The sequence below is a fragment of the Lonchura striata genome, chromosome W (assembly GCF_050655825.1).
Source record: "Lonchura striata isolate lonStrDom1 chromosome W, ASM5065582v1, whole genome shotgun sequence".
NCBI classification, from domain to species: domain Eukaryota; kingdom Metazoa; phylum Chordata; class Aves; order Passeriformes; family Estrildidae; genus Lonchura; species Lonchura striata.
The window spans coordinates 8,099,706-8,171,794 of record NC_140743.1 but is presented as its reverse complement, the minus strand read 5'-3'; the positions used below and the strand labels follow the sequence as shown (position 1 = coordinate 8,171,794).

The following is a 72,089-nucleotide window of genomic DNA, read 5'->3' as shown; positions in this document are numbered from 1 at the left end:
CTCTACCCCGAGTCACGGGTGCCGCAAAGAGTTCCAAGTCCTTAGCGAACTCCACATCCCCCTCTTCGATCGCCTTCTCCCTTATCCGGGCCCACCCTTTCCCCGGCCGATGTGCGGGCCGCGGGCTGTCGCTGTCCTCATCCTCCGAGGAGGATGAGGCAGGACGGGCTAGGGCCCTGAGCCTCTCCCTGACCGAGGGCCCCCGGTGACGAGAGGCCCGGCAGGCCAAGATGGCCTGCTTCCGGTCAGGCCGACTTCCGGTTCCGGTGGCGTGGGAACCGGGAGTGGCTGGAGAGGGGGAGGGGCGTCCGGGCCCACCCACCGAGGCGTGGCCCTCCCCCCCGGGGGTCCCACCCACTGGGGCGGGGTCCTTGGGTGGGCAGGTCCCTCCCACCGGGGGTGTGGTCTCAGGGGCCAGAGGGGTGGATCCCGACGCCGGGGCGATCGACGCTGGAGGAGGGGGGGGGGACCCGACACAGGGGCGGCACCCGACGAACGAGGTGGTGGAGGTGGGAGTGGCTGAGTGATGGCGGGAACAAGGTGTCTTGGGAGGCCATTTTCTGTCTTGTCTGAAGGCGACTCGGCCATGTGGCCGGCGCCATTTTGTCCCTCTTGTCCCTTATGGGGACAAGGTTTGTCTATAGAACAAAAGGGGTTTGAACAGGGAGAATTGGGGAGCGGGACACGGGACTCGGAATGGCCCATACTGGGATGGCCAGTCCCAGCATGAGAGAGGGACAGGGTGGACTGGGGAACAGCAGGGAGTCGGCAGCAGCCCTGTGCCTCAGTGCGGCAGGGTCTGTCGCCCGATCCACCCTTAGGGGAAGCGGGGGTAGGAACGGGGGAATCGGAATGAGGGGTAGGACAACTGGGTCCCAAGCATTCCCGCTTTTTATTAAATAATGTAAAAATAGAATGAAAGAGAGGAAAGAAATGTCCCACCCTAAAATTCCCCTTAACTTGTAAATCGTATAACAGTCTCCCGACTTTACCCCAAAACGGAACAGAATTAAAATCCTCCCTGTGTGTATCAGGGAGGTGATCGAAAATAAAATTAACAAAGGATTTCAACTGCCCTTTTTTAAAAGAAACATTCCCCAAGACAAGGGACGTTTTAACTTGGGAGTAAAAGTCCTGCCGGATCGGGGAGAGGCGGTTGCCCATTTCCCCGACTAACAAAAGCCCCAGGAAGCAAAGGAGAAAAGAAAAGAAAAGAGGCTGGGTCGGTGCCCGCAGAAGGGGGCAAAATACTCACAAATCCAGATGGACCGCAGCCGAAAGAAAAGGTGCCTCGCTGGGGTGGTGCAGGCGCTGCGATTCTCCGCGGCTTGGGCGCTCCACTGGAGCGGCGGTTTCCAAGCAGAGGAGGTGTCCGCAGCCCACGGAGCGAGCGGTCTCCTAAAACGAAGCTCGCACGCTGGTGGACCAGCTCCCGAACGGCGCTTGAAATCCGGCGAAGAGCGGGTCACGGATCCTGTCTCTTCGCGGAGACGCTCCCGTGTGACACCCGGGTGGTGTCAACGTGTTCGGGCGCCAGTTGTATCTGGGCGCGGCTCTCCGGTACGGAGGCTCCGCCGATACGGTGGTAATAAGAATGCGTACACCACGGCAGGTCGTCTCTCAGACGCTGCTTTATTTGCTGAGGGCTGGGTGTCAGGGAGGATCCGCGACCCGTCCGCTCGGCAAGGGAGCAGGCTCCGAGAGCCCCGAATAAGGGGCGGGGTGGGGCTTATAACAGGTGGCAAATAGGAGGGACAGGGTACAAAGGGTCCAGTAGGAATGGGGTTCGGAGGAGGAGTTGGGATGGAATAATTGGGGTACAGCAAATGGGGATGAGGGAAGGGGGCGATAACCGGGGAAGAGCCAATTACAGACAGAGAACTTAGGAACATTCTGGAACTAAAGGCAAGTACAAAAATGATTGATATAAAGATGGACATAACTGACAGTTACATAACATAAGGGGGGTGGTAGATTCGATGGGCAGCTTGGAGGCGGGAATTTATACAACAGCCTCCTCCCAAGGCATATTCGGGGGGGCTTTTCCCAAGTCCCCTACCACATCCAGCTCCTCTTGCTGCATGCTGGACACAGACATTGGAAGGATCCCAGATGAGAGTCCATTTTGTATGGAAAATCACGCTATGAAAAGCCAGTGTCCATAAAGGAGGCAGAGGAGTTTTGCAACTTTGTTTGGATAAAGGGAATAAGTCCACTGGGGCACATGCCCACAGGGTTGTCTCAAGGTTTCAGAGGGTGCAGCCTCCTTTAATCCCAAACTCCCGGCTGCATGTTTCCCTCTTCCTTTCCCCATTGGCTGAGGTACTAGGAAGGCACAGCCTTCCACAACCACCTACGACATATCCCACCCTTGAACCTGTCATTTTACCCCAAAGTAAAGAAGTTCAAACTTGTGCAAACCCACTTGACTGTTTCAGGAGTCAAGCTGTCTGGGCTCTGCAACAAACCTGCTGCTTGAAGTTAGTAGAGACATTGTTCTGGTTTGAAAGCAAAACCAGTGAGAGACTCCAAGTCAGAAACACAATTTATTGGGAAAAGGGAAAAGAAACAAAATACATGCAATAATACAAAAGGAAAACCACCAACAAAGTCAGAATACAACCTGACACCCCTTTGGCCAGCGTGTTGGTAGCAGTCCAGATTGGAGTGGCTGAAGTCCTTCTGGAGTGGCAGATATTGTTTATTGTAAATGCAGGTAAACCCAATGGGAAGAAATTATGATGTCTGACTCAATTTAGAAGGCTGAATGTTTTCTTTATTATAACTATGCTAAAATACATTAATATACTATATAAAAAGGAAGATACTAAAACTACATACTACTTTCTCTAACCCTATCCCTAACTCTCCCACAACTTGTGACCCTCTCGCGAGAGTCTAGACACAGGTGGATTGGATTTGCCATCAGGCTCAAAAAATCCTCACCAGAATCCAATCAAGCACTCACTCCAGGTAAACAATTCTCCAAACACATTCCACATAGGAAAAACAAGGAACAGAAATATAAATAGTTTTCTCTTTCATTTCTCTCTGTGCACCTTTATGAAAAATCCTGAGAGGGAGAGAAATGTGCTTGCCACAGTGGTTTTGTTGGAGCAGTGGTCCTGTAGAAAAGGTATAGTTGGTCCAGTGGAAAAACCCCAGCTGTGTCCTCTTGGGAACCTGTGGGAAGGCTGCCTCTCTGTCTAAAAATCACAGGATATATCTAGGTGGGAATGCTTAGCTCCCGCCCCCAGGCAGAGCATCTCACAATGGGCTGATGTCATTCTGAGTCACTCGGTGGGTCCTTGATCACCTGTTAAACAGAAAATGGCTTCTGGAGGGAGTTACCTCTGAGTCATGTGGCAAGACATTGATGGGCCCATTAACAGGAGATAAGGAAAACTGCCCAGAGGGCAACTGCTACACAGATGGCAATAGAAAACATCTTGCCTCTCAGTCTTGGACATTATCCACCCCTTTTCCTATTTCCATCTGCATCATGATGAAACCTTACACATAGTTCTCGCTTAAGACTAGGTTTCCCTGTGGTACACAATGGGTCTCCCCATCCTTCTGCATTACCCACCAAGTGTAACCGGGTCCTTGAGCAAAAACAATCCCACGTATGGGTTTGTCTTTGCCTGGGGTAGGATTAATCCAAGCAGTCTTTCCTAAAATACCTTTCATATGTACCACAGGGACTTTATCTCCATCCACTGTGTGCAAGGGTTCAGATTGGGCAGGACCAGCTCGATTGATGGACCCTTTTGCCAAGTTCAATTCCCAATTCCTGAAAGTTCCCCCACCGAGTGCCTTCACGGTGGTCTTAAGTAGTCCACTGCATCGTTCAACATTCCTGGCAGCTGGTGCATGATAGGGGATATGATATATCCACTCAATGCCATGTTCTCTGGCCCAGGTGTTGATAAGGCCGTTCTTGAAATGGGTTCCATTGTCCGACTCAATTCTCTCAGGGGTGCCATGACGCCACAGGACTTGCTTTTCTAGGCCCAAGATGGTGTTCCAGGAAGTAGCATGAGGCACAAGGTAGGTTTCCAACCATCCTGTGGTTGCTTCCACCATGGTCAGTACATAGCGCTTGCCTTGGCAGGTTTGTGGAGGCGTGATGTAGTCAATTTGCCAGGCTTTCCCATACCTGTACTTCAAACATCACCCACCATACCACAGAGGCTTCATCCGCTTGGCCTGTTTGACTGCAGTGCAGGTCTCGCAGTTGTGGATGACCTGTGAGATGTTGTCCATATTAATGTCCACCCCTCGGTCTCGTGCCCATCGGTATGTTGCGTCTCTCCCCTGATGACCAGAGGCATCATGGGCCCAATGAGCTAGGAATAATTCTCCCTTATGCTGCCAATCTAGATCCACCTGTGATATTTTCACCTTGGCAGCTTGGTCCACCTGCTCGTTGTTGTGATGCTCTTCTGTAGCCCGACTCTTGGGTATGTGTGCATCCACATGTCAAATCTTCATGGTCAGCTTCTCTACTTGGGTGGCAAATATCCTGCCAGATCTTGGTGGCCCAGATGGGTTTCCCTCTGCACTGCCAGTTGGCCTTTTTCCAGTGACTCAGCCATCCCCACAGAGCATTAGCTACCATCCATGAATCGGTGTAGAGCCTCGGCCACTCCTCTCATTCAGCAATATCCAAAGCCAGCTGGATGGCTTTAAGCTCTGCAACCTGACTCGATCCAATTGTTACAATATTCTGAATAATTATAATACAATGGTGATCTGGGAGACAACCAAGTGCTGTCATCTGTTAACTGTCTTTTTTCTTGAGTTGGTTTTATAACATAAGGTCCAAATATCAAACAGTAATTTCCTGGGACAGAACCCAAAAGATCAAATTCTTGAAGGCTGACATCAATAAATCTAAGATTTTGCACAAATGCAACAGCTTGTGCTCCCAGTGTGTTTTTTGGATTTATTTGAGCTCGGGTCCAAGTTTTGAAGTTTGCCATGGAACCCAACGGAACTCTAATTAAACAAGTATGAAAAGGATTAGATGTTGTAGCTAATGACAGGCAGAATGAATCTTGCCTAGTTTGTTTGGCCCAAGTGATCCACATATTTTCTCTCTTGTCAATGTCAAGGATTCCAAATACTTCAATTAAAAAACCATTACTTAATAGAAACATTGTGACCCACCACATATTTCTCATATTCTTGAATGTCTTATTTAACATGAAAGGAACAAACTTAATTTTAAACATAAACTGTAACTTATAATATAATAACTTCTGATAAATCTTATTTCACACTTATGATAATCTAACTTCTCTGTATTTTACAAAGTTAATTTTTGTCTTGGTTAGACAAGACAGGAGTCTGTGAAAGAGGGCAAAGCCTCCTGTGCAATGGAGAACGGCAAACCCCCCTCCCTCTGAATTACCAGGATCTTTAAATTAAAAGGCTCTCAGGCAAAGATATGGGAGTGGGAGTAACAATTCTTTACTAGGAGAAAACTAGACAACAATTTAAAAAGGAAAATGCAATCGGTACAAACAAAACTAGTGAAAGAAAAAGTCTAGAACCTGAGGAATGCCAGTATCAGGTTTTGCTGGGACAATTGCTTTCCCTTGCAATAGTTGATGAGTTGCAGCTGAAGTGGTGATCTTTAGAAGGGTATAATTTTCCTCTGAAGATCTGGTGGCAGTGGGGGCCGGTCTTCCTCTGCGCCGGGGTTGCCTCTGAGCTCCGCTGCCGTCGCCTCTGCGCGCGCCGGCTGCTTCGCTGCGAGTGCCGCCGAAGAGAGAGAGAGCGAGAGCTGCTTTTCTGGGAATCCCGCGCAGAGAGAGAGAGCTGCTTCTCTCGGAGTCCCGCGAAGAGAGAGAGAGAGCTGCTTCTCTCGGAATCCCGCGAAGAGAGAGTGAGAGAGCTGCTTCTCTCGGAGTCCCGCGAAGAAGAGTGAGAGAGCTGCTTCTCTCGGAGTCCCGCGAAGAAGAGGGAGAGCTGCTTCCCCCCTCTGGGTGGGACCCCTCACGGCGTTACATTTTTTCAGCCTTTCATTGAATCAGTCAAAGGTGTATACACAAACCATTGTCTCTGAGAGAGATAACAAAAAACCTGTCCAACCGGTTCGCCTTCGACAGATGGCAAATGGAATACAAGCTTATCTTACAACCCAGGACATTATCCACCCCTTATTCTATTTCCATCTGCACACCATGAAATCTTACACCCAGTTCTCTCTTAAGACTAAGTTTCCCTGTGGTACACAGCGGGTCTCCCCATCTTCCTGCATTACCCACCAAGTGTAACCAGGTCCTTGAGCAAAGACAATCCCACGAATGGGTTGGTCTTTGCCTGAGGTGGGATTAATCCAAACAGTTTTCCCTAAAATACCTTTCATATGTACTACAGGGACCTTATCTCCATCTACTGCGTGTAAGGGTTCTGACTGAGCAGGGCCAGCTCGATTGACAGACCCCCGGGTGCTGACCATCCAGGTTGCTTTTGCCAGGTTAATTTCCCAGTTTCTAAATGTTCCCCCACCGAGTGCCTTCAGGGTAGTCTTAAGGAGTCCGTTGCACCGTTCAACTTTGCCGGCAGCTGGAGCATGATAGGGAATATGATATATCCATTCGATACCATGTTCTCTGGTTCAGGTGTTGATAAGGCTGTTCTTGAAATGGGTGCCGTTGTCAGACTCAATTCTCTCAGGGGTGCCGTGTCTCCACAGGACTTGTTTTTCCAAGCCTAAGATGGTGTTCCGGGCAGTGGCATGAGGTACAGGGAAAGTCTCCAGCCATCCAGTGGTGGCTTCTACCATGGTCAGCACGTAGCGCTTGCCTTGGCGTGTCTGGGGCAGTGTGATGTAGTCAATCTGCCAGGCTTCTCCATACTTGTACTTGGACCACCGCCCACCATACCATAGGGGCTTCACCTTCTTGGCCTGTTTGATGGCAGCACACGTCTCACAGTTATGGATAACCTGGGAAACACTGTCCATGGTTAGATCCACCCCTCGGTCTCGTGCCCACTTGTAGGTGGCATCTCTGCCCTGATGACCTGAGGCATCATGAGCCCATTGAGCCAGGAACAACTCCCCCTTATGGTGCCAATTTAAGTCTATCTTTGACACCTCTATTTTTGCTGCCTGATCTACCTGCTCGTTGTTCCGGTGCTCTTCATTAGCCCGACTTTTGGGGACATGGGCATCTACATGACGGACTTTCACCGTCAGCTTTTCTACCCGAGAGGCAATGTCTTTCCATATATCAGCAGCCCAGATTGGCTTTCTTCTACGTTGCCAGTTGGCCTTTCTCCACCTTCCCAGCCAGCCCCACAGAGCATTGGCTACCATCTATGAATCAGTATAAAGGTAGAGCTTTGGCCACTTTTCCCTTTCAGCAATGTCCAGAGCCAGCTGAACGGCCTTGAGTTCAGCGAGTTGGCTCGATCCACCTTCTCCTTCGGTAGCTTGTGCAACTTGGCGTGTGGGGCTCCATACGGCTGCTTTCCACTTCCGGTTCATCCTTACGATGCGACAGGAACCGTCAGTGAAAAGAGCGTAGCAGGTCTCCTCTGCTGGTAGTTGGTTGTATGGTGGAGCTTCTTCAGCCCTTGCCACTTGTACTTGCTCCTCATCATCAGTGAGACTAAAGTTTTCACTTTCTGGCTAGTTCGTAATTATTTTTAAAATCCCAGGGCGATTCAGGTTTCCAATACGGGCGCGTTGAGTGATGAGGGCAATCCATTTGCTCCATGTGGCGTCAGTGGCATGGTGGGTAGTAGGAACCTTTCCTTTAAACATCCACTCCAGCACCGGTAGTCGGGGTGCCAGGAGGAGTTGTGTTTCTGTGCCAATTACTTCCGAGGCTGCTTGAACTCCTTCAAAGGCAGCCAAGATTTCCTTCTCTGTGGGAGTGTAGTTGGCTTCAGACCCTCTGTAACTTCGGCTCCAGAATCTCAGTGGTCGGCCTCGAGTCTTCCCAGGCACTTTCTGCCAAAGGCTCCAAGACAACCCATGGTTCCCGGCTGCAGAGTAGAGCACATTCTTGACCTCTGGTCCCGTTCTGACTGGGCCAAGGGCTACAGCATGAGCGATCTCCTGCTTGATCTGGGTGAAGGCTTGTTGCTGCTCAGGGCTCCAGTGGAAATCATTCTTCTTTCGGGTAACCAGATAAAGAGGGCTCACAATCTGGCTATACTCAGGAATGTGCATTCTCCAGAAACCTATGGCACCCAGGAAAGCTTGTGTTTCCTTTTTGCTGGTTGGTGGGGACATAGCTGTGATCTTGTTGATGACCTCAGTGGGAATCTGGCGCCGTCCATCTTGCCATTTCACTCCCAGGAACTGGATCTCTCGGGCAGGTCCCTTGACTTTGCTCTTCTTGACGGCAAAGCCAGCTTCTAGTAGTATCTGGATGATCCTCTCACTTTTCTCAAACACTTCTGCCGCTGTGCTCCCCCACACAATGATGTCATCAATGTATTGCAGGTGTTCTGGAGCCTCACCCTTTTCTAGTGCAGCCTGGATCAGTCCATGGCAGATGGTGGGGCTGTGTTTCCACCCCTGGGGCAGTCGGTTCCAGGTGTACTGCACGCCCCTCCAGGTGAAAGCAAACTGAGGCCTGCATTCTGCTGCCAGAGGAATGGAGAAAAACGCATTAGCAATATCAATGGTGGCATACCACTTTGCTGCCTTGGACTCCAGCTTGTACTGGAGTTCCAGCATGTCCGGCACAGCAGCGCTCAGCGGTGGAGTCACTTCATTTAAGCCACGATAGTCCACAGTCAATCTCCATTCTTTGTCAGATTTGCGCACAGGCCAGATGGGGCTGTTGAAGGGTGAGTGGGTTTTGCTGACCACCCCTTGGCTCTCCAGCTCCCGAATCATTTTGTGGATGGGGATCACGGCATCTCGATCCGTCCGATACTGCCGGCGGTGCACTGTCGAGGTCGCAATTGGCACGCGTTGTTCTTCCACCCTTAGGAGTCTTACTGCAGAGGGGTTTTCTGACAGTCCAGGCAAGGTGTTCAATTGCTTAATGTCTTCTGCCTCTACAGCGGCTATTCCAAAAGCCCACCTGAGTCCCTTTGGGTCTTTGTAATATCCGTTCCGGAGGAAGTCTATACTTAGGATACACGGAGCATCTGGGCCAGTCACTATAGGGTGTTTCTTCCACTCCTTCCCAGTCAGGCTCACCTCAGCTTCCACCAGAGTCAATTGTTGTGATCCCCCTGTCACACCAGCAATGGAAACAGGCTCTGCCCCCACATGTCCCGATGGTATCAGAGTACACTGTGCACCAGTATCAATTAAAGCATCATATTTTTGTGGCTCTGATGTGCCAGGCCATCGGATCCACACTGTCCAGAAGATCCGGTTTTCCCGTGCCTCTCCCTGGCTAGAGACAGGGCCCCTCTAACACTGGTTATCATTCCTTCCCTGGGCATACATACTAGAGGTCCCTTCAAGGGGGTCTGACAGATCGTACCCACAAGCTTGGTCACGGGAGGTTGAGGCTACCTTCACTTTGGTGGAACTCCCCCGGTTAGAGTTTCCCTCCTTGAGTTGACGGACCCGTGCTGCCAGGACAGAGGTGGGTTTCCCATCCCACCTCCCCATGTCTTCCCCATGGTCACGCAGGAAGAACCACAGATTAGCCCTTGGGGTGTACCCTCTCTCTCTAGCTGGGGATTGTTGGGTGCTGATTCTGGGGCCTGTGACTCTCACGGGTGCTGTATTAACCTTCCTTATCTCCTCCCTCATCTCCTCTTTAAACTCCTTAATCACAGCTGAGATATGAGCCTGCATTGGGCCATTAATCATACTCTCATAATTCCTAAGTTTGTTGGCAACAGAACCTATTGTCTCCCGGTGGGTGTCAGCATTGATCGTTGCAATGAAGGTGGCGTATTGAGATGGCCCAAGATTTGCCAGACTCCACAGCATTTGTCCCGTACACCTGACCTTGTCAGGGTCATTATTGTGTCGTCCATCCCTCCCAAAGAGTACCTCCAATACTGCCACTTCTCTCAGCTGTTGGATCCCTTCCTCGAGGGTCTTCCAGCGCATTCTATGATGGTGCTCTTGCATTCTCTCTCTGTGGATAAACCTCTCCCTGACACTCATTAAGAGCCGCTCCCAGAGAGAAAGGGACCCTGGTTCCCTTACAAAAACCTGATTTATACCCGAGTCCTGGGTCAAGGGTCCCAAGTTCCTTGCCTCACCACCGTCCAGCTGCACGCCTGTACCCATAAGATCCCAAACCCGGAGTAGCCAGGTAGCATAAGCCTCACGCCCTCGTCGCACAATGTCTTTATGCAGATTGCGAAGACTTTCGTACGTCAGGGACTCGGTGATGATAGCAATCTCTGGGTCCCCTGTGGGTTGTGAGGTTCCTCCATTCCTGTCCCTATCTGCAGGGTGCTCTGCTTTCACCTTAGACTTCCTTGTTTCTACCGGGGCCACTGCTGCTGACCGTGACTGCCCTTGTGGTTCAGCTGGAACCTGGACAGTTGTAACATCTGTGGGTTCCACAGCTGTACTATTAGACTGTCCCTCCTCAAGGCAAAGGGCCGGTTTCTCACCAGCTGGGGAAATGCACTCCTTCAGCATCTCTCGTATCTCCTTAACCAGAACCCTCACCCAATCTGGGCGGTTCATTTCTGAGGTCGGCTGTGGGGCAGGGTCAGGCTCTGGAGCAGCAGCATCTCGAGTCTGTGGTGTAGGTGTGAGGGTAGTTATCCAGGTTAATCTTCCCTTATCTCTGAATGCTAAATATAACAGGACTATCAGCAACACCACCCATTGTATGGTATCATTAGCACTTAAAAAGGATCTTAACCCTTTGAGAACTGGTGGAACAGACCCAAAAAGATGGTTAAAAGGTTGAGAGAAAGTTTGCCCAGGTGCTATTTCCTCGCAGTAGGTACCGTTATTAAAGTAACCCCAAAAACATACAGTTAACGTGTGATAGCTATGAATCCATGTACCTGCCTTCCAGAGGAAATTAAAGATCCATGAATTCCTCACCCAATTAACCCAGAAGCCAAACTTGATAACAGACACCGTAGCCTTAGTCATAGGACCCATTTTTAGATAAGGGTCTGCAAATGGGAAAAGTATAGCTACGATCACATGCCACCCAAACCAAGGTAAACTAGACCACATGGTGATGCTGAAGATGTTTTTACACACAACAAAACCAAATTACTTAAGAACTGTTAATCCTTTTTCCCTCTCAATGCCCTCGGGCCTCACGTTGATGCGCCAAATTCTGTCTTGGTTAGACAAGACAGGAGTCTGTGAAAGAGGGCAAAGCCTCCTGTGCAATGGAGAACGGCAAACCCCCCTCCCTCTGAATTACGAGGATCTTTAAATTAAAAGGCTCTCAGGCAAAGATATGGGAGTGGGAGTAACAATTCTTTACTAGGAGAAAACTAGACAACAATTTAAAAAGGAAAATGCAATCGGTACAAACAAAACTAGTGAAAGAAAAAGTCTAGAACCTGAGGAATGCCAGTATCAGGTTTTGCTGGGACAATTGCTTTCCCTTGCAATAGTTGATGAGTTGCAGCTGAAGTGGTGATCTTTAGAAGGGTATAATTTTCCTCTGAAGATCTGGTGGCAGTGGGGGCCGGTCTTCCTCTGCGCCGGGGTTGCCTCTGAGCTCCGCTGCCGTCGCCTCTGCGCGCGCCGGCTGCTTCGCTGCGAGTGCCGCCGAAGAGAGAGAGAGCGAGAGCTGCTTTTCTGGGAATCCCGCGCAGAGAGAGAGAGCTGCTTCTCTCGGAGTCCCGCGAAGAGAGAGAGAGAGCTGCTTCTCTCGGAATCCCGCGAAGAGAGAGTGAGAGAGCTGCTTCTCTCGGAGTCCCGCGAAGAAGAGTGAGAGAGCTGCTTCTCTCGGAGTCCCGCGAAGAAGAGGGAGAGCTGCTTCCCCCCTCTGGGTGGGACCCCTCACGGCGTTACATTTTTTCAGCCTTTCATTGAATCAGTCAAAGGTGTATACACAAACCATTGTCTCTGAGAGAGATAACAAAAAACCTGTCCAACCGGTTCGCCTTCGACAGATGGCAAATGGAATACAAGCTTATCTTACAACCCAGGACAATTTTCTTTAGAACTGGATTTATCACGGGATGTTCCAGGCAAATTGTCGTCATTGACGTTATTATGACTGCGGGTTGGTATCTCTGCCTGTGGACATGCACGGGTGAATCTGCTTGGCACACAAACTGGACCAGTACCTGTTGAAACACACATATAACCTCTACCATTAAACAACACTGGACTTGGCCCTTGTCATTCGCCCGTCTGCATGTCGTTGTGATAAACGTAAAGTCCTGGAATTGCTTGTCCTTCTTTCACTGCTTGGTGGTATATTACAACCTCAGCTTCCTCTCTGTCTTCTACTAAACACAAATAGTTTAGGGTAAACAATACTTTTGACAATCAATTAAATACATCAGTTTCATCACTTTGCTTTTGTTTTGCTAGGTATTCTTTCAGGGTACGGTTGGCTCTCTCTACAATGGCTTGACCTGTAGATGAGTGAGGGATCTCTGTAGTATGCTTCACCCCCCACCTCTGCATAAATGTAACAATTTGTTGACTAACATAAGATGGAGCATTATCGGTTTTGATTTCTACAGGTACACCCATTACTACAAAGCAGGCAAGTAAGAGCCTTTTCACGTGCAGAGTCTTTTTCCGGGCTTGTGCTGTGGCCCAAATAAATCTAGAATACGTGTCTACAGTGACATGGACATATTTCAGCCTACCAAACTCTGGAACATGAGTTACATCCATCTGCCACAACTCTAAAGCCTTCAGACCCCTTGGAGTTGTGCCAAGTCCAAGGCCAGGCCCATAATTGTGAGAACCCCGGCCTTGCTCTGGGGTCTTATATGGTGGCGAAATTCTTCTTCTAACTTGTGCTTCCAAAGAAAAACTCTGCAGGCTTTTGCTGTTCGGTCTCAAGGCAGTTTATTGCTAGTTATCTAACAGATTATGTTCTTGGACTGCGGCTATTTGATCAGCGGCCTGGGTAGAGGCACACACACACACTGATATCCTCTCTGTCTGTTGTCTTCTTCGTCTCTCCCCCCACCCAGGGCTGTTGCTATCTTTTATAAGATATATTACGTATAACATGTTTACAATTATTCTCCAATACCTACTACCTACATTGCCAAGTGTTTTACTACTCTAAACCAATCTGTGAGTGCCAACATCACTAATAACATGGAGGTAAGGAAAAAGAAGGAGGAAGAACAGGATCAGCCCACCTTTCTTCATCTTAGAACCTCTGACCCCCATGTACAAAGTGAAAACCCCCCTGTACATGTGCTAAAACCCCCCTGTACAATACTAAAAAAATTTCCCCTCTACTTTGTAACTACTTTTACTATACTATCTAACCTTTTGTGACTGCTTGTTCTACTTCTAAAGTTGGCAATTCATTCCATGGCTCAAACTTAAAATCACAGCTGTTTTTCAGTTGTCTGCCAGGGTTTAGAGTGCTTCTGACTAAGGCCTGGAACCTCTAAAAATGTCTGAGAGACATTTTGAGTTCCCATATCTCCCCTCTCTGTTTGAACTAGAAATATTTGCTTTGCTATGTTGTTTAAGGCTCTTTGAATGCGCATGAAAATGTATGGCAGAACAAGTAGAACTATAAACTCTATAAGAATATAAAACACTATTTTAAAAAGTTTTTTCTACAATGGTGAAAGATTAAAAAAGTCAATGAAATTATCTCACTAGAATCTTGTAAGTTTTTTTTTTTCAATTTGCTGATACTACTTTGCATCTGTTTTATATTTTCATGAATAGATTTTGAATGATCAAATAAGTTCATGTAGCATATCCCCTCAAATTTTTCACATTTGTGCCCATGTGATAGCAGCAAATAATCAACTGCTGCCTTGTTCTGAAGTACCGCTTGTCTTGCACTGCTGATATTTGTTGACATGTTACTCAGTGCAGACGAAATGGCACGACTGTGTTTGCTTAATCTAGCATACTATACGGTCTAATTGTGTTAAGGCTACCCCTAACGCTGTTTGGGGTGAGAAAATTGCAACTGCAATTCTTTGAGCCTCATCTCAAGTACAAACATCATTATTACAATTTGGCTATATTGTTCAAAGGATCTTTTTTTTTTTTCTTGTGTGTCTGCTCTTTTAAAATTCTCAAATTAGGCATTATTAATGAAAGTTCCTCAATGTTGTATGGACTGCCCTTGACTTTTGTAGGGATAGCAGGCCAAATTCTGTCCCCACAAATTAAAAAACACTCTCTTCGGTAAATTGGCTGGGTGTTGAAGGGATAGTTTGCTTGTCGCTTTGGTGTAACTGCATTAGGATGAAGCATTTTTATAAAAGAACTGATTTGGAATGATATTTACTATATGATTATCTATTTTTGCTACTCTCAATGGATTGAATTTGATACTAAATTCCATTTTTGTCGACTTAAAAAATTTCTAACTCTGGAGGTTCAAAGTGAGCTACAGGAAGGAACTGTGTTTAAACATGCCATCTTTCTACAGGATCCGAAAAGGCCTTTGGAACTTTTTGGAGGGATGTCTCTTGGAATTGGTCATTTTTTCATTGGCACACTTATTAAGCATGTTAAAAATTGTTTCTCTAGTTCTGAATGGGTTAGGCAAATGCTGTTTAGACCCGCTGCCTTTGCTAAAGTCTCTCACATTTTTTCCTTTGGTTGTCTCATGGGAAAGCTTGTCTTATTGCCTAAGGTAATAAGTAAGGGAATTAAGCATATGAACACTATCTGTCTGAACTCTATGTCTATGTCCCTAACTTCTGTGAGAAACTCTGCAATGCAGCAACATCTAAACAACATTTGATTTTCTAGAAAAACCTTAAGTTTCTGAGTTGCTAATCGTTGTTTGATGAGATGTTTGCAGCATTGCTGTTTATCTTCGTTTGCGTACTTGCTTCTTTGCTTCTCTGGTTCACGTTTATTGGCGTTTGCACCTGATAAGGTTTCACGTGCTTTGCTGACACTCACTTTGGTCTTCGTTCTATAAAAACAGAAACGAAACTTTTGCTCTAAGTTATTAATGTAAATGAACTTTTAATTTGTTTTGACTCTGTGTTTTTGATTAAAATTAAAGAATTTAGCTTTGCTCGTGCACTGTAAAATGTCTGACAATTTACATATAAAGCTTTGTTCAACTGCATGTGAGATGTTGCTCTTGCCACTTTTTTTTCTGTTTATTTTAATGTATTTTAAGGTATGATGTATTTTGTGGTTTCTCCTGTATGTCATGATCTAAAAATTGCTCTTGGAAATGTGTGAACTGAAACATAAATGTGAAAACATATCAACTGAAACACAAATGTTTTTAAGCCTCTTAAAAGATGCATATTTTTGTGACATCAGTTTGCTACAGCTGAAGACTTTTTCAAACTTTTTAAATTGGTTACTCTTGTAGATACAGGACGCTGTACAAACTGACACTCTGACAAGCACTGATGATTTTCTTTGTCTGACTTTTAGAAAGCGAAAGGATTTCATCAATGTTTGTATATTTTTGTCAAAAAATGTATGACTCAATTTTTTTTGCTCAAAAATGTCTGGTAGTGTCTGCGAGACGGACACCGTAAATCTATCTATATGAACACTCACTTTTATTTAAAAACTTTAGAAATGAAGAATGCACTCTGATGTGCACAACAAAATATTTATGCTCTCTGTCCCCTAGGATTATTTTAATGCATAATAGATATGAATACAAAACTTTACTGTCCGTATGTTTTAAAAGTGATTTCTCTAATTGTTTGGCCACATTTGTAATATATACTGAATCTCTGATTAGATTGATGGCTTTTGAAATAACTGAAAAACTCTGACTATTGCTACTAATTTTATAATTTGTAGTGAACTTAATATTATTTTTTACATCTGATTCTTATTTCTTTATTTTTGGAATTTTCTATGTGATTTGTGAGTTTTTCTTGAAGTATTAGTAAATATTATCATATTTTTTATTAATTCTTAACTTATTTTTGATTTTTCTCTAAAACTTATTTTTACATTTAACGTTTTGTGAGCTAAAAAATTAATTGTGCAAACTTTTGGGTATTCTAACAACGTGATTGAAAAATCTTGTGACTTTGGATTGTCTACTCAAAATATTTTTTTTTTTTAATGTAAATGAATGATTAGTAAATCTTTGCCTGACATTGTCAGTAATTTGGTGTTTGACTTAACAATGATTTGAGCTATTATCTCTAAATCTATAAGAACACTTTTTGAGGGCCTGTAAGCTACACACAAATATTTACTTTAAACTTCTACGAAAACATTATTACGATTCTTGCTCAAAGTTATTAACTTGACTGATTTTTTCAATTTGATCTGTCTAGTGTTTGGTACTCTCTTCATATTTTCTTCGACAATTAGCGAATTTAAGTTTACAAAATAATTATCTTAAAAGATTAAAATATACAAAATTTTCATTGCTTATTCTAGCTTTATTTTAGGCAATTTTTTACTTTTTTTCTTTTTTTTTCTCTTTACACCTTTTTTATTTTTTCTCTTTCTTTTTCTTTTTTCTTTTGAAACAAGAAGGTTTAAATATAAAATATAATATAGAATAAGACAAAATACCTTAATAATAAAATGCAGAAAACTTATCAAAATCAATAACAATTCAAAAGAGTTAAAAAAAAAAAGATTCTAAATAACATATATAAAATTTAACAAAGCATGATTATCAGAAACATTGTGCCAGTGGTTTAGAGTTTGCAAACAGCTGAAACATTTGTTTCTAGTGAAAATTGGCATCCCTTCCTGGGCAGGGCTGACAAGTTTCACTCTAAAGATGTGTCAGCTGTTAAATGTGTAGGATCAAGTTGATGGATCAAAATGATCTATATAACATTCATTTTTGTGCAAAACTCTTTGAATTTTGCTGGCAAACTCATCCGTCTAAGTTAAAATTAGGGCTTGGATAAACTTAAGCTTTAAATTGGAGTGATGCTCTTTAACATATTATCTTAAACAAAGCTTATATTAACATTACATATATGATACTTAAAACATAACAACTTATTATAACATTTTCATATAAAATAAACACTTAAAGTTCAAACTGATAAATTGATCAAATGACACGAGGATTCATTCTTCTTGAAACTCTTTTGAAGGAAACAGATGTTTTTTTTCAATTGAAAGAAACCATAAGATTAACATTAATAAAAGGCTGTCAGAATGCTTTAGGCATCTGTCTCTGAGATCCTTTGAAAAACATTTAAGAATGTTGAAAAATAGAAATGCAATGATTCCACTTAAAAGAGATATAAAAACAAACTAGAGAGTTTACTTAGAAAAATGCACGACATAGTTAAAATCTAAAATGAGATTTCAGAATGACATGTAACTTGGATGAGATTATAAAAACAACAATAAAACATACGAAAATTCGCTATGAAAGAACAAAGCACAGAGCTTCACTTGATAACATGATAAAATTTCTTAACAATAACATTTATAAAACATTAAATAGGTAAACGCAAAAGAAAGAATTTGGAAATAAACACCCTTTGTATCATTACACAAAGAAATAACAAAATAAACAAGTGATCATTAAACAATGAAATCAATCTCAGAAAAACTCAGAATAAATTCCATTAAGACTTTTATACACTGATAAACTTACAGTAAAACAGAAAATAAAACTAAGGATCTGATAGACTGTCTTTCCTTTAACTTAATATTCATTATCATCTCATAAACTCTTTCAGTTAAAACCTTCTTATCTTTAAAGAAAAACAACTAAACTTTGTTAATTAAACAAAATTAACTTTTGAAAAACTTAAAATAATTTTTGAATCAAATATTACTTAAACTTAATATATAGGAATATTGGTAAAAAATCCTTAAATTATATTAAGTTTATGAAACCTATATATATATCAAATTAACAATATATAAATCTATTATCAATTAAACTCTTATAAATTTAACTTTTTTCAGGGCCCGAACTAAGACAAACTTAAAGTTATATACTCTAATTAAACAATACTTAACTTAAATTTAAATTGAACTATATATAAAATTTAATTCTATTATTAATAGAATGCTAAAATACAACTTAAACCTTAACATAATAAATTACTAAAGTTTTATGCTATTTAATTCTCTATCTTAATTCTTATTATGATATCTCTTTTTCACATTATGTTCTATAAACAATATTCTTCACTACACCGGATGGGTGCATCTGCTGATTAATTCTGTCACCTAACTAAACAAATCTGGGGTTAGTGTTTAGATACATTGGAGAAGTTTGAAGGAGACCCTTATGATTTCAAGTGGCGACTTAATTGTATCTTATTTTTGGGTGAATGTTGGAATTCCATTTCAGCATTACTGTGGGACATTTGGTGCAATAGATGTGCTTGCAAAAAGTTGTTTACTTTGGCTGCTGTGGTTTTTGGGCTGTGCCGTGTATTTGTTGTTAATGTTTGGATGTGCACTGCAGTGGAAAAAACCTCGGCATCTGTCACACCGCAGTTCTGCTGTGGAGAGGCAGTGACTAAGAAAATCTCTGTCTTGGCTCTGCTCAGTCCCCGCTTGCACAAGTTTGGATTCACCTGTTTTTGTCTGTGTTGCCATTGGAACGAGAGAAAGAACGCTAGCCTCAACTGCGCCCCGCTGCGCTGGCCCTGGCCACGGTTGTGGGCTTGGGAATGCCCCCTCCCCTCTCCCGACCGGACCTGGCACTGCTCTGGTCCTGCTCTGGGTCTTCCCGCCCGGCCCCGGTGGCTGTCCCTGCTCTCAGCGTGGTTTGGCGCTCTGTGACGTCATCAGCGCGTGATCACCGCTTCTCGCCGCCGCTGCGCCCCGCACTGCGTCCCGCGCTCAGGTTTTCCCACCCCCCGGCCCCGCGGTCGCTGCGTAGTTTGTGGACACTTGGCTGGCTGGCGGCCGCCGCCGCCGCTGACGCTGTCTGTGCTCGTGCCGCGCTCGAGATGTGAGAGACCCTGCTCTACCGTTCTGTGCACTCTGCTCTCTAATTTGCACTTTTGATAACATTTGTGCATTTCTTCTGACAATTGATTTACATTTGCAAACTTCGTACTAACTCTTGATAAACTTTTATTTTAACATTTCTTCTAATAACTGATCTATGTGTAACTGATTCTTGATGCAATAACTATTCTGTTCTGGCCGTGTCTGAAACTGATAGGGGTTGCTGTGGGTTTATGCTGGCTATTGCCATGGGAACTGCGATGGACCCATGCCCTGAGTCATTCTGGCTACGCCCTGTCCCTGCTTGCGTTACCTTGGGGGTGTGGACGCTCTTGCTCTGGTCCCGGCCGTGCTTTTGCTTAGCTTAGGCTCGCACCGCTTTTGATTTACAGCTACTGCCGTCCCTCCACAGACTGACGTAATCACCTTCTTGTTCCCATTTTGTCTCTGATGTCTCCCATCTCACTTTGCCCCTCTCCTGACTTTGTTTTAGCACCTACAGTCCGCGCGCGCTAACCTTGCCCGCTTGTGCTTTGTCTCGCGTGTTCTAGATGTGAAAAATCCCCTCCACCTATGGCTGTTGGGTTTTGCTCGACCTTCACGCGCGTGCCTGCCGCCTGAGTTGTAGTGAAGGACGCCTCTCGCTGTCCCTCTGCTATTTCTTCAGCGGATCTGGCTGCCGCGGTTAGGGAGCTGCCCCCCGCCTCTTGGGCGGCCGCTCTTGCGGCTTCACGGATTCTCAACACCGAACGCGTCATGGGACGCTTGGGACGCCTGGCCGCTCTACCCGCATCCCTGCCGCTCCATGTCTGCACTGTTCCCGCTGCCCCCACACTCTTGCCTGCACTGTGGGCTGTTTTGAACTCCCCGCCCGTGCAGCTATGAAAGATTTCTCCTCTCCCCTTCTCTTCCCTCTCTGCTCTGCACTCCCTCTGCACCCTCCCCCACAGGAGACACCGCCACCGCTGCCCCTCTTGCTGCGGGTTGGACTCGAGCAGCGCTTGGTCCCTTCCCCCACTGGGGGTTGCGGCTGTGTTTGGCTTATCTCTCTGTCTGGGGGACTTGCATTGGAGGAGCTCAGGGATTGAGGTTCGAGGGAAACTGAGGAACAGTGGGAACCCGGAGACACAGGGCATGATGACAGACCATCCCCTGATTCTCTATGGGAGGCAATCTTGCTTCCCCTGGATCTGTGGTGAGGAAAACTGCTCTAAGCTGTTGGCTGGGCAATCTTCCCCCTTTGTGCTCCTATAAGAGCCTAAGCTGTCCGGCCAGACGTGCCATGCCGTAGAGCTGGCTATAATACTGTCCTTGTTAAAAGCAAAAGTTTTTCGGCAGTCTTATCTTTTTGTTCTTTTGTGGCTTAGGAATAAAGTTGCTTATTGATCCCTTGCCAAAAATTTAATCCTAAGAAAAAATATTCATCTGTGTGCGAGTGACTACCCCGCACTTATAATAACAAAGCTTTTATTTCATTTGGGCTGTCTCTACCTGATGGGTAGATGTCTTGCCCTGTAGGGCTAAAAAAAATCTTTGGTGTGTCCTTGGGAGAATTCTTTCCCTCCTCATGTTCTTAATTTCGACCATTCTCACCAAAAGCTGAGTCAGCATGAAGTCAGTCCAGAGATGGCACTGTCCATCGTCTAGCAGGCCACAGGTGAGGAATCCCAGGCACACTTCTGGTTTCTCTCCTCCTGGCTGTCCTCCAGATGAAATGCCTTGGTGAAGGTTACTGCTCTTCTTTTTTTTTTTTTTTAATTTTATTTTTCTTCTTCTTTCTTTTTTTGCTGATGAAGGTTGGAGGTTGTTTGATGTTTCTTTTTCTTCTTTTTGTTGATGCCCACCCAGGGATGCCAATTGTGAGAACCCCAGCCTTGCTCTGGGGTCTCATGTGGTGGTGAAATTCTTCTAACTTGTGCTTCCAAAGAAAAACTCCGCAGGCTTTTGCTGTTCGGTCTCAAGGCAGTTTATTGCTAGTTATCTAACAGATTATGTTCTTGGACTGCGGCTATTTGATCAGCGGCCTGGGTAGAGGCACACACACACACTGATATCCTCTCTGTCTGTTGTCTTCTTCATCTCTCCCCCCGCCCAGGGCTGTTGCTATCTTTTATAAGATATATTACGTATAACATGTTTACAATTATTCCCCCATACCTACTACCTACATTGCCAAGTGTTTTACTACTCTAAACCAATCTGTGAGTGCCAACATCACTAATAACATGGAGGTAAGGAAAAAGAAGGAGGAAGAACAGGATCAGCCCACCTTTCTTCATCTTAGAACCTCTGACCCCCATGTACAAAGTGAAAACCCCCCTGTACATGTGCTAAAACCCCCCTGTACAATACTAAAAAAATTTCCCCTCTACTTTGTAACTACTTTTACTATACTATCTAACCTTTTGTGACTGCTTGTTCTACTTCTAAAGTTGGCAATTCATTCCATGGCTCAAACTTAAAATCACAGCTGTTTTTCAGTTGTCTGCCAGGGTTTAGAGTGCTTCTGACTAAGGCCTGGAACCTCTAAAAATGTCTGAGAGACATTTTGAGTTCCCACACATAATGACTACATTGAGGGCAGGCTTGAACAATCCCTTGTGCATGATTAATGGGGATCTGAAATTGTCGGTGCATGGCTCTCGCATTTTGGTGGAATGTCTCATGACTGTTGAGAGCTCTCTCAAAGCTATTCTGTGGGGGAACATGGACAGCATAACTGACCACAGCATCCACCAATGTGTTGCCTTCTCCTAAACCGTTGTTACATTGATGACTTCGAATGTGCATGATACAAAAGACATGCTGGCGTTGTTTCAACACACTCCGCAACTGCAGGAACAGTTCTCCAAGACGGTTTTGGGTTCTTCTGAGGAGTGCATCCTCAATTCTCTACACAACTCCAACCACATATAATGAGTCTGAAACAACGCTGAGTGGTTCTTTGTTCCAGGTGTGGAAAGCCCAACACATGGCCTTCAACTCAAGGGATTGTAGATTATCTTTCACATTACCTCTGATTAAATGTTTCAAGCATTTCCCTCATTGTTGCCAAACACACACAGCTCTTTTTGGTTTTCGGCCGGCATCAGTAAAAACTGTTTTTCCTTCAAGTGGTTTCAATGAACACAAGGGTCTTTCAACCACTGATAATGACTGATGAAATGCCACATCAGGCCTTTTGGTTGTTTGTTGTGCACCACTCCTGTGAAACCTAACAATGCTTCCTGCAGCGCAGCAGAGGGTCTGAGCAGCCATTCTAGATCTTCATTCTTCACAGGAACACTGTCTGGTGGTTCTTTTCCATCTATTTCTAAAATTCTGTCTCTGCCTTTTCGTATCAATGCAACAAGAGCATCTATCCTGCCCATCACACGACTTTTTGGTTGAACGGGTAAAAACACCAGCTCAAGCAGGATTGCTGTTAATCCACGTTGGGACTCCTTCTTTTTCTTTTGCCATTGAAAAACAATGGCAAGAGGGGAAGCGTCAGTGTTGGAGAGAAACAGTGACAATGGCAAATGTTCAATACGAAGAGCACTCCAACCATGTTGTAATTTTTCTGAAACCTGAATCAAAGCTTTTCGTTGTTCAGGGGTGCAAACTCGAGGACTGTTGGCAGCACTTCCATGGAGCCATGGCAAAAATGTTTGCAGATCATCCTTGGTGATTCCTACAATGGAACGAACCCACTGCAGATCTCCAAAGAGTGTCTGGACATCGTGTAAAGTAGAAATGTTAATGTGTAAGGTAAGTTTTTGGGGTCGAATTTGTGCATCTGTGATCAGCCAGCCTAAGTATTTCCAGGGAGCTGATTGCTGTATTTTTTCTGGGGACACCGTCAATCCATGCTGCTTCAGTTGTGAAAAGAGCCAATTTAAGTCTGCATCTGCCAACAGCTGTTTGGTTGTAATAAGAATGTCATCCATGTAGTGATGAATCATCACGTTGGAAAGATGTCAACGAATTGGTTGCAAGGCCCAGTCAACAAACAGGTGACACATGGTCGGATAATTGCACATTCCTTGAGGGAGAGAAACCTACTCATACTATTTTAGCCGGTGCCGTTCTGTTGACAGATGGCATGGTGAAGGCGAATTGCTGGGTATCTTGTGGATGAAGCAGAATGGTAAAGAAACAGTCATTTAGATCAATGACAATGCTCCACCCTTGTGGAATCATGGTTGCTGCTGGCAACCCAGGTTGAAAAGCACCCATTGCTTGCATCTGTTCATTCACCTTTTGCAAATCATGCACCAGTGTCCATTTTCCTGATTTCTTGGGTGTTCCATGGACTGACAGATGGCTGAACGTGTCCAGCTTCAAGTTGCTCTTGTACTAATTGGTCAGCAATTTGCAGCCGTTCTTTGGACATTGGTCACCGCTCAATCCACATGGGTGTTTCAGTCAACCAGGTAATTTTGAGGATGGGCGGCTGCTCCACAGTGGCCGTCACGGAAAATGCTGATCTGTGGTCTATACCATCCCAAGCTGGGAAAGCACATCTCTGCCTATCAGTCCTGGAAGCAGTTTGGGTAAAGGCATGACATATAGTTGAGTCACGATAACTTGATTGTCTTCAAAAATGAGGCTGATGGGGTCTCTGCTTACTGAAGGAATCTTCATTCCACCCACTCCTACAATGTGGGAACTTTGAGCTCACAAAGGCCAGTTGGATGGCCAGTACATCTGATTAATAATTGAGACATCTGCTCCTGTATCAAGCACTGGTTCCAATCAAACGCAGTGTGAACCACGTTGTAGTTGTATTTTCTTGTATGGATGATCTTTCATGTCAATTGTAAAGAAGACATCGTGGCCAGTTGATCCAAAGCCATTGTCTTGTCTTTCAGATTCAGTTGGTTCTTTTGGACATGGTGATGTGGCAGGAAATTTTCAATTGCTACAATTTGGGCAATCTTGCTTCCTTTGGGAATTGTCACAGGTGGTTGCAAGGCAGAAACCATTATTTTCACTTGACCAGTGAAATCTGCATCAATGATGCCTGGAATCACAATCACACCTTGTTTACTTGTGGAAGATCTCCCAAGCAACAAACCTCCAACTAGAGAAGTTGTGCTGTACATTGGACCATATACATTGGTAGGAATTAAGGTTACCTTTGCATAATTTAGAGTGACTTCCGTTGCTGTGACCACATCGACTCCAAAACTTCCCCAGGTGGCAGGTTGATTGTTCAACAGGAAGCCATTCTTGGAGTCTGTGGGGTCAGGGCATCGATTTATTTCTTCACGCGGTGCCTTGACGCGCTGCACTGGGAGTTTCCCACCTTGAGACAAGCTTCTGTAGCATGGTTTTCAGTGTTGCACCTGTGACACCACACAATCTCCTGGCAATCTCGCCGGATATGACCTGTTCCACCACAGGGAAAGGAGATGGTTTTAGATGATCCAAGGTTAGGTTGACTTTTGCTGCGACGGAGAGGGTTGTTACCATTGCTGCTTGACAAGGCAGCTGCAATCATGTGTCCTTGTTGTTGCATAGCATCCTGGATAGTTGCTGTGAATGCCACAGTTTGGTTGCTTTGTTCTGCACATGTGACTCTAACAAGCATCTTGTCGACTGGACAGCCTTGAGGAAGGGTGGATAAGATGGTTCTTGTATGTGAGTTAGCATTTTCAAAAGCAAGTCAGCGGAATAAATTATCTTGAACATCTGGTGGTACATCAGGAGCATCTTTCAAGGCAGCTGACAACCTATCAATAAATTGTCCATATGGTTCGGTGGCTCCTTGCTTTATGGTCGCATAAGATGCTGGTTTCTTCTTATCTGGTGTCATGGTTTGACGCTGGCACAATGCCAGTGCCCCCATGAAAATGTGATCCCTCCCTTGAATGCTGTGAAGTGGAATCTAGAATAGAGCAAAGCAGGCCCAAGCTTAATAACAGGAAAAAAAAACTTTATTAAAATACTAGTACTAAAGAAAAGAGAAAACTAAAGAAGGGAAAAAAACCCCACACAAAAATCAAATGAAAACCTTGCAAAACATTCCTCCCCCCACCACCCAACTCCAACAAACCACAGTGAAACACAATCTGGACCCCAAACAGGTTTCCACCCTCCAGACAATCAATACTCAGTCCATCGAGGGAACAGAGTCTCTCCTGTGCCACAGACCCCCCAAGGAACACAGCTCCACATCCTGTGTTTCCATGACACACATGGCACCGCCCGGAGAAAAAGTTTGCCATGGTGACCCTTCTCCTTTCCATGCACAGTGCTCTCACCACTAAATGCATGGATGGACAGACTGCCTTTAGGATTTTTCCTTTCAAGGATGCCCTGCCAAGAGGGGAGAAAACAACAGTTCAGTTTTTCATTGTTTGGGACCACAGTCCCCCCCATTTTCCCCTGGGACCGAGGGCTCAAGAACAGAGATCTTCTTCTCTTCTCTTTCCTTTCCAGGGCAAGGGGGCACCACCACAAACCCCCTAACCTTTTCTCTGTTCACTCCAATTTTGTCTTTTTCCCAGCTGAAGCAGGTCTCTTGACTCACTGGCATCCTCCCAAAACACAGTCCCTCTTGAAGGAGAAGATTGGTTCAGATTGTGGCTAACACGGAAAAGTCCAGCCAAAAGCCACTCCTTGTCCCCCTCCCGTCTAGAATTCCTCCTTCCAACATCCCAGGGTCCAAGGTGTCCCTCTTCCTCTCTTTCAAACCGAGGAGGGGAAAGGAAAATTCACAAAGCTTTCATTTCTCAAGGAAGGGTTAAAAGCCCAAACTCCCAGGGATGGCTCGATGCCCGTACATCCAGCAACTCCCACGCACTGGGCACCTTGCAGCTCCCCCCACTCCTTCCTCGCGGTGGAATTGCTGACAGAACTGCCGCCATCTCTTTCTCTCTCCCCCTCGGGAGAGAAACCGGTGGGGGGGGGAATGGAGACATCCCAGATTTCTTCCACCCTTCCATCTGCAGGGGCCAGCCCGGTTCCAGTCCTTCCACCACCCTTTGGGCCTACCTTTCAGGCCATGGGGGCTTCCCCTCCCCCACCCAGCTCGTGGCTGGGCAGGGGAGGTTTGCACTGCACACTGACCGGAACCAAAAGGAGCGAGTTCCCCTGGGAATTCTGCTTTCAACCCCTCTGTGTTCTCAGAGGCGTGTCTACTTTCAATTGGTCAATATCTAAATTGACCTCTTCCTTCCGGAAAAAATTCTCTTTCCATGTCAAACCACGACATCTGGTACTAAAAGCAAAGCTTGATGAGCCAGCTGTTGTGACAATTGATGCATTTCAATGGGGTAAGTAAGTTGCACTCTGTTGGTTGCATATGGTCCATGCCCAGTCAGCATATCTGGCTGGATTCCATAAAAAGGATCTCCTACTACTGTATGTCTGTTGGCTTCCACAATTACCAAATGTCTCCATTCCCTTTCAAACATGAGGAACTGTGAGGGTGTCAGCAGCAGGGAGGCAATATTAGATGAATCAGAGGGACAGAGCACATCTGCTGTAAATATATATTGAATTATGTTCCTTGCTGCTTCTGACCTGATCCCATAAGTGGTGACTGTTTGCTTGGCTGATTGGAGGATTTTCTACTCATGGGGCTCCCACATGGCATTCCCATTAGATACTATGACAGGACAGGCCAGAGACCTGATAGCCTCCTAATCTCCATCTAAAATTGCATCTTTTACTACTGAAGCTGAAGCGATACGCGGAATAAATAAATAGACTCCACAACTCGATGTAGTTATGAAGTGGGTATGTATGACAGCACCCGGCACAAGTGAGATAGCTCTCCGAAATCTTGTGCCCCGAGCTGGAGTTTGTCCCACAGTTTTATTCACTAAGGTGTTCCATATGCAATACATTACACAACTTTTCTATGCATATTCAACCCCTGGCCCCGCCTGTCTTCGCCTCTCATGCTAAATAGGTCCACACCCTTCTGGGCATGCGTGGTCTTTTGTGGTGGTCTTTTCGGGGGTCTCTGATGGTATTTTGAGGCTGAAACCATAGTCTTCCTCTTCAATGAACTTTTGAACTCTTCTCCTCTGTTCATGCGCTTTTGGTCTTCTGCTCTGTTATCTGGATAAGTCCATCATCCTTGACAGAGGGGCCTCCTTATCTGAGTTCTTTGCATTCCTGGTCTTCTCTGGTATTTATCTTTTTGCAAGAAGCTTTAAAGAATTTTTTTTTCTCTCTTTCCATTGTCTTTTGTGCCATGGCAGAGGTTTCTTAAAATTCAACACATGATTCTACAAACATGATACATTCATTTTTGATACATTCATTTTTGATACATTCATTTTGTTAGCTCAAGTGATCTCTGGAAAATCTCTTATTTCAAAGCCCATCGCGACTGCAGTGGATTTTTTAAAACAGCTGGCAATGTCAATTGCTGGTCAGTGGAAGGTTCCACTGATTGAACCTGATGATTTGAAAGGGTGACAAGTTGGACTATTTTTTGCTGTAATATATTTGGTCTTTGCATCTTCGTGATCGCTTCTTCCTACAACAATTGACATCAGGGGAGTCTGACTCTGAGTCATCGGAATTGGAGCCTGGTGGGAGTGGGCACTGCAGAGCTACCATGGTGGGGTGGGGGCTGACTACCTTTGCCATCTCGCAAGCATGGCCGCGTTCAGCCCCCCCTCCCCGCACCGTGCTGTCCGCTGCTGCCGGGTACTTCCAAGCCCTGCCTCTGCGCGCATGCGCCACCGCCGCCACGTCCCTGGTGGGTGAGGGGCCGGTGCCACCTCGCTCCCGTCTCCGCTCTGGTCTACGCCTTGATCTCTGCCCCTGTGTTCTGCCTCCTGACTCAGCCCTGTTTTGTCACCAACTCTGCCTGCCTCCTCAGGTGTCACCCTGCCTCCCGAAAGAGGCGTCTGGGCTACTTCCTGGTTCGCCTCATTCCGCGGGACCGGCGACCTGGTAGTATCCGCTGACTGCGGGCGAACTTCTGCCACGGACGCGCTGCCCTTTGCACCTGCGTCTATACGAGCGACAAATTCCTTAACAGAGGAACTGACTGGAGCCTTTTGCGTGCACACTGGCCGCATGTTATAAACACTAAAGAATTTTTCAACCCGTGATGACTTCTGAACCTCTATCTGTTCTGGTGTGGACTGCTTAAATGCCTGAACGGGGCCTCTGCAGCCTTTTTCTCCGCGGCCATGCTTTGCAAGGTGTGTAAAACTTTTTTCCAAATGCCTCTGAACTCCAGTACTGTTTTATTATCTTTTCCGCCCTCCACTGTGGCATCCCAAAGCAACTGCCCTAGTTCTTGCCTTTCGGTTTCACTAAAAATCAGCAAAGGCTTTTGTAACTTGCCTTTGTTCCTTGCCCACAAAACCAGCTGCTCCTAATCAACCTCTTTTACTTTTTCAGCTCTCTTAGAGAGAATATGCAAAAGCCACAATGAAGCCTGTAAATCTCCATCCATTATCACTTTTGACCCTCTTTGTTTGCGGCTTACCTTCACCACCACGGGGCACTCTGGTCACTTTTATTTGATGCGGCAGCACTCCTGCTCCAGCTCCCGGCTCCGTCTACGTCTACGCCCACCGTTCGGGCAGCATGTGAACAAAGGAGTCTTCTTTTCTCCATGCTCCAGCAGGTCCCCGCCACCAAACAGTGACACGGAAATCCTTCTTCCTCCCATCATGAACGGCACAATTTGGAGTCTGGAGTCTTCACCGCTCCGTTAACTTGATCCTCCATCACAATAGAGCAAATTCAGAATCACGGTCTCTGTCACCATAAAGGTGATGTGGACCTGATTTCATCTCACTTAAAAACCGGCTCCCCGTTCCTGTATAAGTAATTCGGGAGCTCCTTGGAGCATTCCGGGTCCCTGGTTCGAGTGCCAAGCAAAGCCAGGGACCTCACTATACAGGAAAGCTGGACTGGACAAACGCAGATCAGGCCAATGTGGTCAATCAAACGTTCTCTGTTTATTAGTTAGACGATGGCAGTTTATATACACTTCAATATAGTTTACAGTTTACAAAGGCACTCTCATTGGCAAGCTAACATTGTTTGTCTTTGTCTTAAAGTGGACTAAACTCTACACTATAAACCTACACTAATTTACACCCAGAAAACCCAGTGCTTCACATCACACCTTAATATAATTTCTAACTGCGCCACAAGCTCTTTTTCTTACTGCATCACAGGCTTGAAGGCCTCACAAGGCCTGTATGTGAGGCCTAGGCTGGAGTAGCTCAAATCTCATTCCAGACATAGATCATGCCCTCTCTCTCTCAGAAATTCTGCAACAGGTGGACACTAAAGTGAGTTACCTCCCCTTATAGTTTTAACCAATCCCTTTCCACTAATAAGGAGAAACGACTACAAGTAGATATAAGCAAAAAAAAAAAAAAAAAAGAGTTTACTAAAAAAAAATGAAAAACAGGAAAAAACATTAGGAGTAATAGTCTCTAGTTACAAAGTTCCTGAAATCTTGCAGACTCCCCAGGAACACACTCAAAATGACAGTGACCCCTCCCCCCAAGATGGCATCTGTCTGTAGGGAGATAGAGGGAAAATGGTGGCAGCCCTCCTCCTCCCCCACCCCTTATCTCTCCAGCGGCAGTAGCTCTGTCAGTGAAAGTGGCTGGCACACTCCAGCAGCTGGTACTCAGTCCAGGTCTAGAACTCACAAAGGGTCTTTGCCTTCCTCTAGCAGAAGACGACAAAGCAACCTGCTGGCATGACTCAGACTTCATGCCTTCTTGCCTCAGCCAGGCACTGTTTGCGGTATGGGGTTACTGCACAAAATGGGACTGCTCCACTCCTCCTAGCGCGAGGTAAAGCTGGGAAGGGGACCCAGCAAAAGGGGTGACAATCTCATAATACCCCTGGAGAGTCCTTTGGGGAGAATGCTGAGGTCTTGGAACAGATTATGCATTCCTCCAGAGGAGGAACTATAGAGATAATGGTAGAATATTGTTATTTTGTGTGGCCAAAGTATGATTTGCCAAAGATGCTTAAATGGCCACCTTATGGAACAGATAGACTCTGTTTGTGTCAAAATATGTGGTTGTATTTAGAGGAGAATTGGAAAGGATTGATTGAAAGGGAATGTGGATTGATATGGTTGAAACAAACAATTGGAGAGGTCTATGTGTTAAGAAAGAAGGAAGAAGAAGAAAAAGGGGAGGAAGAGGAAAACGGTGAGGATTGGGATGTTTTTCAGCACCTTCCCCCATCTTGTCCTCCAATTTTGTCAGCTGACCCAGGGCCAGCTGTAGGTCCCCTGTATCCTCAACTTTTGGAGCAAAGGGATCAGGGAAATGCCGTTCCTACGGTCCCACCTGAAAATACTGACAGTGAAAGGGGAGGAGGGCAGCATATTGTATCACCTAGAACTAGAAGAGGAACTCAGTATAGGACACCAGAAGCCCCCTGGACCCAAGAGACGGGTACACCAGATGCCACTACGCCAAGTTCCCTGGGGAAGACGGTTTGGGTTTGTAATTTTACCACTTACTACCTAGGATATAAGAGGGTTGAAAAAAGAATTACCCTCATATTTGGATGATCCCATAGGGGTGGGGGAAAAGATGGAGGAATATTTGGGAAACGCAGATTATACATGGAAGGACTGGGATTTTCTTTGGGGATTTTGTTTGGATCATCAGAGAAAAAAATTATTTTGCAGAAAGCTCAGCAGCTGGGGGAGGATGAACATCCACAAGCAGTGGGGGGGCGCTGGACCCAACGCATCTATGGTGGATGATGCCATCCCCCAGGTGGACCCCCAGTGGGAACCAAATAACCAGGCCAGTCTGGCTCGCCTCTGTGATTACTGTGCTTATTTGATTACGGCAATCAAATTGGCAGTTCCCAGAATGAACAACATATTTAAGGCTATGTCATTAGAAGAGGAAAAGCATAAAAGTCCCTCTCATTGGTTGGAGACAATTAGGGATGCCTTGCGGAAGCACGGAGGGATGGACCCTGGGACACCAGCCTTTGACAGTGCTGAAGGTACAGTTTCTTACTAAATCCCAGCCTGATATAAGGAAAGGAGTACAGAAAGATGAAGAGTGGCAAAATAAGCCTCTAGAGAAATTGGTTAGAAAAGCACAGCAGATATATGTAAAAAGGGATGAGGAAAAGGCAAAGGCAAAGATTATGGCAGATTTTACAGCCCTGAAGGAATAAACTGCAGGGTCCAAGGGGTCCCCCCAGGACAAAGAGGACTGGGTTGGTGTCTTGGTTTGACAAGACAGGAGTCTGTGAAGGAGGGCAAAAGCCTCCTGTGCAATGGAGAAGGCAAACCCCCTCCCTCCGAATTACCAGGATTTTTAAATTAAAAGGCTCTCAGGCAAAGATATGGGAATGGGAGTAACAATTCTTTACTAGGAGAAACTAAATAAAAATTTAAAAAGGCAAATGTAATTGGTACAAACAAAACCTGACACTCTGAGGATTCGGGGTGTTGGTAGCAGTCCGGTTGAAATGACAGCTGCTCCTCTTGCAGTGGCTGATGAATTGCAGCTGAAGTGGTGATCTTTAGAAGGGTATAGTTTTCTCTGAAGATCTGGTGGCAGTTGGGGCGGTCTTCCTCTGCATCAGGGCCACCTCCAAGCTCCGCCGCCGCCGCCTCACCGCGCTCCGGCCGTTTCTCTGGGAATCGCGCCGAAGGAGCTGCTTCTCTGGGAATCCTGCAAAGAGAGAGAGCTGCTCTGTCTCCCAAAAGGTACCCCTTTATACAATAAAAGAGTGCTTGGCTTCCCCCTCTGGGTGGAGCATCTCACAATGGGATGGTGTTACGTTACCAGGCCTGCAGTGAGTCAGTCAATGGCCCATTAACAAACCATTACCTCTTCGGAGCAAACCATTGTTCTTGGAAGAGATAACAAACCTGCCCAACCTCCAACAGATGGCAAATAGAATATAAGCTTATCTTACAAACCAGGACAGTTGGCCACAAGGATGTGTCAGAGGCATTGCCTCCTCAGCAGGGGAGAGCCAACCCAAAGAGCAGTTTGGAAGGAATCACTGTGCTATCTTCAGGGCAGAGGGACACTGGATGCGGGACTTTCTGCAAAAACAGCTGGACCCTCAGGAGGAGGAAGACCAGGGGACAATAAAGATGGACTGTTAGGGGTGTCAGGGGCTCCCATTATACCAGGGACCCACCACACCAGAGCCCTTGTTAATTTTAAGGCGGGTCTGGATCAAGAGGAGGTACGTTTCCAGGTAGACACAGGGGCCTGTCAATCCACTTTAAATTTCATCCCTGTCAGGAAAATTAATCCACAAACACCAGAGGTTTATGTCCAAAAAGGAGACAGAGGAGTCCTGTAACTTTATTCAGAGAAAGAGAGAAGTCATGGGGCATTTCCCCTGGGGTCTCTCAAATTTTTGGAGGACGCACCCTCCTTTTTGTCCTAATTTCCTGGCCACATTTTCTTCTCTCTTTCCCCATTGGCTGAGGTACTTGAGAGGTGCAGACATCCTGAAATGCCTAATACCTAAGACCACTTTCTAATGTACAGACCCTCCCCCCCGCCTTTTGTCTTTTCCTTGTGTCACTCAGCAGAATCCCTTATGGAATTTATGGTTCTTCCCATTGTTTCTTTCATCTCTCAGTATCCAGTTTTACTTATCAGCAGACCAACAGTTTGTTTGTAAAGACAAATCCCTCATTCCTTTCATCCTTAAAATTGCAAAAAAGATGCTTGATTATTCAAGGAGTGAGTGGAAAGAATGAGCAAGTGCATTTTATTTAACTGCTGTTAGTATATGTAGGGTATAGATTTGAAATGCATTAATTCCTGTTTGTTCCTAATTGTGATTGTAATTTACTGGGAAGGGATTTGATGGCTAAAGTAGGAATGCAAATTACTATTATGAAAAGTGATACCGTGTCTAACAGTGTGGTAAATTTGTGTAAAATGTCTGAGAAGGCTTATGCTGAAATAAATACAGAAGTGTGGGCAGCCCCAAGGAAATATGGAAAATTAGACATAGAGCCTTTTCAAATTACTTTGGAGCAACCAGGCCAAGTGGTGTCTAAAGTGCAATTTCCTATTTCAGGGAAAGGAAGGAAGGGATTACAGTCTGCCACTGAGACCCTGCTAAAGGCAGGGAGCTTTTGGAGCCATGGATGTCTCCCTATAACACTCCTATCTTTCCAGTTAAGAAACCAGATGGAACTTACAGAATGGTGCAAAATTTAAGAATAAAAAATGAAATTGTCAAACCAAGGCATCCCACAGTTCTGGATCCCTATACCATCCTGAATCAGATCCCTTCTTGTTACCAGATTTCTGAGAGACACAGGACCTGATTTATATTTAGAGTGAAGGGTTGAGCTACCCTCAGACTAGGCCTCAGATAAGCAGCCTTGGTGGGGCCTTGGAGGCCTTTGACGCAGTAAGAAGGTAGTTGTTGCACAGTTAGAAATTATGTTAAGGTGACCACAAAGTAATGAGCTATCTGAGTGTGAATTAGTGTAAGTCTACAGTGTGAAGCTCTAACCACCTTAAGGCAAAAGTAAACAATGTTTTCTGACCAATGATAGTGTTCTCACAATCTGTAAACTATATTGAAGTGTATATATTCTGCCATCTTATAGACAATAAACGGAGAATGTAGCTTTAACCATATTGGCTCGACCTACGTTTGTCCAGTCCAGTTTCCCTCATATTATAAGAAGTCCCTAGCTTCTCCTTCTTCATATCAGTATTATTTAGTACTGGATTTGAAGGATGCTTTCTGGGGGTGTCCTATTAAAGAGGACAGTAAACAGTATTTTACCTTTGAGTGGGAACAGGAGGAAGAAGAGAAAATGATAAAAAAAAACAATTGACATGGACAGTCCTCCCACAGGGATATACAGAGTTGCTGGTTTTATTTGGGCAAGCCTTGCAGAAAATATTAAGAGAGTTCATTCCACCCTCGGGAGTTAGGTTGTTGCAATATGTGCAGTATGTGGACTATTTACTTTGATCAGGGGAACAGGAGAAGGTGGTTGAAGAGGCTACTGTGAAGCTGCTTAATTTCCTTGCTAAAAAGGGACATTGAGTGTCTGAAAAGAAGGCACAGTTGGTGGAGAAAAAGCTTAAATATTTGGGACACATTTTGACTGGAGGACTGCAGTGTATTGATCAAGAAAAAATACAAGGAATTTTACAAGTACCATTATCTCAGACAAAGAAGGAGTTATGGCAGTTTTTTAGGGTTGGTGTGGTACTGCAGAGCATGGATTGAGGATTTTTCTGTTGTGGTGTCTTGGTTTGGAAAGACAGGTGTCTGCTAAGGAAGGTAGGAGCCTCCCCTGAAATGTAAAAAAGGAAGACCCCTTCCCTCCAAAATATAAATTTGAAATTAAGGGGGGCTCTCAGGCAAAAATAAGTGAGCAGGAATAACAGTTGTTTATTAGTGAAAAAAAAATGCAGTGAACCAAAACAACACTGACGGAGTCAGAATACAACCTGACACCCTATTAGTCAGGGTGTTTGTTGCAGTCCAAGTGGGAATTATGGCTGCAGTCCTCCTGGAGTGGCAGGTGTGGTTCTGTTGGAGCAGTGATCCTGTAGAAAAAGGGTGTAGTCTTCCTGCAGTGGAAGGCAGCTCTTCCTCTGGGAAATCCAGTGCAGGAAATGCCGTGTTGGTGTTCCAGAAACTCAAGAGAAGAATGCTTGGCTCCTCCCTCTGGGTGGTGCATATCACAATGGGATTTTATAGTTCTTATTAGTCATGCAGTGACATTCAATAGCCCATTATTAGCAGATGTCTCCCATGTGAGAGAAGACTGGTTGTGGAAGAGATAAGGAAAACTGCCCACTGACAGAAGACAACTGCTATACAGATGGCAAATGCTTTTTAGTCTGGGACATGTGGCTCGAACTTTATATGACTTTTTAACAGAAGACAGCCCTAATGTTGTGGTATGGACATCAGAAGGAAAACAAAGCTTTAGAAAATCCAAAGACAAATTGGTTAATGCCCCAGTCTTAGCTCTTCCAGACTCAGAAAAGGAATTTGAGTTATATGTGGATGTTAAACAGGGCCATGCTAAAGGAATTTTGGTACAACAACATGGGACAACACAGTGGCCTGTTGCTTATTTTTCTAAGCTGTTAGACTGAATGGCCAGAGGCTGGCCTCATTGTCTGCAGAACTGTGCAGCCATGGCTTTGATGGTAACTGAGGCCCAAAAACTGACAATAGGAGGATATCTGATTGGTAAAGTTTCACATAAAGTTAACATTTTGTAAACTGAAAGACCCTCTAAGTGGATGACCAGTGCTTGGTTACTACAGTATTGTTGTTTGGTTTGTCAATTTGAGATTTCACTAATTTTGAGATTTCACAGCTAATGGAAATCTCAAATTTCTTGTTCCTTTCTCTCACTTGGGGGAGGATTGAAGTATTGAAAGTGTTAACATCTCACCTGCCTTTTGGTTTCAGCCACATTCGGGGACTTGATGGTAATATCTTAACAACCTCGGTCAGCCCTGCCCCAGCCAGGGCTCCTGATTTGCTGAAAAAAAACTAACTCCACAACTTGTAAAATATTTAAACTCAGCATGTTTATTGCAGTGCTGAACACATGTGGGGATCATCCCCCCCTAAAGAACATGTGCGCCCCTGAGAACTCCTGATCGTTTTTTATTCCCACTTACTAGTACATATGCATAGAATTTCACAAAACGTTCATGCATATTCATTTTACTAGTTTCATGTTACTACTTGCAATTAGTCCTTGTACAGAGAACAGTCCTTGTACAGAGAACTCTCTGGTCCCTTTGTCTCTTGCAGACTCAGCTTTGTTTTTGTTTTTTTTTTCATTTAAAGGTTCAAGGGGCTCTCATCTCTTCAGCTTGGAAATTCACGTTCTTTCTTCTCTGCTGAGGCAGTTTTTATGAGTGCAGCAGAGCTATCAGACTAAACAGCATATTTTTCCTATGCTAGCAAGCTACTAATAATTCAAAGTGGCCCATTTTACCTAAATCCAAATGGATTTCTACCCTGTTAAATTTCCACTCTATTTCACTCCGCAGCCTCCCTCGCCATCCTGCCTGGCAGCTGCTGAGGCCTGGCCCAGCCAGAATGGACTCAGAGTCCCCCGGCCTGCCCAAAGAGGGGCCCGGCCCCCTGCGGCAGAGCCTGCCTGGGCTGGCCCGGGCCACGGCCCAGCTAGAACGGGACCCAGCAGTGAAACAGAGTGAAAATTTAACAGGGTAGAAATCCATTTGTATTTAGGTGAAATACACTGCTTTGAACTTGCTAGCATAAGTAAAATATGCTGTTTAGTCTATTAATTCTGCAGTACTAGTAAAACTGCCCCAGCTGAAGAGAAAGAATGCGAATTTCCAAGCTGAAGAGAGAAGAGAAGCTCCTCAAACCTTTAAACAGACAGGGCAGGGTGACCCAGGAATTCTTTCTGTACTTTCTGATAAAAAAACTAGCTGTAAGTGTAATGTGAAATCAGCAGAATGAATATGCATGAACATATTGTGAAATTCTATGCATATGCAAACTAGTGAAGACGACTAAAAAGGGATTAGGAGTTCTCAGGGGCAAGCATGTCCTTTGACGGGGAACAATCCCCACATGCGTCCAGTGCTGTAATAAACATACTGTCCCTACAAATCTTTATAGGAATTGTGGGGTTTTGATTTTCCGCCTGCGTTTCAGCGGACACCCCAGGAAAGGGGTGGGGTGGGGGGGAGGGGGAAGGCCAGCAGCAGGGCCACCCAGCCCAGCCCGGCCTGGCCGAGACAGGGGCTTGGGGCATGTTACCTTCTTGCTGACCAGAAGAGAAAGATAACTTTCCCAGGATTTTCGTCTTTAACATGTATTTTTCACAGACGAGTGATCAGCTTCTCAGTGGTTTAACAAACTGTCAGTTACACAAAAAGCTTTTGCATCACTTCCCTAAATTCCTCCCATTGTCAAAATATGACTTATGAATCTTGTTTAATGGAACAGGAGCATTTAGAATTGAGAAGCGGAGAAGGGTTTAACCCAGCTTCCTGTGTGAACAGCCCTGAAGAGGGAGGCTGGGAAAAAACTCATGACTGCATTCAAGTGATAGATCTCCAGACCTAGCCTGGGGAACATTTATGAGACACTCCCTGGCCTGAGAGAGAAAATGTGTTTATTGATGGGTCTTCAAGGGTGGTAGAAGGAAAGCGATTTACAGGATAGCCTATCATTAATGGAAGGACATTAAAGGAAGGGGGGAGATTGATGCCGACATGGTTAGCTCAAATAGTGGAGCTGTATGCACTTGTGAGAGCCTGTGAATTATATTGGGACAATATAGTGAATCTTTTTACTGATTCTAAATATGCATATGGGGTGATGCATGCATTTGGGAAATTATCAGAAGAAAGAGGCTTATTAGCCTGCTGGGGAAAGACGTTAGCTCTTGAGAGCTTAATTTCTTGCCTATTGGAGGTGGTAAATTTGCCAAAAGGGATGGCAATAATACATGTTAGGGGACACCAGGCAGGGTGCTCAGAGCAGGCAATAGGTAACCGACTGGCTGATGAAGAAGCTGCACTGTTGCTGGAAATCTCTAAGATCCTCCCCTTCCTCCCAGTAACCCCATCACTGCCAGAGAAATTGTCTTTTCCACCAGAGGAGCTTGAGATAATTTTAAATGGTGGGGCAGAGGAAAGATGAGATAATTGGTTTACAATGAATGGTAAGCAGTGGATACAAAAAACTCTGGCCTTACAGATATTAAAACAACTCCATAAAAGGAGTCTTGGGGGTCTCGAGGACTGGCAGAAACCTTCCTCAAAATGTATGTTGCTGTGTGTGGGAACTTGAAATGTCTCTCAGACATTTTTAGAGGTTCCAGGCCTTGGTCAGAGGCATTCTAGATCCCGGCAGGCAGCTGAAAAACAGCTGTGATTTTGAGTTTGAGCCATGGAATGAATTACCAACTATGGAGGTGGAACAAGCTGTCACAAAAGGTTAGATAGTATAGTAAAAGTAGTTACAAAAGAGAGGGGAAATTTTTTTAGTATTGTACAGGGGGGGTTTAATACATGTACAGGGGGTTTTTTACTTTGTACATGGGGGTCAGAAGTTCTAAGATGGAGTAAAGTGGGCTGATCCTGTCCTTCCTCCTTCTTTTTCCTTACCTCCATGTTCTTGGTGATGTTGGCACTCACAGATTGGTTTAGAGTAGGAAAGCACTTTGTAATATAGGTAGTAGGTATTGGGGGAAAACTATAAACATGTAATACGTAATATATCATATAAAAGATAGCAGCAGCCCTGGGCAGGGGGAGAGAAGAAGAAGACAGCAGACAGAGAGGATGTCAGGGTGTGTGTGTGCCTCTGCCCGGGCCGCTGACCAAGCAGCCGCAGCCTGAGAAGACAATCTTTTAGATAACTAACAATAAACTGCCTTGAGACCGAACAGCAAAAGCCTGCGCACTTTTTCTTTGGAAGCACGGGTTGGAGGAGGAATTTCACCACCATATGAGACCCCAGAGCAAGGCTGGGGTTCCCACACTGTGGGTCATTTTACTTTGGCAAAGCAAATTATTGAGGACTGTTTGATTTGTGCTAAAAGCAATAACTGGGTTGCAAAGAAAATTTCCAGGGGAGGGCGGCTGTGGGAATTCAAAATGTCTCTCAGACATTTTTAGAGGTTCAAGGCCTTGGTCAGAAGCATTTTAGACCCTGGCAAGCAGCTGAAAAACAGATGTGATTTTGAGTTTGAGCCATGGAATGAATTGCCAACTTTAGAAGTAGAACAAGCAGTCACAAAAGGTTAGATAGTATAGTAAAAGTAGTTACAAAGTAGAGGGGAAATTTTTTTAGTATTGTACAGGGGGGTTTTAGCACATGTACAGGGGGGTTTTCACTTTGTACATGGGGGTCAGAAGTTCTAAGATGGAGTAAAGTGGGCTGATCCTGTCCTTCCTCCTTCTTTTTCCTTACCTCCATGTTCTTGGTGATGTTGGCACTCACAGATTGGTTTAGAGTAGAAAAACACTTGGCAACATAGGTAGTAGTTATGGGGGAATAATTGTAAACATGTTATACGTAATATATCTTATAAAAGATAGCAGCAGCCCTGGGCGGGGGGAGAGACAAAGAAGACAGCAGACAGAGAGGATGTCAGTGTGTGTGTGTGCCTCTACCCAGGCCGCTGATCAAATAGCCGCAGTCCAAGAACATAATCTGTTAGATAACTAGCAATAAACTGCCTTGAGACCGAACAGCTAAAGCCTGCGGAGTTTTTCTTTGGAAGCACGGGTTGGAGGAGTAATTTCACCACCACATGAGACCCCAGAGCAAGGCCGGGGTTCTCACAGGCGGCCTTGTGCTGTATGTCCTTTCCAAAGATGCTGGTTGGATTTTACTGAAATGGCCTGAGTGGCAAGGTTGAAATATCTTCTGGCAACAGTATGTCAGCTAACAGGCTGGCCAGAACCATTTCCAACTGTTTCAGCAACAACAGGATAAGTTATTACAATATTTTTGGAACAAATAATTCCAAAATATGGGATTGTGGAAGCAATAGACTCAGGGGAACTCATTCTACAGGAAAAATTCTTCAAGGGGTTATGACTGCTTTAGGAATACAATGGAACCTCCATACCCCCTGGCAGTCCCAGAGATTAGGCCAGGTTGAAATAATGAATGGAGAAATTAAGAAACGCCTTTTGAAGCTGGTGATAGAATCTAATATGCCCTGGGTATGACTCTTGCCACTGGCTTTAGCAAGAATAAGGGCCAGACCAAGAAAACATATTAAATTATCTCCCTTTGAATTGATCTTTGGAATTTCTTACCTCTGTAATTCTCAACCTAGTAGTTGGGTAGAAATAAGTGATGCATATTTAAACAATATGTGGCCAGGATACTGTCTCTTGTGAAATCTCTTTGACAGGAAGCTTGGCTGGCACAGACCCTGCCTTTGGACTTTGCTATTCATATCATCCAACCAGGAGACTGGGTCCTAGTTAAGGAGCAGAAAAAAGCACCACTGGTGGCAAAGTTGTGTGGACCTTTGCAAGTGTTACTGACCACAGAAACAGCCATCAAGATAAACACAGGTGGACCCATCACACTTGCATCAAGGTGTCTGAATCCCTGGAGATTTGGACATCTTAGCTGGAGGAGAAGGACGGGAGGCTGCGAATGACACTCCGCAGGAGTGCACCAGAGCAGTAGCCAGTGCGTCAACATTGGGTGAAGCCCTGTGTGCCTATCCAGACTGTCTGCTGAAATAGTCTGTATGGGCATCCCTCCTTTCGCATCTCCAGTCACTGGAGGATTATTCCTTGCTGTCATTGTTTTCTTCATTTTAAGTTGTTTCTGTGCCTTCACTCGCCACAGGTGGTATGGAAGACAACATGAAAATTAGTTGAGGAAATTTGATTACACCATTAGAATGTTTTTCTTAATAATCGTACCTTTAGACTGTCAGGTTTGGGCCAGAGGTGAGAGAATCATTCTTTACTCCTAGGAGAAGAAGTAGCAAAAACCTTTAACCTTAGCAATTTCTGGGTCTGCAGAGGGCCAGTAGGATCTGAAGACTGGCCATAAGTGGCCAGCCCAGTCTAACCTAAATGGTGGGTCAGCATCCTGAGTGAGGTCCTTAATGAAACAGGATTTTGGGATGAGGAAGTGTCACAGTTTGACGCTGGTGCAATGCCAGTGCCCCCATGAAAATGCACCTTCCCAAATAAATGCTGTAAGATGCGATCAGGACCAGAGCAGAGCAGGCCCGAGCTTAATAACAAAGGGGGAAACTTTATTAAACTACTACTACTATAAAAGACAATCACACACTAAATCCAGAATGAAAACCTTCCAAAACATTCCTCCTCCTCCCCCCCCCCAGTTCCAACAAACCACAGTGAGACACAACTCAGACCCTCAATCAGGTTCCCACCCTTCAGATAATCAATACTCAGTCCATCAAGGGAGAGAGGAGTCTCTCCTGTGCCATAGACCCCCAAGAAACACAGCTGCGACCTCTGGTGCTTCCATGTCACACATGGCACCGCCCGGAGAAAATCTGCCAGTGTGACACTCTCCTTTCCATGTCACAGTGCTCTCACCACCGTGCATGGACAGACTGCTCATAGGGTTTCTTTTCAAGGGTGCTTTGCCAAGGACCAAAGAAAAACAACAGTTCAGTTTCTCATTTTTGGGACCACAGTCCTCCCCATTTCCCCGTGGGGCTGAAGGTCCAAGAACAGAGATCTTCTTCTCTTCTTCTTCTCTGAAGACAGGGGCCATCACTACAAACCTCCTCAACTTTTCTCTGTTCACTCCACTCCAGTCACTCTCAGCTGCTGAAGCAGTTCTCTTGGCTCACCACTGCATCCCCCTAAAATGCAGCCTCTGTTACAGGAGAATTTGGTTCATTCTATGGCTATACAAGAAAAGTCCAGCCAAAGCCACTCCATCTTCTCCTCCCACACTATAATTCATTTCCCCATCTTCCTCTGACTTCTCACTCCCAGGCCATCTCTTCTCCTTAAGATCAAGGAAAAGTAATATTTCACAAAGCTTACATCATCCAAGAAGGGGTTAAAAGTCTCAAATTCCTCAGACTGCTGGGGTCTCTGCCCAAACCTCCAGCTCCCATGACTGGGCACCTTCCCCCTGTCCTTCTCCTCCTCTGCTGGTGTACTGCTGGCACCATCGCTGCCTCTCTCTCTCCAGAGAGACTCTGGGGGGGAATGCAAATATCCCAGATTTCCTCCACCCTTCCATCTGCAGGGGGCCAGCCTAGTTCCAGTCCCTCCATTCTTCGGCCTATGTCATCCTGGGCCACATGGCTGCCACTCTCTGACTCAGCCTGTGGCTGGGCAGGGGAGAGTCTGCTCTCCACACTGACCAGAACCAAAAAGAGAAAGTTCCCTGTGGGAAGAGCACACTCCAGCACGGTGTGGGTGGAGGGAGGCAGAGATCTCTGAAGCTTGCTCTTGGGGAAAAAGGTTTATTGGGAGTGCAGGAAGGTCCGAGCCTCGTGCTCTTAGGCGTAGCACGTGGCCGGGCTTAAGAGGGCAGGGGAGGGGAGAGACAAAATGAGGGTTTAGGAGAGGGGAAGCTTCAGGAGGGGAGGAGGTTCCAAGGGAGAGGGAGAGGTCCAAGAGGGGGAAGAAGTTCCAAGAGGCCACATGGCCTCTCGGAGCCCCCTTATCAGGGGCTCCTAGGTGGGCTGGGATAAGGCATGGGCCAATGGGGTTACAGACACTAATGTTTTTGGGGAAGGTACAGAGGTGTGGGATGAGCCATACATCTTTTGGGGGGTGGGATGGAACAGTCCATTTCACTCCAGGACTCATCCAAAGGCGGGAGTGACTTCCGGCTAGCTGAGAGAACTGTTCTCATCTTAGCTGTATTATTTATGAACAATCATATCTATCTATCATCCGCAACAATTGCCCTTTTTCGTTAAACTATTTAAAAGGTAAATACTGACTTAATTACTATTTTTGCACAACTTGGGGTATATAACATATTGCTACTGAAACTACACTTATTACTCTTAAAACAATCAAGCTTACTTTACAGAGTTCCTTCAGCCAAGATGCAGAGCTCAAACCTTCATATAAACTGTTTAGCTAGATTACTGATTATAGTAGAGGTGGCATTAATTTCTTTACTGATTGATCATTTTAACCTTTTGGCTGCTTTAGTATAATGGAAGAATTTAACTGAGGTAGCGTTATCAAAACCTTCTGGGGAAGGTTCTATAATTAACCAGGTTGAAAAAGTCTATTAGGGCTTTGTATCAGCCAGAGATATGGTACCAGAGCTTGCAGTCTTGGCCAAAGCAACCCAGGCATTTCTCTTTGGTTAGCTTATGGGTGAAACTTCAATACAAAAATTTAAACAAGAGAACAAATGTAACAACAAGGGAACAAAAGCAACACATATGTGTAAACAAATGTCCATAATCTTGAGTTGTTTCTGGTAGGTAGTTTTCTTCTCGGCTTTGCACAGTTCAGGTCTGAGTACTCGGCTCTTGGTTTGCACCTGCAAAGTCACTGCTATCTGTGAGGGTACTGTTAGATTTCGGTGTGTGGTAGGGCTTTACATTCTTTGCTGGGACCCACTTGGATCTTTCACCTGTGAAAACACAAGCAAACTCTCTCTCCCATGTTACAAGGTTGCATGTGCTTTCTATTCATCCTGTGACTGTGGTTTTGATTAAGACTTTTATTTTTGCTTTTTTGTTGTTCAGAAAGTGTCTGTAAATTAGGGGGTCAGGCTCTCCTATACAGCAATTTTAAAAATTGTATGCGTATAGGGCTTTGCTCAACCTGTTTTGGGGTGTGGCCTGCTCTATTCCCCTATTCTGTTTTAATAGGCTGCATTTTAGGGTTTCAGATGTTTTTTCTATGGTACTTTTCAACAGTTGGTAACCATAGGAAAAAGGAATACTACTATCATTTGCTGCTGTTAGGAATTTTCTCTCATCCTGAGATGGGACAGCTGTCCATTCTCTGGGACTACTAGGTTTGTATCTATGCCTCTCTATCAGTTGGAGGTTATCAATGCTTTTCTGGGATTTTTGGGAAACTGAGGCAGCAGGGGTGGTATTGGTAGGGGTAGTATAGTTCTTTGTGGGTCCTGTTTTCGTCAAAGCAGCTGCCAGGTCCTGTTCTTTTATCCCTTGCTGCATGCTAAGCTGTGAATCAGATGCAGCAGCTGCTGATAGCTGGGGTGGAGGGGCAGGAGGAGAGGTGTCTGTAAGCAAAGTCACCAGGGAGGAACCGGCACATGTGGAAGGACGTATCGAGGATGAGGCTGCAGCTGTTGAATGTGGATACAGCGTAGGAGAGGAAGCAGAGGCATCCAGGGGCTGCGGGGGCGGCGGTGTGAAGGGAACTATTTGTTGCGCGGCTGGAAGGAGTTCCGGGCGTGTATCCAGCGCGGAGGGATTTAGCAGCGAACCCGGAAGTAGCACAGCCAGCGGTTCCGGCAGCGGGACCCCGCCTGCCTGCTCCGGGGGTCCCGCTGCCGCCGCCGCTGGGATCAAGGGTTCTGGCTGGGTGCAGGCCACGGCACGGGGCTCGTGGGGGGCGGCGGGCTGCATCAGAGGCGCGGCAGAGGTGACGGGAACCGGCTGGACCAGGGGCACCGCGAACTGAGCATGCGTGGGGCATGTCACTTGGTCTGCCTTCCGAGCCAAGATGGCGGCCGCGTCTGCCGCGCGGCCAGGGCTTTCTGATGTCAGGCCCGCGCCACAGGGAGGTTGCCAGGGGGCAGGGGGTGGCGGGGTTGCGGCACGGGGCCCCGGGGCATCCCCCCGTGGCCGGGGCTCAGGCTGGGGGGGGGGGGGCACGGAGCCTCTCGGTGGGTTCTGCCATGCGGCTGGGATTGGGGGCGTGGCCATGTGCTCTTGCGGCGCAAGTGGCGGTGGAAAGCCGGCTGTGGCTGGCCCCGGCTCCAGCGTTTGTAAGAATGGGACCAAATGGTTTTGCAGCAGGCCAGCGAAAGCGGTGATTGCCGCTGCGAGGGACGTAGGTGAGGGAGCGGGCATGGCCGTGGGCCCCGCTGGGTGCGGGGGGATCAGGGCAGCTGCAGCCGCCGAGCCCACGGGGGCCAGCACCAGGTGGCGCGGGACGGGGGTTGGGAGGGCGGGGAGGGCCGCGGGGGCCGGGACGGGGGCGATGGCTGCAGGGGATGGGGGTGTGCGGCGTGGGGCAGGGGATGGAGCGGGGCCAGGGGCGACCACGGCAGTTGGGGGTGGGGCCGCGGCAGAGGCGGGAGGGGCAGAGGCGGGGGGAACCGCGGCAGTCAGGGGGGGTGTCGCGGCTAAAGCGGGAGGGGCGGGGGCGGCCGCGGCCACCGGGCCCGCGGGGGCCGGAGCCTGGAGGTGCATGGCAGGGCTTGGGGGGGTGGGGGGGGCCGCGGGGGCCGGGGTGGGGGCGGCGGGAACTGCGTCACTTGGGGGGGGGGGGGTCGCAGCGGAGGTGGGAGGGGCAGGGCCAGGGGGGACCGCAGCGGGGGCGGGGTCATCAGCAACCACGCGGGCCGGCCACATGGCTGGGACTGGCTTTTGCAGAATGAACAGTTCGGCCACAGCTCTAAAAGCTGGGAGCAACTCGCAAGCTTTTGGGTCTCTTCTATAAATGTCAATAAAAAGCCTATCTCCTACTGAGTCCCAGAAATCTCTGGTGAAGGCGGCTGACCGCTCAGCATGAGGGAAGTGAAGCAAGGTCCACTCCAGGAGGTTTTTTAACTCTTTCTTCGACAAAGTACTGTTATGACTACGTAAGAGATGGTTAAGTGGCTTATAGAGATCTCTATCAAGGGCAGGGTGGGATTGTCCCATTTTTAGACCTGTGTAGCTCACCTCGAGTTCGCAAAAGCAGAGACCCTCTCCTCAGGGTTCTGCAGAGGCCCCCTCAGAGCTCCGGGCGTATCTCCGGATGGCTTTTCCATGCTCAGGACCTCCAGACCACCCCCTCGGGGCTTCCAGCGTGGGCAGTGCTAGGCAGTGCTCAGTGTGCTCTCTTCACGTGGCAACGTGCCACCAGATACTTCACAGCTTGGGTTTGCTGCAGCTCCGCAGCGGTTCCTTGCTCGGGGCAGTTCCAAGAGCTCCAAAAGCTCGCTATACACGGGCTATGGTGCTCGAGGGTAGATTACCTTGGCAAATCCTTAAAGAGCTCGGCTTCTACGTTGCCTAGCAACGACAGCCTGTGCTCACAGCGAAGAGGAGGCTTTCACAGGTAATTACCGTGCATGGAGAGGTGTCGAGATGTGTGGATTCCTTTTCCAGTGCGGGCACCAGTTGTGGGAAGAGCACGCTCCAGCACGGTGTGGGTGGAGGGAGGCAGAGATCTCTGAAGCTTGCTCTTGGGGAAAAAGGTTTATTGGGGGTGAAGGAAGGTCCGAGCCTCGTGCTCTTAGGCGTAGCACGTGGCCGTGCTTAAGAGGGCAGGGGAGGAGAGAGACAAAAGGAGGGTTTACAGGGGGGAAGTGTGGGAAGGGATCACACTCCAGCACGGTGTGGGTGGAGGAAGGCAGAGATCTCTGAAGCTTGCTCTTGGGGAAAGAGGTTTATTGGGGGACCAGGGATGCCCGAGCCTCGTGCTCTCAGGCGTAGCACGTGGCCGAGCTTAGGAGGACGGGGGAGGGGAGAGAGAAACGGAGGGTTTAGGAGAGGGGAAGCCTCAGGGGGGGAGGAAGTCCAAGAGGCCGCATGGCCCCTCAGAGCTCCCTTATCAGGGGCTCCTAGGTGGGCTGGGATAAGGCATGGGCCAATGGGGTTACAGGCACTAATGTTTTAGGGGAAGGTACAGAGGTGTGGGATGAGCCATACATCTTTTGGGGGGTGGGATGGAACAGTCCATTTCACTTCAGGACTCATCCGAAGGCGGGAGTGACTTCCGGCTAGCTGAGAGAACTGTTCTCATCTTAGCTGTATTATTTATGAACAATCATATCTATCATCTGCAACAGTTCCCCTGGGAGTTCTTGCTTTTAACCCCCTTGTGTTCTCAGAGGTGTGTCATACCTTCAGTGGTCAGTCCAAATGCCAATATCCAACCCCGACCACTAATTGGTTTGACTACCAACTTCCTGAGAAAAATTCACTTCCATGTCAAACCATGACAGTATGGAAGTCCATGGCAGTTTCATTCTTCTGAAAGAGGCATTTATTGTCTAAATAGAACAGGAGGTGTATATGTGGGAAAAAGTGTTTGTGAGTGAATTTTGTCTTTGGGTTTAGATTGTTGGACCCCCAGCTGCCCTCCTTACGGCTGTTCCAAACATCGAGGCAGATGGAATCAAATGCTTGTTAAGCTCTCTAATGGTAGTTGGGTAAGTTGTTCCTACCATAATTACCAAAGGGATTTTTGAAAGCTGTAAAGTAGTGGGGAAGGGCAGGTTTTTTGACCACTTATTTTTAAGCTGCCCTCGAGATAATTCCACAAGTAGGACACATGTTGTTCATGACTATCAGTGGAAGTGGCAACACTGGAATGGATCTTGAACCCTTTTTAATAGGTTCTGGTCCAGATCAAACAAAACATTTGTGCGATGTAACTGTAGGTGGAAACCTCATGTGGGAGCTTGGAAATCCAAGTACTGTGATTCTTATGATGGGGCAACTATTGTTGGAAGACCATTAGGCCCAAGAAGCAAGCTGTATTTTAACTCACCAATTGATGATGAAAATTGGGAAGGCCCCTTTGCCAACAGGACCTGGGCCTTTAAAGGGCATTATTGGATTTGTGGCCGACATGCTTATCGCAGGTTACCTCCAAACTGGTCAGGAATATGTTATGGAGGGTATATTAGACTGTTCTTTTTGTTATAACTTCAGGGAAATCAGTTAGTAATCAAGGTATATGACAATCTAATTAAAGTGGTCAATTAATAGATCCCTGGCTGAAGGGAGCTCCCAAAAGTGGGGAAAAGGTGAATTCTGAGTGAATCATGCAACAGTATGGACCAGCCCCTGGGAATCCAAAAAAATTAATATCAGGTGCCAGAGAACCCATTTATGATTTAAATTGGATAATTAGGTTACAAGTTGTCTTTGAAAGAATAACTAACCAGATAGCTACAGCTCTTGACCTTCTTGCCGACCAATCCACTCAGATGAAGAATGCAGTATTTCAGCATCGGATGGTATTAGATTATCTATTAGCAGAAGAAGGGGGAGTGTGTGGAAAATTAAATTACTCTGCTGTTTACAAATAGATGACAATGGAAAAGTAGTGAAAGAAACAACAAAGGGAATAAGAAAGTTAGCTCATGTACCAGTCCAAACATGGAAAGTATGGGAATGGGACATGTTTTCATGGTTACCTGGTGGACTATGGGTTAAATGAATGCTTTTTTTCCCTCTTATGTGCTGTAGCAACTCTAATCTTTTTAACATGTATGAGTCCTTGCTTAGTGCAACTTATTCAACATGTGATCAAGGAGAGGCAGGTAGTAGCCATGCCTACAGATCCAGAAATGGCTACAAAAGGACAGAAAAATGATGTCACTGCAAATAATGGCAAAACCAAAAAGGACCCAGGAACAGAAAATTAAGTCAATGATAACTGAAGTTTGTAAAGACAATCACTGAGAAAATAAGAGGAGAGATCGAAAGGAATAAGAAGGAGGTGTCTACAAACAAACTGTGGACCTGATGGTAGATAAGGCCAGATATTGAGAGGTGAAAGAAGCAATGGGGGAAACCATAAATTCCATAGGAATTCCACTAATTGACATAGACTGTTACTTACTCAAGACTATGCTAAATCTCTTGATTTAGAGAAAAAGAACAGACACAAAGAAAAAGAAAAGGGGGGGTACACATTAGAAAGAGGTCTGTATTAAGCAATTTGTGAAGTCTGTACCTCTCAAGTAGGTCAGCCAATGAGGAAAGAGAGAAGGACATGCAGCTGGGAAATTAGGATAAAAAGGAGGCTGCGTCCTCTAACAATTTGAGAGACCCCAGGGTAAATGCCCATGACCTCCCCCTTTAATAGAATGAAGTTGCAGGACTCCTCTGTCTCCTCTTTGGACATTGTGAGAGATGGTCCGAAGTTTCCTTCATTTGCCTCATAACCATCGCAAGGACCCTGAAGACCCCTGACAGGAGTTCTGGCCTGGCCAAGGTGGATGTGGATGCTTGCCAAGTGACTGTTAGCAGGTGCACTTACTGTGCTTCTACAGAATGCTGCATTCGAACAGGTTGTGACAGGCGGTGGTTTGTCCCTGCATGCCAGCACCTGCTTCACAAACCAAGGGTCTCTTCACAATGGCCCATCAATCTTCCCCACCTTCTGGCCAGATGCCACTCGCTTTGGCTAAAGACTATATAAACTGTAACTTTTTAGGAAGACTTTGATGCACCCCCATGGATGACGGCAAATCTATTTGTCTGGACCATTGAGGATCTCATCTCAATGGTGGTAGCTATATTCCCCTTTCCCTCTTTTCTTTCTATTGTTTATTTCCCTTTTCTGTCCCCTCTATCACATTTGCTGTTGGTACCTAAATAAAGGTGTATTTGTTGTGATTAAACTGATGGTCCCCTGCCATTTGCCTTTTTGCACTTTTGGGATCAGTTAACGAACCATCATGACACCCCGCATGAGCAGATTGTTACAGACATAAACATCTGGTGTTTGTAGATTAATTTTCCTGACACCTGGGCACCCTTCCCTCTGCCCGTTTTCTGGCAGCAGGGTCTTAAAGAGACAGTAACCATTTTGGGCACAGATATATGTCGCAGTAGAGATGGACATGACACTCCAAGGTTCAAGTGGCAATAGTGATCTTTACGATTCACAGTTCATATTTATATGGTTTTCAAAAACCGCATAGTCGATCTCAATTGGCTGGTAACTTGTTGCCACCCAGTTCACTGGCCAATAGCTGCCTACGTATGTACTTGCCAAAGATTGGCCAGCATCTGTTCCTTGCAGTTAAGTCCTTCCACTTTTCAGTGCTTTCTTCCTTAAAGATGTTTATTTCCTTTTCTCACAGGTACAGGCTGATCAAGTCAAGGTCAAGGTTACTCGTATCTGTGAGGCTTTCAGGCCAGCTGTTAGCCTTCACAGATAGATATGGAATACAGTAACATTTTGGGTTACCCAGGACACAAGTCCACATCTTTCTTGTGCTGAGGACACCAGAGCTGTATGTGGTACTCCAGGTGGGGTCTCACAAGGGCAGAGTAGAGAGGGAGAATCACCTCCCTCGACCTGCTGGCCAGAGTTCTTTTGATGCAGCCCAAGATATGGCTGGCTTTCTGGGCTGCAAGCACACACTGGTGGCTCATGTCCAGCTTTTCATTCACAAGAACCCCCAAGTCCTTCTCCACAGGGCTGCTCCAAAGGAGTTCATCTCCCTGTCTGTACTAATGTCTGGGATTGCCTCAACCCCAGTGCAGCATCTTGCACTTAGACTTGTTGAACTTTGTGAGGTTCTCATGGGCCCACTTCTCAAGTTTAACCAGGTGCCTCTGGCTGGCATCCCTTCCTTCTGTTATGTGAGGTGCACCGCTCAGCTTCATGTCATCTGCAAACTTGCTGAGGGTGCACTCGATTCCATTGTTTATGTCATTGATCAAGGTATTAAAGAGCACCAGTCCCAAGACAGAGCCCTGAGGGACACCATTTATCACTGACTTCCACCTGGACATAGAACTATTGACCACAAGTCTCTGGCTGTAGATGCCCATTCCTCATTGTGAGACACAGGACTTTTATGGGTTAATGACTCAAAACATTCCATAGTCGGTGAAGGAACCAGGGTACTTTGTGGAGCTGTGTTTGGAGGTGAGGCACCCAAGCTTTTGAGTGTGTAATGGTCAAACCTCCAAGACAGAGGGTGAACATGGGCTATGGGTGAGATAAGAGAGGAACCTCCAGAGACAGGACGAAGCCTCTTGTCATGCTAAATTGCACTCCCTTATACAAATCACTGGGTTATAAAACTCCCTTCCTTTCCCCCCCAGGAAGGTCTGATGGGGCATCTGTGGCTCAAATGCCTGAGAGACAGCTGTCATGTCTTAGGTGTCATAAACAATCAAATACTTTCAAAGTGCCCCCAGACTAATTTCTGAGGCCTTTCACCAGAGGACTGAAAGCTCCCCGCCTGATGGGAGGTGCCTGAGTGTTCCCACCTAGCCTCAGTGTATTTCAACCCATTGGACTTTATGTTTTGTGGGCTTCACCCCCCCTCCACCCCTCCCCCCCCACCACTGTAACAGACCATCACTTTGACCAAAGGACATCTAAGCTGCAACAATCAAGATTCATCAAAGGTCAACAGTGTGATTATATTTTCACACTCTTATTCTCTTTCTCTTTCTTTTCCCTTATAAGTGTCTTTGGGTAATATTTTTATGCTTTCATATTGTTATAGATAATAATCATCATCATCATCATCAAAATGGCTACATACCTGCTTTCATTTGCAACCATATAAACCCTATAAAATAAACCCTATATACATATATTTACACACACATCAATCATCCAGTATTGTTTCACTCTAATCCACCACAAGGGATCTATTAACAAGAACCTGGGTTATTCTTGTCTCCTGGGATGGGTTATAACCTACATCCACCAAATAGTCCACCCTTCAAATCCATGTGTCTCCAATTTGGAAATAAGGATGTCATATGAGACTCTATTAAAGGTCTTACAGAAGTTTAGGTAGGTGACATCAGTCATTCTTACCTTGTTGACTGTTGCAGGCACTCCATCATAGAAGGCCACCAGACTGGTTAGGCACAATTTGTCCTTAGTAAGCCATGGTGGCTGTCTCAGATCACCTCATTCTCTTGCATGTGCCTTAACATTGCTTCCATGAGGGTCTGCTCCACGATCTTCCCAGGCACGGAGGTGAGATTCACCAGTCTGTAGTTCCCCAGTTCTTCCTTTCTACCCTTTCTAAAATGACTGATATTTCCCTTTTTCCAGTCACTGGAGACTTCGCCTGACCATCATGGCTTGATGGGTTTCTCCTTGAGCCAGGTCTTATGAGCTCTCTGAGAACCTATCACACCTGAGATAGCTCAGCTACCTCAAATGGCATAAAATTATCAGGATGGCTTCTGAGGTAGTGTTGGAAACAGAAATGTTTTAATAAAAGGCAAAATAGCAAAGCTCTTACAGAGAAAAACTGAGCCAGGGGCAAGAGGTTCTTGCTCCTGCTAAAACACTCCAAAAAAGTGATTATTTCCTTTGTTCTCTTCTTTTTCTAGTGAATTACCTAGGCAGGACCTTTTGGTCTCTGCCCAATCGGGTAGCCCCAGGTTTAAGATGATGTGGCAGGCACATTTCTCTCCCTCTCAGGATTTTTCATAAAGGTGCACAGAGAGAAATGAAAGAGAAAACAATTTCTATTTCTGCTCTTTGTTTTTCCTGTGTAATGTGTTTGAGAATTGTTTACCTGGAGTGAGTGCTTGATTGGATTCTGGTGAGGATTGTTTGAGCCTGATGGCAAATCCAATCCACCCGTGTCTGGACTCTCTAGAGAGGGTCACGAGTTGGGGAGAGTGAGAGATAGAGTCAGAGAAAGCAGTATGTAGTTTTAGTATCCTCCTTTCATATAGTATACTAATGTATTTTAGCATAGTTATAATAAAGAAATAATTCAGCCTTCTGAATTGAGTCAGACATCGTCATTTCTTCCCATTGGGTTTGCCTGCATTTACAATAAGGTGAAGTCCCAAAGGCCCTATGAGATGTCTTTTTACCAAATTGAGGAGAAACTTCTGGGCTTTTTGCCTTTTTAAGGAGACAAAGGATAATTTGATCACTGTCAACAGGGGGCACATTCCTACAATGGCTTTTAAATATGATGGAGAGTGGCTTGGCAAAAATATCATCCAGTTCCCTCAGGACCCTGGATGCATCTCATCAGGCCCTATAGAAAAGTGGTCTCAAACCATCCCTTCCCTTACAGTGGGAAGGACTTTGCTCCTCCAGCCCCCACCTGGAGGTTCAGGGACTTGAGAGAAGTGGGAAGACTGATTGCCAGTGAAGATTGATGCCAAGAACTCATTGAGTACCTCAGTCTTCTCCATATTTTTTGATACCAGTTCTCCCTTCTCATTTATCAGAGGGGGTATGTCGCTGTTGAGATGGTCACAACAAACAGAAAAACACCATGTATTAAAGAAGGCGTCTCTGTTTAATTTAGCAGCATGCTGTATTTTATACCTTCTCACAAAGTTTATATCTATTCATTGGCTACAATAGATCAACATAATGTTCATTGGTTCAAGGTGGTCTCCACCACTGTTTTCCGCCAAGGAGGGGACTGCAGGCCCCTCGTTTATCTTTTCTTCTCCTCCGTTTCCATGCTGACGACCTTGGTAGAACTCCATTTAGGGGCAAAGATGACTCTTATCAGCATCTCTTCTTCAACTAACTCTCTCTGGCTGACAGACCAGCTGTCAGCCCCTTCCACAGGGGTACACTTGCCTTGGCCTTTCTTCTCTGGGTTCTGTGGGAACCCAGGGTACCGGGAATATTTCTCTGTCTGCTCTGGGGTGTCCTGACCCCCAGGAAAACACTGACTTTGACCCTCATTCATGGAGAAAACTTCCAAAGTCTCAAGGTAAACTAGAAACCACAAAAGTGTGAAATAGATTGTAGAGATTGTAGAGAGTAGTGTAGTATGTCACATGGGTGAGAAATTTAAGTTTTAGGATTTTTAGTATGTTATAGATGAGTTCAAGATGGAGGATATAGGGTGTTGTCTCAAGTTCCTTTCTACTCTCTTCTTCCTCTTTCTTCTTGGGTTTAGGTGGTATCTTGTAATTGGGTAGAAAAATCTGCATTGCAGGTCTTTAGCAGTCAGTTATTGTGTTAGAAAGGAAAATAATTCAGGTGTCACTACTTAATTGGGTAGTTTAGTTTTTGATTAGACTTAAAAAGACCTTGCAGCATGAGGTTGTTGGCCATTTTTGTGTTGTTTTCATGCATGCAAGGTCTGGGCGCAGACAGTGTGCTGAAGTTTTGATAAGATAACAATAAACAGAAGCTGAAGACTGAAAAGGTCCAATGAGTCTCTTGTTCCTGACACAGAACTGCTACAGGAGGGTCTCCCCTGCCAGGGGAGCCCCCAGAGAGTTGCTCAACTTGGGGCTCGCGAACTCACAACCTCTGTACTTACAGATCCCCTTCTTGTGTCCTAGGGTGACGTTATGATGCTTGTATCCCCAGTCATCTGTTCTGTTTATGCTGGATATTATATTCTGTGCCTTCAAGACTGGCTCTGAGAGCGAAGGCGGGGAGAAGAAGCACAGAGTTTGTTATCAGGGACTGCACTCACTCCTTTACAGTCTGCTGGAACACAGAACTCCACTGTGTTGTCTGGGCATGGACGGGGCAGAACACAGCTCTCCTTTGCTTTTTAGTTAGTTTAGCTAGCTGAGGCAGTCCAAGTTTTCCCTGGACTGGTTTTCTTTCCCTTTTCTTGGAACTGTTCGAACCTGCTCTGGACTGGGACCCGGGGAAACACCAAGAGTTTGAACTTTGTGGCCTACTGGGGCCTACTGTGGGCAGCAGCTTTTCCCAGCACCAGAGGGACTGATAAGAGTGACCACTCCCAGGAGAGACTTTCTGAATTTGTCATCTCTTCAGAGCTATGAATGATTTTTGTCATCTGGTATTGTTAATTTTGTGTGCCAGGGAATGCTTTGCCTGTTTAAATAAACAGGGTTTTTTTTCCACTTCTTTCCAAGGAAATTTTCCCAAACCAGTTGGGGGGAGGGGCCATGTGGGTTGGCTTTCTGAGGGGGCCCCTTTTGGAGGTTTTCTCCCAAATTTGCCCTAATTCAGGACATCTTGTTATGCTTTCACATGTCTTTCCAAGTCCTGTTCTATCTGGCTTTCCTGACCCCTTTCCTACACATTGGAACCGTATCCCAATATTCTCCCCAGGTCACTGGTCTCTGCTTCCACTGGTTGTGCATTTCCTTCTTACTCCTCAGTTTGAAGAGCAGATCCTTGCTCAACCATGCTGGTTTCCAGCCTGCCCTGCTTGATTTCCTACACACTGGGATGGAGAGCTCTTGCACTCTAAGAAAAGTGGCCTTAAAGAGTTGCTAGCTCTGGTCATCAACTCTGTCCCTAAGGACAGTTACTATGGAAGGTCTCAGTTCAGTTGAAGAGAGAACAGAGAGTTCTCTCAGGCTTCGGTCTAGGAAAGTTTGGAGAAAGAATCAAAATAATTATTATCTCTGTTCATGTGTTGTGCCCACGTGGAATGTGTTCTGAAGATTGTTTACCCAAGGTGATTGCTTGATTGGATTCTGGTGATGGTGTTTGGATTCAATGACCAATCAGATCCACAGCTGTGTCAGGACTCTCGGGAGAGAGTCATGGGTTTTCTAGTTGGTAGTTGGTGAGAGCTCTTGCTACTGTAATATAGTGTAATAGAAGTATAATATAATCTACTATAAGATGATATAATAAAGCAATTGATTCTAGCCTTCTGAACCATGAAGTCAATGCTAATTATTACCCAGCTGGGGGCCTGCATCAACAAGTTACCATGGGGATATCATTCACCAACTCCTTAAACATCTGAGAGTTAGTTCTTCCAAAGTTCAGGGTCCTGGTTTCTCCTCACCAGACTCTTTGAGATCACAAACTCAACCAGGGCATGGTTGCTACATCTCAGTCTGACTCCAGTCTTAATTTCTCTGATGAGCTCATCTGCATTGGTGAGCACCAGGTCCAGTAATGTTTCTTCTCTGGTTGCTTTGTCTAAATATAAATGGCTTTCTTGTCAGTCTTAACAACTTAAGACAAGAAAGACAGTTTTACTACTGCCCTTTTTTAAATCCATCAGACACCATATATTGTGACAGACTTTCATACCTCTAAAGCAATATAGTGATTCATTGGTTGTACCACATAAGTCTATCATGTGAAAGAAAGCAAATGAAGGAAACAATACCTGGTCAATGCAGAAGTAAACCAATATAGTGAAATTAACTTTCAAATCACATCACTGTGTTTACTTTTCTAGTTTATATTTTCCCCTACTTTTCCCTTTATAATTCGAAGTAATTCAAAGAAGGTAACAATCTTCTTTTAATCCCTTCACTGTTGTGATGGGTTGACCTCAGCCAGCAGCCAAACATCCACCAAAAGAGCAATTCATTCCTTACTTCCCTGTTGAATTGCTCTGAGAAATGGTTCCGCCCCCCCCCCCCCCCCCCGAGGCCCCTATAGCTGTGACCATGTTAGTTTAACCCTTCCTTCCTTTTGTTGCCTTCAGGGGAAGGCAAGGCGACCTGGTTTCAAGGAACAGCACGGCAGCCCAGTCTCCCCTGGGCCACTCGGGCCAACGACACACGCAGGCACCAGTGTGGTGGACGGTCGAAAGCATTTATTATCTTATCTCATGGGTTTAAATAGTCTTGGGGGACTCTGCTACGTCAGGGGGGGTTGGTAGGGTCTCTAGGGTTAGTCAGGAGTGGAAAACTACTGGGTTAGGTGTGGTTACATTCTTTGGGGTAAATGGATAACATGTTGCAGGGTGAGAGGGGGAAGGGGTCTTTCTTTCCGTCACATCCCGAAATCTTCCGTTCGCCTGTCCCTATCTACTACACCTTTCTTGACTTAATTGGCTGAGAACCAACTATCTTTTCCTGAGCAGGACTCTAGATAAGGCTCTGCTCTTCCTTGTTCGCTCTCTTTCCCTCTTCCTCCCCTCCCCCGGAATAAATGTCTTGGACTACATTGGGGGTTAGAGTCTCTTTTGGAATCTTTTGCCAATGCCCCTGAAATATTTCCCCCAAAGCCCTCTCAGATCTGGGCTAGTCTAGTAACTCCGGAGGGCTGCGGGGGTAGGTATTTCACTTCCCAACAGCAGGCAGATGTCCAGCCACTTCCTGGGAAACAGAACCACTGTACATGTAGTTGTTGCTTGGAAAGACAAATACCACAACCATGAACATTGCCCCTTCCTCCTCCTTTCCCTGAGCTTTTATTATTGGGCACAACATCATATGGAATGGAATATCAATTTGATCAGTTCTGGTCAGAGATCCTGGCTATTTCCCCTACTAACCTCTGGCCCATCCCTAGCCTAGCCAGGGCAGGGGGAAGAGAAAAAACTTGAGACTGTGGGAGCACTGTTCAGCTGTAGCCAAAACATTGGTGTTTTATCAACATTGGTTTTGGCACAAATGCAAAGCACAGCATTGTACATGCTGTTATGAAGGAAGCTCACCCAGTCCAACTGTGTTCCTTTTGTTTGATGTCTTATTCAAACTTTTTAATGATCAAAAACATCCTGCTTCCTTTATGTTTGTATTTCCTTTTATATCTTATACCATCAACAATGCCAAATATAAAGCTTATTTTCCTCCAACAAACCCCTTTCATCTACCTTCTTTACCTGAAATGCCTTCCCAGAATGTACCTGTAAAGCCACTATCCATTTGCAGTGGTTTAGGAATGGTACTCCCCAATTCGTGAAAAACACCAATCACTTGTTTTTTAAAATCTTAAAATTTATTAGTAATAAAATAGTTATAAAAATAGTAATAAAATTAGAGTAATAAAATTTTGGACAATGAGGATTAGGACACTACGAGACAATAAAAAGCAAAGAATTACAGATGTCCGGATGTTTTTGGGCACTAAGCTGCCAAAACCATGCCTTGTGAACAAAGGAATAACCCTTAAAAGCAATAGCCTGTTGCATATTCATATATCTCATACATGATGCATAAATTCCTTGAAAATTAAGAATTTTTCTGTTTTTTGTCAACTTCTTCCCCTTAATCCTGGTGGTTCCATAAAGGCGGAGAGAAAGTGGAAGAATGTTTGTCTTTTCCTGTCGGAACTCAAAATGTCCCTCAGACAATTTTGGATGTTCCGGGTCCAGGTCAGAAGTATTTGAGACCCTGGCAGGCAGCTGGAAACAGCTTTGATTTTGGATTTGAACCATGGAACGATTTACCAACCTTGCAGGAAGAACAAGAAGTCACAAAAATTTCGATATTATAGTAGAAGTAGTCACAAAGTAAAGGGAAGAATTTTTGAGCGCTGTACAGGGGGGTTTTAGGTCTTGTACATGGGGGTCAGAAGTTTTAAGATGGAGGGATTTGGGCCTGCCATGTCCTCCCTCTTTCTTCTTCCTTACCTCCATGTTCTTGGTGATGTTGGCACTCATAGATTGGTTTAGAGTAGAAAGGCATCATTTAATATAGGTAATAGGCATTGGGGAAAAACTATAAACATTTAACACATAATGTATCATATAAAAGATAGCACCAGCCCTGGGTGGGGGAGAGAAGAAGAAGACGGGAGTCAGAGAGGATGTCAGGGGGTGTGTGTGCCTTTGCCTGAGCAGCTGAGCAGACCACAGCAGCTCAAGAAGAAAATCTTTTAGACAACATGCAATAAACTACCTTGAGACCAGACAACAGAAGACTACTGAGTCTTTCTTTGAAAGCACGGGTTGGAGGAGAGACTTTTCCACCACACGGAGCCACCCATGACCTAGAGGTGAGCTCGCATCTGGTGTCCCTTGGTGGGCGAACAAAAAGGGCAGAGGCAAGAAGCCAATCCATCAAGCAACCTCCAATCTCCACCGGAAAAGGGCACACGCACACACTCTCCAAGGACTCCAAAGAGAGAGGGAGCAGAAAGCTCAAGACAAAACATCCTGACCTTCACCAAGATAACTCGTCTCAAGAACAACCCGGAGAGGAGAAAAAGCATAAGCGTGCCTGGGATTTCTCACCTGTGACCTGCTGGACGGTGATCAGTGCCATCTCTGGACTGACCTCGTGCTGACTCAGCTTTTGGTGAGAACGGTCAAAATTAAGAACATGGGGGCAGGGTATTCCCAGGAGCAGACTCAAATTTTATCAGCCCTACAGGGCATGGTGTCCACACATCCTGTGGAGATATCTCCAAAAGAGCTGAAAGCCCTGTTGTTGTGGGTGCGGTGTAATTATCCGCACAGAGACACATCTTTTGTTTGAATCAAATTTTTGGCAAGAGATCAATAAGCAGTTATATTACTGAACCACAAACAAAGCTAAGATTGCTGCGAAACTTTTGCCTTCAGCGAGAACAATATTAGAGTCACTTTCACAACTTGGCAAGGGGTCTGTCATTTTACACCAGACAGCCCAGGCTCCTACAGGAGCACAGGGAGGAGAATTGCCCAGCCAGAAGCATGGAGCAGCTCTCTTCACCACAAATCCAGGGGAAGCAGGACTACCTCCCGTGGAAAATCAAGGGGATGATATCCCATCATGCCCCGGGTCCCCGGGCTCCCACTGTTCCTCAGACTTCCTTGAACCCCAGGAATCCCTAAGCTCCTCCGATGCAGAAACCCCTCAGATGGTGGCAGATCAACCAGGAACAGCCGTAACCCTCGGTGAGGAAGGGGACCGGGAGTCGCCCGAGTCCACACCTACTGCGAGGGGGGCTGCAGCGGCCATGGCGGGGGAAGATGCAGGCGAGTGTAGAGCAGAGGGAAGAGGGGGAGGAGCGGGCCCTCGCGGTGGCGGCACAGGCGAGAGCAGGGGGGGACGTGAGGCCGAGGAGGACCAAGGAGGGGGCGGGGAGCGCAAGTGTGGCGGTCATAGGTCCCAAACGTCCCATGACGCGTTCCATGGCGAGAATACGTGAAGCCACGGAGGCAGCCACTCGGCAAGCGCAAGGGGGACAGCTCCGGTATCGCAGCAGCAGAGCTAGCCAAGTAGACGGCTGAGAAAAAGCAGGATGCTTCTCTCACCGCGGCAGTGGCAGCGCGCATGCGCATGACGGTGGAGCGAAACCCAAAAGCCGGGATGGGGGAAGATGTCTCGCATGTCACAGGCGCGCCGCGGACGCAGACGGGGCGGAAGCTGCGCTCTCGGGTTGTGGGCGCTGGCACAGAGCCAGGAGAGGTGTGGCTCTATGAGGGGCAGAGTGGGGCGGAAACAGCAGAGCCAGAATGGGAGCGGGAAAGTGGTGACGTCAGTCTCGGGGGGGGGGGACGGAAGTGCTTCCGAAACCACGGCTGCGCCGGGCAGGGCAAGAAGGAGGCACGGTCAGGGTCGAGGCAGGAGCGTCCACACCCCCGTGATGACGCAGGCAGGGACGGGGCGTGACCAGGGTGCAAACACCTCTCAGGCCACAGCCCCTCCACTGTTCCCATGGCAACACACGCAGCCAGCTCAGGCCCACATCCAATCCCAGACTGCCTCAGACACTGCAAAGTTAAAACAGTTGATACAGCAAGAGTCAGTGTCCCAGACCGCAGGATTTGCAAATGTGAACCAATTGTTAGAAGAAATGCTCAAAGATTTATTAGAGATACAAATAGAGGAGCAAACACTACAGCCTTTTGTAACTCTGACCTCAGCCGGTCAGGCGGCAGCGCCACCTAGTGGCGGGACCACAACATTGCAGCAGGTTTAGCAGGACCCAGTCGGTCAAGCCACTGCGCCACTCAGTGGTGGGACTGTAACATTGCAGCACTTTTTTCCGGTTTCATATAAGCAGGGATCCAGGGTGAAAAAGACAACACCTGCACATCAGCAGGAACCTCCGCCAATCCCAGAATGGCACGGGACTCAGGACACTTCTGCTGAGGCGCAGCAACAGGATGATACTGTATGCATCACTGCTTCGGAGGGTGCCCCAGCTTGGACAATTTCAACATCAAGGTCTGCCGATTTTTCAGGTCAGGGAGAGTCAATTTTAATATCAAAAGGAGTTGTTGAGTTTTTTATATGGTACTTGAGCACAGCCTTGGAGTCGCAGCCAGAGCTGTTGGTTCACCTTCCAAAAATTTTCCAAATAATGCAGGGCAGTCGTCTGTTCTCCTCCACAGCAGATGCTCCATTTTTATCCAGAAGCACTCAGCCTTCAATTTCGCAGACGCCGTTGGTATTAGTGAGTTCTGCTGCACCAAAGCTGCAGTCACAACAGATGACTCCATTCTACAGGCAAACACCCACAAAATTTCCAGCTTTGTCAAGCGCAAAAGTGTACTGGCAGGTCATTCAAGCAGAATTGGAAAAGGAAAAAGGTTTATTGCAGGGCTCGGGAAACATAACAATGCCAGTGAACTATGACGCTCAGGGACAAAACCCGAGGTGGGAACGCCTGGATCGTGGTGCGATCAAAGACCTAGACAAAGCCATTTGAGACAGCAGGTTGTCTTCACTGTACTTCAAATGTTGAAAAGCATTTTTGGAATGTATGATTTAACACCTTATGATCTTAAATATCTTGCAACATCAGTTCTTACAGACACCCAAGCTCTTGTGTGGCAGAAGGCGTGGAGGAGATCCCTGGAGGAGCTGACAGACAGATACCAAGGCGAACCAAACGCGAACCTCACCATGGTGCAGCTTTCTGGTGATCCTCCCGAAGACGACCAGACTCAACAAGTAGTGAGGCTTCCATGGAACGTTCTCAGCGACATCAAAGAGGCTGCATGGAGAGCAATCCTACAGATTGCCCTGGCAGGAGTCCAGGACAACATCTACACGAAGATCAAACAGGGTCCTTCAGAGTCATTCTCCTCGTTCGTGGATTGTCTTTCCCAGGCAGTGGAATGACAAGTGACCGATGAGGGAGCAAAACCACATTTAATCAAAAGCCTCGCTTTTTCCAATGCCAACCCAGAATGCAGATGAATCATCAGCATGATGCCGCACCGGGCCACCTTGGCAGACATGATAGAGGTGTGCAGCAGGGTGGGGAAACCACAACATGTCGCATCCATCATGGAGGAACAGTTGGGAGACCGAATTGAGAAGTGTGTCAAGGAAGCTCTTATAAATTGCACAAAGAGCAACACCAGTGCAGAAAGGCGATGTTTTGGGTGTGGGGCACAAGGACATATTAAAAGGAACTGCCCACAATTTCCAAAACCTAACAAGCTACCAGACCTTTGTCCCTGATGCAGGAGAGGGAGACATCACACGAGTGAGTGTCATTCATAGACAGATGTGGATGGAAAACCTCTGCTGCTTCCGGGAACCGGGAAAAGGAGTGCAAATCATCGCCAGCGCTCTCCGACACAAATTCTGGCAGTGATGCAAAACTGTCCTGGTTTGTAAGATAAGCTTGTATTCTATTTGCCATCTGTTGGAGGTTGGGCAGGTTTGTTATCTCTTCCAAGAACAATGGTTTGCTCCGAAGAGGTAATGGTTTGTTAATGGGCCATTGAATTACTCACTGCAGGCCTGGTAACGTAACACCATCCCATTGTGAGATGCTCTACCCAGAGGGGGAAGCCAAGCACTCTTTTATTGTATAAAGGGGTACCTTTTGAGGAGACAGAGCAGCTCTCTCTCTTTGCGGGATTCCCAGAGAAGCAGCTCCTTCGGCGGGATTCCCAGAGAAACGGCCGGAGCTTGGAGGAGGCCCTGGCGCAGAGGAAGACCGGCCCAACTGCCACCAGATCTTCAGAGAAAACTATACCCTTCTAAAGATCACCACTTCAGCTGCAATTCATCAGCCACTGCAAGAGGAGCAGCTGTCATTTCAACTGGACTGCTACTAACACCCCGACTCCTCAGGGTGTCAGGTTGTGGACTTTATCACTAGTTTTGTTTGTACCAATTGCATTTGCCTTTTTAAATTGTTATCTAGTTTACTCCTAGTAAAGAATTGTTACTCCCATTCCCATATCTTTGCCTGAGAGCCTTTTAGTTTAAAAATCCTGGTAATTCGGAGGGAGGGAGTTTACCTTCTCCATTGCACAGGAGGCTTTTGCCCTCCTTCACAGACTCCTGTCTTGTCAAACCAAGACAAAAACCAACAGGGACAATCCTTGGGGAACAACAAACAGAACCCCTCAGCACAGCAATCTCCAAAATCCCCAGCGACCCAGACTTGGTACTGCCCGGATTTCAATGCGTCCTGGCAACCTCCAAATTGACGTGTCTTTTGGACAACAGCCATGCAGTGATACCCACGGGTGTCACGGGGACATCTTGGAAAAGACAAGATTTTTTTATAATGGCTGGGGACAGAAGCAGCATTCTTGGACTTGTTGTTTATCCATCTTTGATTTCAGCAAACCATAAAGAGGAGCTAATGGTCACGGCAAAAGCCCTTCGACCACCTCTGACAATTCCACAAAATACATTGATAGCCCAAGCCATGGCTTTGCCATCTGTTGCCTTCAGGGGAAGGCAAGGCGACCTGGTTTCAAGGAACAGCACGGCAACCCAGCCTCACCCAGGCTACTCGGGCCAACAACACACGCTAACACCAATGTGGTGGACAGTCGAAAGGCGTTTATTATCTTATCTTATCTCATGGGTTTAAATAGTCTCCGGGGACTTTGCTACATCAGGGGGGGTTGTTAGGGTCTCTAGGGTTAGTCAGGAGTGGAAAACTACTGGGTTAGGTGTGGTTACATGCTCTGGGGGTAATAGATAACGTGTTGCAGGGTGAGGGGGGAAGGGTCTTTCTTTCCGTCACATCCTGAAATCTTCCGTTTGCCTGTCCCTATCTACTACATCTCCCCCCTCCTTTTCATAAATAAAATGAGGTAGTCGTAGATATAGGCACTGGAGTGAGGTACAAACTTGTAACTTGGTAAGGAAAAAGGGGTTTGGTAAACCTGAGTAATTCTCACAAGGTGAGTTTCGGAGGCTTTTGCGATTGACTGTGTTCGCAGTTTTTGGTTTACAGCATTTGTTGCTGGCCTACGAACAGAATGTTCGCCCGTTCTAGACGGGCCTGAACAAACGAGACTAGCTTGTTCGGCAGGCACGGTCCTATGGTAACAGCTAAAAGCAGTATTGCCAGTGGACCTACCAGGGCGGAAATTAAAGTGGTAAGCCAAAGCGATTGATTGAACCAGGATTCAAACCAGCTCTGTTGGGTTTCCCTGTCTTTCTTTCTCTGAGCCAGCCTATCTCGGAGTTCTGCCATGGAGTCTTTAACGACTCCCGTATGATCTGCATAAAAGCAGCATTCCTCTTTCAAGGCTGCACACAGTCCTTCTTGTTGCATGAACAAGAGGTCCAGTCCTCGCCTATTCTGTAAAACTACTTCTGAAAGCAAGGAGACTGATTTCTCTAGATAGGAGATGGATTTATCGATCCTCTGCAGGTCTTCGTCGATGGTCATTTGCAGCTGAGAGAGTCCGTGAGGTTGGGTTGCGATGGCTGAGACACCCGGGCTGTGCCAGCTGTTCCCAGGCCGAGCAGCATTGCAATAGTTATACCTGTGATTATTTCTCTTTTGTTGTGTCTGTTGAATTCCTCAAAAAGGTGGTATACCTCTTCGTCCGAGTGGTACAGGACCCTAGGAACAATCAGAACTTGGACACAGAAGTCGATAGAGTCATTAAATTTGGCAAGGAACACACAAGGACTCACTCCTGATCGTTGGCAAACCCACATCCCAGATGCGGATAGGACCACACACTTATTGATCTTTCTGTTGGGCTTGACAACTTTAGTGCAGAAGTTGCCTTTCTGCTTTGCTAAAGTTGCATTGCCAAAACATCTGCCCTGTCCTGTGATTTGACTCAGGGTGATTCCTCTGCGGGGAGTGTCCCACCTGCACTGGTGGGGGGCACTGGCTGTGGAGTAACTGAAGGGGGTGTCTAAAGCAATGCCTTCATAGAAAGGGGGTTTAACATCATAGCAAAGCCAACAGGAGTTACTTAGGTTCGGTTTGGTTTCGTTCAGGGTTAGAAAGGTAGCTTCTAGCAGACAAAAGATTGGGTTTGGGTCTGACTTGGCTATGCGGCCTATCTGGAGGGCATCCACATGGCCGGTCGGGGTATCGGTGACTTTTGGGGGCAAGGTTTTGGGGTGGGTTGTGTTTTTCCCTTTCAGCACGTTCTTGATAACTTTATTGGGTCCTACTGGTCGAGGTGCTGGTGGTTGGAGCCTGATAATTTGTACATTCACCCACCTTCTCGGTCCTCTGAGGACCACTGTCCACGTTCTACCCGTGGCCCAACTAGGGTGATCTGGCTGTAGAATGGTCATGTTATAACTTGTGCATCCCCGATATCTAGGCTGTGCATTGTGGTCTCCACAGCCAAGGGGTGCCCAGGTGAACTGTAAAAATTTGTTGGGCTCCTGCGGTTGCCACCCATCTCCCCATGGTCTGGCATCTGTAACAATGGTTTCGCAGCCCCAATATCCACAATGTCCCCACCCCAGGTAATCGCAGTACCTTTTCCCTGGGTTGGACGCTGGGCACCAGTAGGATATGTACATGAGTACGATACGTGGGTTTATGGGCCATAGTTTTGGTTGTCCTGGAAACAGGTAAGCTATGTGGAACACGAAGGATGGGGTGTTCGCTGTGGTGACCTCTTTGAACACCTTGTCACTTGAGAGATGTTGCATGACCCACCTGAATGGCTGATGAGGGTAATGGCCTGGGTCGGCTCGCCCCCCGGCCACAAGCCCCAACAGCAAAATCGCACAAAGACACTGTGCATGTCTGGGTCTCACCGGTGTGGGACTCTTGGGTTTTGTCTGGTGGCTTGGTGGTCCGTCATCTCCCTCTGGAACAGGGGTGTATGCGTCACGGGGACGGTCCACGAGCATGTCCTGCAAACAGAAACTCACAGTTTTTCATTAATCTCATTCTGAAGGTCAGGTTTGATTGACCTGAGTGGACACCACCTGATTCTGCCCTCTTTTTTGACTGCCGCGTACCCTCGTCCCATAAGCACCAGTCTCCAGCCCCATTCCCATTCGCCTAGATCGTTTTTGATCATGACCTGTGGGCCCTCCTCTAGTGTCTGGGTGGCCCATTGCTTTAGAATGGGACTGTTTGTCTCATCTCCCCTAGGGAATTGGTTCAGTGCTAGCAACGCGGTTGCCAGCATACGCGTTTGGTCTCTTGAGGGAATGGAATTGGCAAAGCCCTCTGCCTTTGCCAATACTTCTAACTTGGTTTTTAGGGTCTGATTTGCTCCCTCAACAATGGCCTGTCCGGTGCTGTTATATGGGATCCCCTGTACTAAGGTGATGCCCCACACCGAGGCGAATTCCTGCACTGATTTGGATATAAAATTGGAAGCATTGTCAGTTTTAATTTGCTTGGGGATACCAAGCCATGCCATAACTGTCAGCCAGTGCTGGATTGTGCCTTTAGAGTTGGATTTGAGGTGCTGTGTTGCCACGATCACTCCGCTGTAAGTGTCCACTGTCACTGCAAGCCATGCTCGGGGCTTCAGAAGTTCGCAGAAAGTGAAGTCCAACTGCCAGATTTCTGACGCCTTGAGGCCTCTCGGGTTGACCCCACCAGTCCATAGGGGTGACTTCTGGCAGTGAGGGCAAGTGGCCACCACGTGTCTTGCGTCTGCTGTCGAGATCCCGCATCTTTTCGCCAGTGCTTTGGCTCCGATGTGGAGTGACTCGTGTAGTTGATGAGCTTCCTGCAACGTCCACACTCCCTTCGCTGCAGCATCTGCTTTGTCATTGCCAGTCTGGAAGAAGCCCTTGACTGGGTTGTGGCTGTTGATGTGAATGACAGACACGGTGCCCTGTTGCGAGGAAAGCGCCTCTTCAAGCATTGAGGCCACTGTAGATGTTGACACACCTGGTCTCGACATGGATAGGCAAAGCTTTGCCACGAATATAGAGTCTGTTATGATGTTGAGGTGTTCATCTTGGAAGAGTCCGCATGCCAAGACCACTGCTGCTGCTTCCAGCTGTTGCACTGACAGTGTGGGGTCACATGTTTTGATGCAATGCCATATTTCTCCTGCCTGCCACACCACTGCTGCAGTAGAAGTCATGGAGGAGGCATCTGTAAAGACCGTCGGTCCTGGCTGCGGTCAGTCCATGACCTTTGGTGGCACATCTATGTCGACAATGGTCAGTAGCTGAGTCCAAGGTGGTCTGGTGGCGTAGGAGATTTCTCCTCCAAAGCCAGTGAGAGCAAGGGCCAGGTGTTCCGATATCGCAGTTGACTCCATGGTCAGTCGCTTGCGGAAGGGGAGGTGGATCCTTGCCGGCTCGGTCCCCAGGTGTCTCAGGGCGAGTTTCCTGCCTTTCATGATGCGGCTAGCAACGCATTCAACTCCTCTGGAAAATGCACGAGTTGGTCTTCCAAGGACCACCCATTGGATCGGCTGGTATTTTTTGGAAGGTCCTTGGGCCAGTGCTCCCACTCCTCCCTTTTGCGTGAAGTGGACGTATAAATCTAGTGGTACGCTTGGGTTCCACCTGGCAAGTGTGCCAGTGGACATCTGACGTTCGATGAAGTCAAGGGAGTTCGTTGCTTGCGGCGTCAGCTCCTTGGGGTCCCAGGGGTGTTTTCCTTTCAGGAGGTCATACAAAGGGTCCATGACCTCTGGAGGAACTAGGATGACATTGCGGAGCCACTGCAGAGATCCCACAAGGCGCTGCATGTCATGGAGAGTCTTGATGTCTCAGCGGACCTTCACCCTGAGGGGGGGTCACGTAGGAATTTGTGATCCCCACTCCCAGGAAGGTCACGCATGGTCCCCTCTTGATCTTCGTGTTCGCAATCTCAAAGCCGTTGGCCTGGAGAGTTTCCATGATTGTGGACACTAGGTGATCCACTTGGCTCGCTGATGGTGCGGTGACGAGGATGTCGTCCATGTACTGAATGATGGTTGCAGCGGGGTGGGAGTATCGGACTGGCATCAGTGCCCTGTCCACGGTGATCTGGCATATGGTCGGTCTGTCCACAAGACCTTGTGGTAGCACCTTCCATTGGAAGTGGAGGTTAGGTCGCTCGCTGTTTGGGAACACGACGGAAAAGGCGAATCGTTCTTTGTCCTCAGCATGCAGGGGTATCGAAAATAAACAGTCTTTGATGTCCAGCACTGCGCATGGCTGCCCTTCGGGGATGGCTGAGTTAGTGGGCAGCAGTGTCTGAACTGGACCCATGGGTTGGATTGTCTTGTTCACCTCCCTCAGGTCGTGGATGAGACGATAACCTTCTCCAGATCTCTTGGGGATTACAAATACGGGGGTGTTCCACGGGCTGATGGAGGGTTCTATGTGACCCTTTTACAGCTCGTGGTCGACCAGTTCCAGCAAGGCTGCCATTCGAGGCTTTGACAGGGGCCACTGCTCGACCCATACGGGGTCTGGTGATTTCCAAGTCAGTTTGATTGGCAGCAGTGGGTGTACGGCAGTGGCCCTCATTATAAATTTGTAATCCTGACTTCTAACATAGCAAGGATGTCCCTTCCTATCAGGGGTGGAGAGTTTTGCAAAATGTAGGGGTAGATTGCCACTGTTTGTTCTGATACCTTTTTTGTATTAAGTGTTATAGCTACCAATTGGGCTCTTTTCCAAGCTCGGGATGGCCCTCCCACTCCATTCACTGGGGGGACTTCTTTGCATTGCCAATGTTGGAGCCACAGTGCTTGGGGAAAAATCGAGCAGTCTGCTCCTGTGTCTGCCCAAAACTGAAGCCCTATTACGTGGGGGTCCTGACTGCCATAAAGGCGGCATGTCCCCCACACCTTCGGGGGCTCCTTCCCTATTTTCATGGCCAGGGCCACCCAGGGGTCCTGTTCTGGGGCATCCCCTGCTGGCCCTGTGACACAGATGCTGCTTGCGGTGGTAGTGGGTATGAAGGTACCGCAGGCTGTGTTGTGAAATTCTGCAATTGTGTCGCTGGCGGGGGTACAAAGCTGGCTGCCTCCCGTGGGGGTATGGGGTATAAGGGCGCCCCGCCCCACTGGGGGTTGGCATAGATGGGCCACCTTGCATTCGCAGTGGGAGGAGTCTGAGTGCAGCCCGTGCGCCCCCTCTCTTTCCCATTTCCCTGGGGCCGGGACCTGCATTCCTTGGTGAGGTGCCCCTTCCTCCCGCAGCCCCAACAGTCTCCGTGCCGGCTGGGGACAGCTCACCGCGATGTGACCTGCCTCACCACACTTGAAACATGCCATGGCACTGGTCAGGGTGTGGACGGCTGCCTGAATGTGTGTCAGGTGCTCTTCCCTTACTACATGTCTGATCATGTCAGCCAGGCTGGCTCCAGCCGGCAGGGAACATAAGATATCCTTGGTGACAGAGTTGCACTGCTGGCGCAAGCAGTCAGCTACCACGGGGCCCTTTGCCTCTGCCGGCAGGGTAGAGGAGTCTATTTCTGCCTGCAGGCAATCCACAAACTGCGTGAAGCTTTCGCTCTCTGCCTGCCTCACGGTGGACCACGGCGACGGCCTGGCCACAACGCGAGAGGCTGCGTGAATAGCCTCCCTAGCAGCCCGAGTGGTCGCCCTGACCTCCTCAGCCTGCATCTGTGTGGCTTGTTGCAGAGGCGCGATCATATAATCATGTTTTTCCATCAGCCTGGATAAGCTCGAGCCATGCAGTGGTTGCCCCATGCCAGATGCTTGGGCTAATAGCTTTGTACAATTATCCTCCCATTCCTGTCTAAACACAATCATTCCTGCACCATCAAGTATCATGCCACCTATTCGTTCGATATCAAAGGGAAGCAGGTCGTCATTACTAAAGAGACCATTGATTAAAGTGGAGACCATGGCCGAATTGATTCCTTTTTCTGCAATGGCTTTGACAATTGACTGTACATCTTTTGGGTTTACCGGAGTATATACCCTCTGCTGGTTCCCTTCTGGACCGGTGATCCTCACCAGGAAGGCTTAGATGGCAGCTGTTGGAGACCATTCAGCACAGGCTATTTTTATTTTTCCCCAGTTGGTAAACTGGGCTGTTTCGTGTTGTGGTTGCTTTTCGGTGCGGCTTAAAGCTTTACTCGGTTTTGTTTTAAATCGCGTTGGCTCTGTTTCCTCTGTTTCAGAGTCCCACCAGCTTCCGTCAGCTCTTCCAAGGTGCCGGAGCTGCTGCTGGACTCAGAGTCGGAAGTCGAATGCCAGCAAACTTCCGGGCTTCGGTGTCTTTTTGTGCGGCTCTGACCCCGCTCCTCCCCGCGGGGGTGGCGCCGCTCCCGCCCCCCGGGCTTGCCCTGCCTCCTGCAGGGGGACGTCTCTCCCTTAAATGGTAGCAGTGTCCGGCACGGCTGCCGATTGGCTTTGTGCCCTCGGCCACTCTCCTCCTCTTTCTCCTGCATACGTTCATTCATAAAACCCCGCGCCTACGGGCTTTTCCCGCCGAGACCGCCCGCGCTCCGTCCCTCTCCTTGGCTGCCAGCGCCATTTTTGGCGTGGTATGGGGGGGGCTTGGCTTGGATCTCTTCCTGAGCTGTGGTTTCTGCCTCTCTGGCTTCCCTTGCCAGTCCCTGCCAAAAGGATTCTGCGCGCTGCTGCACCTCCAGCAATGGGTCACTGATCGGTGGCGGAGAGACGGATGGGGAAACCACGGATTTTTGGGAGGTTTCTGCGGGGAGGATTGGGCTCTGGCCCGGGGAGGGGGGTGACACGCCGGGCCCCCCCGGATCCCCGCTCCCGGGCGGATCGCCCTCAGGGGTGGTTTGCATTGCCGCTCCTACCCCTAGCTTGGGTGTAACCAATAAACATGTGCGCGCTACGCTCCATGTCTCCTGCTCTTCTATTGCTTTGCGTAGGGCTTTCTCTACTTTGCCCCACGCCTTAAGGCTTCTGCCACTGCCTGAGGATTTCGTGTCCTCGGCCAGCATAGCTGTGCATTTCTCCCATATCTCCGATGCAAAACATCCACGGGGCAGTCAATTGCCCCAACCTCAAGGAGCCTTGCTATAGCAAGATAAAAGTCTTTTAGCCTGCACTTAATACCCCACTGCTTATGAATCGCACTTACGACCCGCGTGACGGCGTCCATGACGGTCACTGGTCTGGGGACGTCTCCCCCGCCAAGATATGGTCTCACCGCTACAGCCGCTGCCCTTGTCCAGGTGACTCCCGCTACCTGAGCGAATCTTCCCGGGTTTCGGCACCAGATATGTTGCCTTCAGGGGAAGGCAAGGCGACCTGGTTGCAAGGAACAGCACGGCAACCCGGCCTTGCCCGGGCTACTCGGGCCAACAACACACGCAGACACCAATGTGGTGGACGGTCGAAAGGCATTTATTATCTTATCTCATGGGTTTAAATAGTCTCGGGGGACTTTGCTATGTATGGGGGGGTTGGTAAGGTCTCTAGGGTTAGTCAGGAGTGGAAAACTACTGGGTTAGGTGTGGTTACATGCTCTGGGGGTAATAGATAACGTGTTGCAGGGTGAGGGGGGAAGGGTCTTTCTTTCCGTCACATCCCGAAATCTTCCGTTCGCCTGTCCCTATCTATTACAGCCATCTCACCCAGAAAAGCAAATCATTCCAGTGTTCAACAAGCAGGACTCTTTTTCTGGTGACCAAGCGGAAATACATGCATCTTGGGTGAAACATTTGAACCAAGATTGACCCATTGTTACCTGTCAGTTGACTTGTAACAAAAAAACAATAGTCATCACAGGAATGCTCGACACAGGAGCAGATGTCTCAGTCATTTCATATATCTTTGGGCCCAGGGAATGGGACTTGGTTGCACCTTTGGGCTCTCTCCAAGGCATAGGAGGATGTTCCCTATGCATGCAAAGTGAGAACGCAATTGTTGTCACAGGCCCAGGAAGAAAAACGGCAATCATCCGTCCTTTCATCGTTGAAAAGCCCATCACAGTTGGGGAAGAGACCTTTTGGCACAATGAGGACTGAAATTGGAGTTGGATTTTTAACAGGGGTCACTGTGGCACTCGCCACTCTGAAATTGACCTGGAAAACAAATGATCCTGTTTGGGTGGATCAGTGGCCCCTTGAGCGAAAGAAATTGAGTGCACTGAAAAAGTTGGTCCAGGAACAGCTGCAGAAAGGACACATCAAACCAACAGACAGCCCATGGAATTTCCCAGTGTTCGTCATTCACAAGAAAACTTCAGGATCTTGGAGACTGCTTCATGATCTCAGGAAGATCAACGAGGTCATCGAGGACATTGGACCACTCCAGCTGGGACTTCCATCTCTCTCAATCATCCCGAGAAATTGTTCACTTGTGATCATCAATCTCAAAGACTGTTTCTTCAGCATTCCACTCCATCCAGATGATGCTACACGTTTTTCATTTTCAGTCCCGAGCATCAACACAGAGGAACTCCTGCAAAGGTGCCATTGGACCATTGTTCCACAGGGCCTGAAAAATTCTTCGACCATCTGCCAAAGGTACATGGCTCAAGCTTTGCATCCAGCATGGGAGAAACATCCAGAAACAAAAATCATTAATTACACGGACGACTTGCTCATTGCATCACCAATGAAACAGGACATGAAGAAAGTTTGTGACTGTGATTGGACAGATGCAAAAAGCAGGACTGGAAATCAGTGCACCAAAAATACAAGAAATTGCACCTTGGAAATACCTGGGATGGACGATCAAAAAGAAAACAATAAGGCCACAGAAACTGGAAATCAACATAAAAGTCACCAATCTGCAGGACTTGCAACAGCTTTTGGGGGAAATCAACTGGATGACACCAATCTTGGGAATCACAAATGATGACATCTCATCATTGCTCAAACTCTTGAGAGGGGACACCAACATCAAATCTCCCAGAACTCTGATGCCTGAAGCACGAAAAGATCTTGAAAAGATCACGGACATGATTCAACAGAGACAAGCACATTGCTTTGTGGAATCACTGCCTTTTCATTTGGCAGTGCTGGGGGAAACAGCACAATTGTATGTGTTGATTTTTCAGTGGGATTTATCTCAAATGGACCCTCTTTTGTTGATAGAGTGAGTTTTTTAGCTTACAGTCTCTCAAAAACAAATCTCA

At 46.9% G+C, this 72,089-nt stretch overlaps 2 pseudogenes; both read right to left on the bottom strand.

Annotated features, from left to right (window-relative positions):
* Positions 1-24,166: 24,166 nt before the first annotated feature.
* On the bottom strand, positions 24,167-27,008 carry LOC146763035 (uncharacterized; annotated as a pseudogene).
* Positions 27,009-50,988: 23,980 nt separating this feature from the next.
* On the bottom strand, positions 50,989-56,478 carry LOC146763034 (uncharacterized; annotated as a pseudogene).
* Positions 56,479-72,089: the final 15,611 nt, after the last annotated feature.